This window comes from Homo sapiens, chromosome 10, assembly GCF_000001405.40.
Source record: "Homo sapiens chromosome 10, GRCh38.p14 Primary Assembly".
Taxonomy (NCBI): domain Eukaryota; kingdom Metazoa; phylum Chordata; class Mammalia; order Primates; family Hominidae; genus Homo; species Homo sapiens.
Genome location: NC_000010.11, coordinates 36745344 through 36817432, shown reverse-complemented (window position 1 = coordinate 36817432; position 72089 = coordinate 36745344). Strand labels below are relative to the sequence as shown.

At 39.3% G+C, this 72089-nt stretch overlaps 3 annotated features.

Annotated features, from left to right (window-relative positions):
* Positions 25811-26310: an enhancer, noted in NCBI's record as "H3K4me1 hESC enhancer chr10:37080051-37080550 (GRCh37/hg19 assembly coordinates)". NCBI's record gives its function as "activates a minimal SCP1, AML or CMV promoter by ChIP-STARR-seq in primed H9 embryonic stem cells {active_cell/tissue: H9 hESC(primed)}" and the evidence as "EXISTENCE:reporter gene assay evidence [ECO:0000049][PMID:30033119]".
* Positions 26311-26812: an enhancer, noted in NCBI's record as "H3K4me1 hESC enhancer chr10:37079549-37080050 (GRCh37/hg19 assembly coordinates)". NCBI's record gives its function as "activates a minimal SCP1, AML or CMV promoter by ChIP-STARR-seq in primed H9 embryonic stem cells {active_cell/tissue: H9 hESC(primed)}" and the evidence as "EXISTENCE:reporter gene assay evidence [ECO:0000049][PMID:30033119]".
* Positions 49137-51616: an enhancer, noted in NCBI's record as "VISTA enhancer hs1334". NCBI's record gives its function as "enhancer in: forebrain[5/5]" and the evidence as "EXISTENCE:transgenic organism evidence [ECO:0001131][PMID:17130149]".

Genomic DNA, 72089 nt, shown 5'->3' with positions numbered 1-72089 from the left:
TTCATTTTTAATGGGAAGTAATAAATGTGACCTATAGATATTTCAGTTTTTTAAAAATAAGTCGCCCTCCTCTCCAGGGCGATTTCTGGTGGGTTTGAGGAAAATGAGTGGGTGTGGGGTTATCTTGGCCCAAAGTCCAGTTTGGCTTTGCCGCTGGTTCACTGTGTGACTCCGTTAAGAAACAAGCTCTGAAAAATTTGGTTTTCTCCAATAAAGTATGTGAAATTACCCAGCACGTAGTAGCCTTCAAGATTTTTGTATTTCCTCTTTTGTGATACTTAGCTGGGCAATAAATATTGGACAGCATCTCCAGGGAATAATCTGAATCAGGGAGGGAGGACCGGCACTGCCCAGGAGGAGAGAGAATGAAGTTTCTTGCTGTCTCTTAAGTGATGTATGAGTGGATGGACAGATTGTCCTCAGCTTTAAGGGCAATTCAGGATGATTTGACTTAAAATCGAGGCTCTGTGGAATGAGAAAAATGCGTTCTGCAGGGCCTGCCCATTGCGTGTGCTGGGAGGCTCTGCTACATCAAATAGCAGAGTCGCATTCTCCACAGGGGCCCCAAACCTCGGTGTGAGCCAGGGCTGCTTCACACATGTCCTCTATCTAAGGTGCGTCTTAGTAGGTGTTATTTATTTAAGGACTGTTGTGCTTTCCATGGCTGATTTGCTGGTAAATGACAGGTGTGAGTATAGAGAACATGTCTTGCCTCCACCCACTGCACCCACCATCCTGTGCATCATGGGAAGTTCTCTCCATGATCAGCAGCCATGTGTAGAAAGGACAGTCTCTAGAGTCAGAATCCTGGGACCATCCCTGAATTTGCAACTTACTAGCTTTCTTGCCACATTTTTTAGTTTTTTCAAGCCGTAATTTCCTTAAAATGGGGAATATTATCAATCCCTATTCCACAGGAAATTTGGAGCACATGAGTTCATTCAAGTAAAGTATACCATTAGCAGGCCATAACGCAGGCAAGAAGGAAATACAATAATTTGCTTGTGTGTGTGTGGTGGGGTGTCACATATTCATAAAATTCAACCCTACCCCCATTCCAAGAGTTTAGTGTGACATCAGTGTCTAGGTCATATAACTATGGCCATCTTTCTGCCATACCTGATCTAAGTCCTGTAACGATTAACACAGCAGAGCTATATTCGCATAAGGAACTTTATAGTCTCTGTGTATATGCTGAGCAGAGCTAATTTCATTTCACACATCATTTGCAACTTGTTATGGAGCTCCTTCAATACTAATACCCAAACATGTTGGACAAAGAAAAGAAGACAGACACTTTTGTTTGGTTGCTTGTTTTCTACTGATTTCTTATTACTATATTTTCAACTTCTTAGCGATATTGGCCCCATATTAAAGGTCTATGTCACACACCCTGTTGTGAATAAAAAAGTTATTTTACAGTAGCCCTTGAAATGATAAACTTCTATTTGCATTGAAAGTAATGGTATTGCCCTTTCCATATAAAATTGTACTCATAGATCATTTTAAAGTAACACATTTTTTCGTAAAGAGATGAAATTGGAAAATAAAGTGGTAATAGTGTGTTTAATTTATAAGTAAACCCTAGGAACACAATTTATTTTGTTTTGTTATCACAAACAGTAAAAATTTATCTGGTTTTGAACAGATTCCAATTATTAACAAATCCTATTTGTATCCTATTTATTTGTCACATATGTGAAAGTACTCCTTTTCTTCATGCTAGAGACCTAAATTGTGATGATCAAATTGAACAGTATAAACAAGCAATTAGATGATTAATTTGCTACAACCTATTCCGAAATATGAGTCATATTTTATCCACTTATATATATTCAACGCCAAGGTTATCAGTAAAATATAGGCAGAAATTCTGCAAAATGATAAATAAGACATACACCTGTGTAATCCCAAGTCTGTTTTTTTCTTCTTGTTTTCTCACATCATTCAAGTCACCAAAATTTTATTGCTTATTACATGACAAGAAATATAATGTTAGACATAAAATGAATAAAGGAAATTATCCTTAAGAAATTTACAATGTGGAGAGAAAGATGCAGTAATATAACACTATAATGCAATCCAATCCAATGAATACCATATAATGCAATGAATTCTATGAAAGATTTGTTAACAAAATGCTTGGGAAAACAGAGGAGGCGTACTGACTTCTGATCCTGGCTTCTGGAGATGACCAGAAAAGGCTAGAGAGGAGGAAGCATATTTACTGACCTTGAGGAACAAGGAGGATACATTATGTGGGAAACAGGTGGCCTGGGCGCAGTGACTCACACCTGTAATCTCAGCACTTTGGGAGGCCAAGGCAGGAGGATTGCTTGCACCCAGGACTTTGAGGCTACAGTGAGTTATGATCACATCACTGAACTCCAGCCTGGCCAGTAGAGCAAGACTCCACCACTTAAAAAAAAAAAAAGTTGGGCATTCCACATAGACAACATGCAAAGGCAAAGGCAGAACTGAGTTTTGGGAGATAAAGAGGATTTGGAAGGAGCATAAAATATGACAAAAATTAGTGAGATAAGAATTTAGAATAAGAATTGGAGCCACCTTGTCAGAAATTCAGATATTATCATGGAGGCTTTAGGGAGCCATTGCATAAATTTAAACAGGGCTGTGGTGATAATTTTTTTCTAAAAAAAGCAATGCAACAAGATTGAGAGCACTTAGGAGGAAGAATTCGGAAATGGCAGAATAACCGTAAAGGTGGAAAATATTTACTTTTGACTAAATTGCTAAATTGAACCATGTTAAATAGAGAATTCATGAGTGTGTGTTTTTTATATTTTTTATTTTTATTTATTTGTTTATTTTTGAGACGGAGTCTCGCTCTGTCGTCCAGGCTGGAGTGCAGTGGCGTGATCTTGGCTCACTACAAGCTCCACCTCCCGGATTCACGCCATTCTCCTGCCTCAGCCTCCAGAATAGCTGGGACTACAGGTGCCCGCCACCACGCCCAGCTAATTTTGTGTATTTTTTAGTAGAGACGGGGTTTCACCGTGTTGGCCAGGATGGTCTGGATTTCCTGACCTCGTGATCCGCCCATCTCAGCCTCACAAAGTGCTGGGATTACAGGCGTGAGCCACCACGCCCAGGTGAGTGTGTGTGTTTTTTAATAAAGCCTAAGCTTCTTGAATTATTATTCACTTTAGTTAGAATCACTGAAGATCTATGCATACAATTAATACATAAAAACAAAACAGATATGTTGAAAGTTAAGAGTATTGAACAAGTAGATTAGCCTATTCTTCTAGTGTCTTGTAGACTTCTCAGGATGATCAAGAAGTCTACTATGTCACTGTCAGTGCACAATATATAATATACCAATGATTCTTGAATCCATGTAGATTTCAAGAAAAAAATATATAGTCTTAATTCATTTACAATTAACTCATAAACTCTGGTCTTGTAAGAAGTAACTAATATTTAATATTCAGGATAGTTTTTTATATAGTCTTAATTCATTTACAATTAACTCATAAATTCTGGTCTTGTAAGAAGTAACTAATATTCAGGATAGTTTCTGAACATTAATTCAGGAAATAGCCTTTTTTTTTTTTTTTTTGAGGTGGAGTCTCACTCTGTCACCCAGGCTGGAGTGCAGTGGCACCATCTCGACTCACTGCAACCTCTGTCTCCTGGGTTCAAGCAATTCTCCTGCCTCAGCCTCCTGAGTAGCTGGGACTACAGGTGCATGCCACCATGTCGGCCTAATTTTTTTTTTTTTTTTTTTTTTGGCAGAGACGGGGTTTCACCATGTTGGCCAGGATGGTCTGGATCTCCTGACCTTGTGATCCACCCGCCTCGGCCTCCCAAAGTGCTGGGATTACAGGCGTGAGCCCCTGCGCCTGGCCAGGAAATATCCTTTATTATTTTTTTATAGTTAGATTTTAATATAAAGCAAATGTTTCAAAGAGCAAAAGAGGCATATGTTGCTGCGGAAAGATTTGAACTTAATTCAGATCCTTAAATCCATTGTCATCAAACTTGGCAATAAGTGTCTTTGAATCCTTCCTCGTAGGATCTAGAAAAGGTGCTTAAGAGTACATTAAAGGCTGGGCACAGTGGCTCACGCCTGTAATCCTAGCACTTTGAGAGGCTGAGGCAGGCGGATCACGAGGTCAGGAGATTGAGACCATCCTAGCTAACATGGTGAAACCCCGTCTCTACCAAAAAAATACAAAAAATTAGCCAGGCGTGGTGGCAGGCGCCTGTAGTCCCAGCTACTGGGGAGGCTGAGGCAGGAGAATGGCGTGAACCCTGGAGGCGGAGCTTTCAGTGAGCCGAGATCGCGACACTGCACTCTAGCCTGGGCGACAGAGCGAGACTCTGTCTCAAAAAAAAAAAAAAAAAATCGAGACCATCCTGGCCAACATGGTGAAACCCCATCTCTACTAAAAATACAAAAATTAGCTGGGCGTGGTGCCCGCCTATAGTCCCAGCTACTCGCCAGGCTGAGGCAGGAGAATTGCTTGAACCCAGGAGGCGGAGGTTCTAATAAGCTGAGATTGTGCCACTACACTCCAGCCTAGCAACAGAGTGAGACTCCGTCTAAACACACACACACACACACACACACACACACACACACACACACTAAATACACTAAAATACACTAAATGGAGAAATTGTTTGGAATAGGTTATTCTTTCTTTAATGTGGTGAGATCATAATGTCTAGAATACCATGTGCTTCCAATGTTCAAATTATGTTGCCCAAGTTATGTTGCATTGAAAATTATTAACAAGTGAAGTTTAATGCAACGTTTTGTTTGTTTGTTTTTTGAGACGAAGTCTCTCTCTGTCATCCAGACTGGAGTGCAGTGGCGAGATCTCGGCTCACTGCAACCTCCGCCTCCCAGGTTCAAGTGTTTCTCTTGCCTCAGCCTCCCGAGGAGCTGGGATTACAGGCACCCGCCATCATGTCCGGCTAATTTTTGTATTTTTAGGAGAGATGGGGTTTCACCATATTGGTCAGGCTGGTCTCGACACCCTGACCTCAAGTGATCTGCCCACCTCGGCCTCCCAGAGTGCCGAGATTACAGGCATGAGCCACCGGTGACACCAGGCCAATCCAATGGTTTTGACAGAAAGAAAAAGAATAAAAAGGTGCTGCTGCAGGGTAGAGGTAAAATGGAAATAATAAAATATTTTAATGAACAAAAGCTCTTACAGAAGACACAGATTTCATTGTATTTAGAAAGTAAAAAAAAAAATTGAGAATTTGGAATAAAAGTTATAAAGTCATATGAGCAAGTACTTTGTGCATGCATGAGATTTTCCACCTATTTAACAAATCTATCTGACTTTTGAAATAAGCATGAGTTTTAAATTTCAAGTGTAGCTGAAACAAAACACACAAATGATTTTGAAGCTGTTTTAATCCAAAGAAAGTTAACTGATTTTTAAACCACTCGTTATTTGTGTTGTCCATTAAACTGTTCTGTTAAATGTATCGATTTTCTAACACCAGTGTGTTCATATAGTTATTTACTCATCTGTGTACTCAAAAGCTGTGTATGAAGCATTTATTAGGTGCCAGGCATTGTGCAACTTACCAGATACAATGGCAGCAGGGAAGGCAAACTCTAATCTTTCCTTCATGGATTTCAGTCAACTAAGAGAGGGAACCTGGCAATGAAAATAAAGAAAACAGCCTGGATGAGCACGTTATGACACCAATATTTACAGAATGGAGCGAAGTTGGATATGATTAAGTTATAGCTTGCGGAGGAGACTGGTAGGACATGAAACCAAAAAGCTAGAGTAATTCATATATATTAAATGAGTGGTTCTTATGTCCTGGGCACTGTGCTGAGATTATAGTGTATACCAATTAGGTTATATTATTGATCCTTGAGAGAACTAAAGGTAACTTGAGTGGTGGATAATGGTGTGGAAAACAGAAGAGAAAGCAAACGATTTTGATCATGGTCTAGATTAAGAAATAATTTTTACATTTCAACCCAGTGCAAACTTTGTATGGGCACACAACACACACACACACATTTATAATGAAAATAAATATTTCATGACTCAAAATATACCATGTGTAATACACTTTTATCTCTTTCAGTTTCACTTTTATTAAATTTATTTTATTTTATTTTATTTTATTTTTGAGAAGAAGTCTGGCTCTGTCTCCCAGGCTGGAGCACAGTGGCTTGATCTCGGCTCACTGCAAGCTCCAGCCCCCAGGTTCACACCATTCTCCTGCCTCAGCCTCCCGAGTAGCTGGGACTGCAGGCGCGCACCACCATGCCCGGCTAATTTTTTTTTATTTTTAGTAGAGTCGTGGTTTCACTACGTTGGCCAGGCTTGTCTCAAATTCCTGACCTCCAGTGATCCACCCACCTGGGCCTCCCAAAGTGCTGGGATTACAGGCGTGAGCCACCGCCCCCGGCCCCTTTTTGTTCTCTCTGTTTGATCCTGCTCCTCTCATGGGAAAATCTCAGCAGCAGCAAGCACCCTTCTCCAACTCTCACTGACTGTGTGCTGCTGAGGCGCTACTGTCAGCTTCTGTTCTTGGTGGCCTGGCATGACTTAGGATAACGTGGAAAACTTCAATAGCTTCTGTGGAAAACCTAAGATCTCCCCAACTGGCTCCTTTAAGACCTTTCCCTCCCAACCCCTCTGCTTCTTTCCCCTCTCACTGCCTTGATCTTCCCTCCGAGCTCGGGGGCATCCTTTCACGTGTGCCCCTTCAAGCCCCTGCCTCTTCTCCCTTGTGCTGATTCCTGCCAGACAGTTTTCTTCTTACTCCAGCTCCTCACACCCCGCAGTCACTGGAACTTTAATTTCCCTGGCCTATCGGGGCTCTCAAGGGACTCAGGAACCCCACCCCCCTCCCAAAAAAAAACTACCTGAGGCTTCAATGGAAGAAGGCTGATTTGAAACAAACTGGATATTTTATCCCCTCAGATGAGCTCTGGAGACATTCCGACAGCTTCTTGATGTCCCCTCAGTCTCTTGTCTCCGTAAGATTACATATCAGGACAAAAGAAAATCTTCAAAGTCTCCTTCAAATATGTTGGTAAAATGCACTAACCTTACATTCAGTAGGCAACCTTAACTACGCTATAATTTTTTAAGTGAAAACCATAAAATCTTTATTTGCATCTGTCTTCCTGTTCAAGAATACACATATATACACAAAATACACATATATAAATGTATAATAATAATTCCCTGTGATACAGTACTTCCCATATGTTATCATATGTTATATGATAATGGCTGGATAGAATTACCAAATCAATTTATAGTAATAAAATTACTTTTTAAAGTTTTCTGTCCTAATTGGCCTAGAAAGAAATAAGCACACGCATAAATTAAATCTTCCTAAATTTCCACTCAGCTGTCTTTCACATTCACGTGGGTTGGATAAATCTTTGATAAAATGCCTGCCTGAGAAAACTCAGGGCTGCAAAAATAATTCATTGTTTGTTCTAGCCAACACTTGAAGATAGAGCCCCTGTCTTCCAGTCTCTGTGGGAGGGTAGGAGCCCTAGTTAACTTTAATAAGTGCTAGTTAGGCAAGATGGGTTTAACATGAACTCCACCTTCCTGCTTTTAGTCACTTTTCACTTCCCAGATTCCACTGAGCCTGGAATTCTCCCTTCCTTCATTCTCCCTTTAAAACACCCACTCACCTCTGTACAAATTGTAGTTGGGGTCAGTTCATGCTGGACTCTTCAAAATAGTATATTACTGCCCTTACCATTCTAACTAGCGTTCAGCTTTATCTTTCACAATCCTATCCTATTTAAGTGATATTAAAACTTATTAATGTCTTGGGACTTGCTGATTATAAAGCCATGGATAATTAATTAAGCACAATTTTAAAATTCCTGATTTACTGGGGAAGGAAGTAGGAAATAATGAGGAAGTGTTTCAAGATTGACTGTGAAACATTTTGCTTCTTCAAATGCAAATGTAACATTTATTGGGCAGACCAGGTTTTTGGGAGAAGTTTATGAGTTTGATTGTATGCAAGTTGAGTTTGAGGTTCTTTTTAGATATTCAAGGATATGTGTCGAGGGGACAGTTGGATTCATAGGGCTCAGTGCTGGGTGCAATGGCCTAATGTGTAGATAGTAATTTATAAGTCATCCGGGTAAACCTGGTCACTGCATTGTACATGTGGACACAATCACCTAGGAAGAGACTAGAGAATACCACGGGGAGAAGGCTTAGCACTAAGCTCCTGAAAAGCTCTTGACAGTTAAAGGTTGTTTGGAACTGGATCAACCTTCAGGAGTCATAGAAAAAACATTCAAAGGGGGTAGGAGAAAAATCAGACTAAGCTGAGTCAATAAAGTCAGCAGCAGAAGAAAGTGCTCTAGGAAGGAAAACTGTTCATTCTATTAAATGACAAGGAGGTCACTGGTGACACTGGGGGTAGGGTGATGAAGGTGAAAGCCTCATTGGAAAAGGGCAATGAGGCAGGAGGCTGTTAGGAATACATTGTCCAGGGCCTTACTTGTTTCACTAGGAAAACTGGAATTGGTCCCATCAGCATTGGGAGCTAACAAATTTCCACCTACTGGCATGATATAATTGTTTTTGTAATACAGAAACTTAACTTGGCAGCAGTGTGTGAGGTAGATGGGCTGTGCAGAACATGTCTGGCAGTAGGAATGCAATTTAGAAGTCTGTGGCCATAATCCAGGTAATAGAGGGCCATCACTGAATACCATTTAAGCAAGATATATAAAGGAAACTGACCCAGCCTCTTCCTCTCATGCTTCCACCCCCACATGTACATTAAATCATCATCTTTCTTCATTTCCACTTTATATAAGTTACCACATTAAAAAAAAATCCCTATAGAGGAGAAGGTTCATTCCACCCTCAACAGCTTCTAAAATAAAATATAATGTTCCCAGGAAAATAACTGTGGAAAGAAGTCTAGCCATTTTAAAAAGAACTACTAGGAAATAAAAATATTCAACTTTTCAAAACTCGAGGCAGGAAAACAACTGACAGGTTCACAATCTACTCAGTATTGAAGTTCATTTCCTATTACTAAGACATTTACTGAAGAAACACAATTATGATGCATTTTAATATATTCTAAAATTAATTTTATCATGCAATTAATTAGGATAATAAAATGTTTTCTTTTAATTGATATAGGAAGAAAATGAGAACCTTTAGGATGGATGCTTCAAGTATTACTCATTTTTTAAAAAAGTGGAGCAACAGAAACCATAGACTAGATAAAATCATGCTTTCCTGTTGGATGAACGTGTTAAAACTTTGAAATGATTAACCGTAATAAGTAATAAAAATATCCACTCCAGTATATGTTTTCTGTTTTTTTTTAGCTTTCCTCTAGACAATTTTCTATAACAGGAGGATGTGTCAAAAACACTTCTGAAAATTGACAGTGCTTTAGAATTAATGAACAACATTCCAGAAATATAAATTTGACCAAAGGGCATAAAAATAAAACTTTCAAGACAAGCCTAAATGATCTACAATGTTGTTAAAACAAAAGCAGATAATAAATATATACATTATCAATTAAAATATGCAGGTTATTATAAATTTAATAGTTTTACCTTTTAATATAAATACATGATGCCAGCCCCTGTCAACAAGGTAATTAATTTTATGCCAGTAGCAGAAATGGACTTTTGCTGACACTAATTAAAAAGGTAGAGGGAAAAAATAAACATTATCATATTACTCAAGAGACAAAGATGGCTTAAGAGTAAGTGGAGGTGTGATGGGAAATGAATAGACTTTATGTGTTTTTTATGCTTAATAAGATCTTAGGCCATAACACTGAAATGAATTTTGATTTAAAAAAAATCTACTGCTTCCCTTGGGAGTCATTAAAAATGAAATAAATCCATCATACGAAAGTAGATGCTGGCATATTTGGATGGTTCCTTCAGCTGATTGACAGCTGTGAAATAGGCAAGAGCAAAAAATAATAAGTACTAGAACAAATTTTCATGTGTTAATATGGTTAAATGTTCTATTTTATATTTTTGTTTGTTTGAATGTTCTATACATGCATGATGTTAAGAAGAGTAGAAGATGGGGAATAAGGCCTATAAATCTGGACATGTTGAAATTAAAATTGTAATCATATCTATAAACACCGCTGCTCTGCTTATGTTTATTTTATTTTTTTATTTTTATTTTTATTATTTTTGTGTGTGTCACGGAGTTTCAGTCTCGTTGCCCAGGCTGGAGTGCAATGGTGCGATCTCGGCTCACTGCAATCTCCGCCTCCTGGGTTCAAGTGATTCTCCTGCCTCAGCCTCCCGAGTAGCTGGGATTACAGGCATGTGCCACCATGCCCAGCTAATTTTTTGTATTTTTAGTAGAGACAGAGTTTCTCCATGTTGGTCAGGCTGGTCTCAAACTCCTGTCCTCAGGTGATCCGCCCGCCTCGGCCTCCCAAAGTGCTGGGATTACAGGCGAGAGCCACCGCGCCCGGCATGTTTATTTGTTTTTTAAAAAAGAGTTCGGCCAGGCACGGTGGCTCATGGCTATAATCCCAGCACTTTGGGAGGCCGAGGCAGATGGATCCCTGAGGTCAGGAGTTCGAGACCAGCCTGACCAACAAGGTGAAACCCTGTCTATACTAAACATACAAAAATTAGCCAGGCATGGTGGCAGGTGCCTGTAGTCCCAGCTACTCAGGAGGCTGCAACAGGAAAATTGCTTGAACCCGGGAGGTGGAGGTTGCAGTGAGCCGAGATCACGCCACTGCACTACAGCCTGGGCGACTGAGTGAGTCTCCATCTCAAGAATAAATAAATAAATAAAATAAAAAAGAGTTCATACCATGCAGTATAAAAATGAAGTAGGGGCCAAACGCGGTGGCTCATACTTGTAATCCCAGCACTTTGGAGGCTGCACTTTGGAGGCTGAGGCGGGCAGATCACCTGATATCAGGAGTTCAAGACCAGCCTGGCCAACATGGTGAAACCCTGTCTCTACTAAAAATACAAAAAATTAGCTGAGCACGGTGGCAGGTGCCTGTAATCCCAGCTACTCAGGAGGCTGAGGCAGGAGAATCACTTGAACCTCGGAGGCAGAGATTGCAGTGAGCCGAGATAGAGCCATTGCACTCCAGCCTGGGCAACAAGAGTGAAACTCCGTCTCAAAAAAAAAAAAAGAAAAGAAAAGGAAAGGAAAGAAAAGAAATAGTGCAAAATGGCTGAGGAAAGCAACAATTTATTCCACCCCCCTCAATATAGAATGAGTTCTTGGGGCCAATTACTTTTAAATATTTCTGTAATTGGTAATTTGTGATTACCTTCCAAGTACAAAAATATGACTACTTATTGATGGTGGTCATATATTCCTCTTCTAATAGAAAATAATTTTTGTTTACTTAAACCCCTGGATTCCTTCTTCTTATACTCATGCATTTCGATTGTTATTTTAATTGATTTTAGTTCCTTTAATAGATATCTTTGTAACTATCGATTGTACATTTAAAGTTAATTCATCTGCTGGGCACGGTGGCTCATGGCTATTATCCCAGCACTTTGGGAGGCTGAGGCAGGCAGATCACTTGAGCTCGAGAGTTTGAGACCAGCCTGAGAAACATGAGGAAACCCCATCTTTACTAAAAATTCAAAACTTAGCCCCACGTTATGGTGGGCACCTCTAGTCCCAGCTGCTCATGAGGCTGAGGCATGAGAATTGCTCGAGCCAGGGAAGCGGAGGTTGCAGTGAGCTGAGATCCTGCCACTGCACTCCAGCCTTAGTAATAAAGCCAGAGCTTGTCTCAAAATAATAATAATAATAATTATTATTATAATTAAAGTTAATTCATCCATATTCTACAGTGTCTTTTGCCTTGCTGTTTCTTAGGGTGAGAACATTAACTTTCTGAGTATAACCTGCGCACTTCTATTTTAAAAATTTAAACTTCTAATTTAAACTCCTATTTAAAAACTTCTGTCACATTCTATTTCTGTTCTATAACTAAAATTAAGTACTTCATCCTTGAGCTTTAAATTTGACAGCTGATAAACAGTGTTCACGTAATTGTGTGCAGGTGGATATTGTTCACCAAGGAGTAAAGCAGTTTACTCTTGTTATCTTTTCTTCTCTTCATTTCCACTGATATTATTCCATCTTTCACACACAAAAACTGGTATTTTTAATTTCAAAGAAAATTACATTTCCCATTCTTTCTTGCCTACTAATTGCTTATGATAAGCCACATTCTACTTTGTTTTATAATTAAATCACATCTTACTTCAGCATGTTTTTGTTTTTCCTGGAATTTGGGATTGCTATTTTTCTAATTGAGATATAAAATCAATACCATATTTATTTCTAAAATCTTCTAAGTTCTTACAAAATGTAACCTTTCTTTGTACTATTATCCTCTACTCTTATGTTGAAAACCTTCTTCTTGGAAGCAATTGGCTTTGAGCTCAAATTTGGAAAGATTAAGATGTAGGCCTCCTGCATAGCTTTTTTTTTTTTTTAATGAGACTTTTGGGCAGTTCTAGAATTTCTTGTATCCAACATCTCTTCCTTTCTTGGTTTTCACCCTTGTTTTGCTGGAGTACAACTTAAAACCTTTCTCATACAGTATGCTTGCTTGGAAGATAAAATTTATGAATCTTTAATCTGAAATGACTTTATGTGTACTAATCCATAACACTTTCAGTTTCTAAAATATATCCCTTGGTCCTTTAAAAATTTATATCCCCATCTTCTAGGATGCATCGTTGTTGTGAAAAAAATTAGATGCAAGACTGATTCTTGTTTCTTTATAGGAAAATTTTTGTCTTGTTTTTTTTATATGAAACTTTTTAGAATCATGTTTTGATATATTTATTGCATTAATAACTGACAGTATTTTTCTATGTGTGGGAGTTTCCCCAAATTCTTACTACTTGGCAATTAGGGGGGTCTTTTTAAATACGGTAGCATATGTCTTCTCTCAATTTTGGAAAAATTGATTTCATTATTTATTTGATAATTTCTTCTTCAATTTTTGTTCCTTTTCTTGAGAATTAGCTATTCAGATATTGCATTTCCTTTATTCACACATTATGTCTTTTAACTCAAGTTCTTGAAGATGTTCTTAATCTTTTCTCAGTGTCTTTTTTTTGTAATTTAATCAATCGTATTTTAAAAACTTCCTAAGACTCTAAGATCCTTTTTTTAATTATAGATTTCTTTTGGTCAGTTCTTATTGCTGATTTTTCTTTGCACTTTCTAACTTTTCTAACACTTATTGAAACTTTCTGATACTAAGTAGGGGTGCAGTTTTATTGAGTTTTTTAAAGTCCTTTCATTTTTGTGAATATTTGGTTTTTGGGGGGCCAATTTTACCTGGATTTTTATCTTTCATGTGGAGGCTTTCTTCAAATATCTAGTGTCTTTAATTGTTCCTTTTCTATTTCATATGGAGAGATTCAAATGACTGATGAAGGGCTTAGAGGCAGGCAAGAGATGTCGAGTGAGCCTGGAGTTGGGCATGGTCCTAGAGGCTTATATGTAACAAACCTGCACGTTGTGCACATGTACCCTAAAACTTAAAGTATAATAATAATAAAATTAAAAAAAATTCCACAAGCATTAGTGCTTTGCTCTAGGATGACACTATCCATCTTATCTCCCCTAGTTTTCCCAAAATAGTTAGAAGTTTTTATAGAGAAAGACTCTCCAAGGTATTACCTGGTCTGCACAGGAGTTGGGATGAGAGATGAGGTGATCTGTGATTCCCTGATTCACTTTCTATATTAAGGGAACTAAATCTGCCCGCCTTGGCCTTCCAGAGTGCTGGGATTACAGACATGAGCCACCGCGCCCAGCCTGATGCTGCCTTTTCCATCTCCATCATTTTATCCACTTTCCACCTTCTCCACAGATCTCTTCTTTCGTGGGTTTTATCGTTGTTCTTGTTATGCGTGTATAACTTTTAATTCACTGACTGTCACTTTAATAGGCTCTCAAAAGAGTTGAGAAAAAGGAATGTGCTGATTCAAACATCTTGAGCCAGAACACTTCAACTCTATAGCTACTTGGGGCATTTTGTTTAAACAACTTTTAATCTCATAATGTCTTTCTATTTCTCGTGGTCCTCATATCTTAATTTCATCTGAGAGCATAAATTCAATCTGCTCTTATTAGACTCTATTCACTCAACCATTTCTTACTTGGCTAGTTAGCCTGCTTCAAGTTTAGCTTTTATTTGCAGAAATTTGGAGGAGAGAAAGGCATTCCAAACCCAGTGACGCTAGAATAGGTAAGATTCTTAGTTAATTCCTATGAACATAATCTAGTTCCGCAGGCCTGGAGGGAAGTCATTCCTCAGCTGCGGGGCCCACTACAGCTCCTAAGCCAAGCAAGATCCAGGAGTATTGGGTTTCCAGACAGCAGCAGCTATGCCCAGAGCGGATGGTCTGGAATTGAAATGTAATTGCTCATGGCTGCATGGTTGACGGTGGAAGAGACGCTATCTGTGGTGTTTCCACTGTGTCCACACAAGCCTACCCCAGCGGCTGTCAGCCCTGGAGGACATAGCCCCCTTTTAGACTGGCCCTCATCCAATTGTAATCATCCACACCAGAAGGAGAGGAGGAAGGCTTGGTGGAAAGAGGTAATCAGATTGGCTTTCTCTGCCTGGCTGCTTCTTAAAGTAACATATGTTCAGCACATTTACTAAAGCAGTAAATAAGTAAGCAAGTGCACAGAGGACTTTGCCTCCACCCCTCCCTCCCAGCCCCTTTCTCGTGAAGGGAGAGTTGCATGCACAGAAGTGTGTGGCTGGACAGAGGCCCAGAAATCTGGAAAGTGTATTCTGTGGGATCCCCGCAGAGGAGCGCTTGGCTGCCGGCAGCTCTGGCGCTGGCTTTCCACATGCCATCAATCTGGGGTCTGGCACTCACTGCCCCCCTCTTCACCTCGCCTCATGCAGCGAGCAGAGGCAGTGCAACTATGTTTCTCACGTTGCAGCAGCCAGGCCATTTGAGGAAGGGGGAAAAGGGGTAGAGGAAGGATGGTGGGGGCAGGGAAAAATAACAACCTTCCCATCAAACTTACAACTCCATTTTACTGTCAGATTTCTCATCACCAGCTTTAACAGGAACCTTTGGATGGAAACCCTGGGAGGGAGAAATCAGAGCTGACCCAAGTAGAATTAAGTGAAACTTCTGCCATCTCACGAAGGAGGGTGGGTTTGGAAAACAGTGACTGAGAGTCCTTTGCAAGTGAGAACAGGAGCTAAGTCTCCCACTAAACCCCTGTGGGCTTGATTTACACCCTTCATCCAGAACAGGAAACTGAGGCATACAGAGGTCAATTCAGCCATGCTCACACTATCAGGCCTGGTGAAATATATGTCAGATATCCCGCAGTTAGAATAAAATGTATGTGTTTTCTTAGCCTTCTGAAGCCAGCTCGACATTCTCCAAAAAAGCAGTAGGGAGAATGGTATTTCTGTAAGAGACAGAACTTTCTCAGACTTTGTGTTGTCTATGATCTGAAAAGTTCTTACGTCTGGTTTTTCCAGAATAGTACTCTTAGCCCTGAGTCTTTTTGACCACTCCATCAACAGTGACAGGAAAAATGCCAGGCTGTGACTCAGAGGTCGTGGGGATGGCAAAACCTTCACTCTCTCTAGCTTCAACTTTGACCTCAGCCACAGGACTTATATTTTACTGTAATAAGAAGGGACTCCAATGTGCTTGATCAATTTTTCTACATCTGGTTTAAGGTCTGAGACAAGAATAATATTTGATTAGTGAGTAGAATTTTTTGTCTACCATAATACATGAGTGAAAATTAGCATAAGAAAAATTTGTAATAAATGCCAGATCTTTTAATAATGAAGTATAAACATTTCTACATTTTTAAATTTTCTTTATCCAAATTGGAGGGTTGTATAGAGAGGATAAAATACTTTTAATGATTGTAAGAAATACACAGAAACACAGATTTATCATTTAAAAAATACTGTCTCATGTCAATGGATACCGTAATATATTTTGTTTGTTTGTTTTTCTAAAACTCTATAGAGTTTGAGGTTTCTGCGCACAGCCTGAGTGTTTATTCCCTCCTCAAAACACTCATGACACCCACTCAGGTATTCTTACTCTTCTATGAATCCAAACGCCACCTTCCACCCTGGAGACTCTCACTTTATATTGATAAGACTTGGGTAAAATTTCACTTTTAGCAGAAAACAGCTTTATTCAGCCCATGGTTATTTAACATCTCATGAGATTAAGAGAATTGCAATACCTGGCTTAAACATATAAATGCTCGACTCCCTGAGTTCACAGTGTCTTTGGTCTCCAAGAATATTACAGAAGGTTTATTATACTTTCAAGCTTGGCAATGCTTTATGCACAGGAGCTTTCAAACTGGCAGTGGATCTGGAGCAAATGAAATGGTAAGAATAACACATAGCAGGCAACGGTTCACTTGTTTTGAGGCTTCATTTATTCCAAAGAAAAGAGCAATGTTATTGTAAAAGTTTAGCAGTATTTGTGTTAGAGCAATTGTAAAAAATATATCTTTCACATATGCATAAAATGAGGATGAAAATGAGTTTAACTCTTAAAGGGAAAAAAAAGTCATTTAACCAGTAAGTTTGTTGTACTTCTTTAATAAAGATATTTTAACGCGACCATTTTATAGTTTCTTTACCCTGAATAATCATAGTCTAAATGTTTAACCTTAATCAGCTAAAGACAGTAATACAGGCCGGGTGCGGTGGCTCCCTCCAATAATCCTAGCACTTTGGGAGGCTGAGGCGAGAGGATCACGAGGTCAGGAGTTCAAGACCAGCATGGCCAATATGGTGAAACCCCATCTCTACTAAAAATACAAAAAATTAGCTGGGCGTGGTGGCGGGCACCTGTAGTCCCAGCTACTCAGGAGACTGAGGCAGGAGAATGGCGTGAACCCAGGAGGTGGAGCCTGCAGTGAGCAGAGATCACGCCACTGCACTCCAGCCTGGGCAACAGAGCAAGACTGTCTCAAACAAACAAACAAAACAAAACCAAAAAAACCTGCCCAAACTTAACCTTTTGAGTTGATAAAGTTGATGTGGTTGTCTTAAGAGAAGCAGTTGAATCACAAAATGGTGTGGGTTTTTTTTGGAATTTCTACCTCAAATAAATTCCGTTTCAGAGGACAGGAAAAAAGAAAAAATATTTGTGTTTAAGAAGTTTAGTGCAAGTGTTTAGATTGATTTAAGGTGGTTTAGTGGTTAAAGCTTTTCATTGATCCCTAAATGAAGCAACTTGATCTTTAGAATGCATCATACAATTAATTGCTTTTTATTATTCGTTTAAATCATTTATTTGAGGCAATTGCATTTTCCAAGCACAAGTTTGTTCTTTGGCTAATTGCTGAATTTAGCACAGAAAAGATGAATGACATCACCCAGCCTGCCTGATATGCAGGTGTTAGCATTCGTCAATAGAAATACCTGCTTTGATTTGGCATAATAGGTTCTTTTATTTGGAGGATCTAGCAAAGAAAGTTGGAACTCTTTCCTCAGTTGCATTCAATATCCTTTTTATTAAAGCAAAATTTCAATTTTTGAGCACTTAAGCTTGACATTGAATGTTTACAGAGTGGTTATTCTAGGTGACATGGAGAAGAGGTCTTGGAATATACTGCAAGACTTTAAATTAGTTTTATTGGTTTATGTGGAAGCCTGTGAAATAAAGAATTTCAGTGGTGATATTTGTACTTAATACAATGATATCTGTACTTAATATTTGTACCAAATTTGTGTATTGAAAGTTTGAAAATAAGGACAGAAGAGATTCCTGTGAGATAAGTGTTGCTATTGCCTTGCAATATTATCCAAATTCTCCATTTGGCCAGAAAATCAGTCTTAGAGTTGTATGTATACTCACAGAAGGTTGGGCTGTCATATGGAGATATTTAGCTCTTAAAAAAAAATTTTTTTTTGAGATGGTGTCTTGCTCTGTTGCCTAGGCTGGAGTGTAGTGGTGTGATCTCGGCTCACCACAACCTCCGCCTCCCCAGCTCAAGCAATCCTCCTGCCTCAGCCTCCTGAGTAGCTGGGACTGCAGGCACAAGCCACCACGCCCAGCTAATTTTTGTATTTTTAGTAGAGACGCAGTTTCACTACGTTGGCCAGGCTAGTCTTGAACTCCTGACGTCATGATCTGCCTGCCTCAGCCTCCCAAAGTGCTAGGATTATAGGCGTGAGCCACCACACCTGGCCTAAAAATTTTTTAATAAGTCAAAGCAAGAAGAAAACTTCGTATCAACTCTAAGGGAACAAAGTTTTTATCAAGCTTCGTTCATAAGCCTTCCATGAATAGATCCAGTGGTCCTCAAGTGGTTAGACCTAGGGCTTTTCAAACTCCCCTGAGAAGATGTGACTCACCATTTTAGACTTAGGGTAGCCTCAACTTCCATATAGTTCAACTTTTGAAATTTGAAATCAGAAATAAATATGTATGTTTCACTCATTCAGTCTCTCCCTCATTCATTCATTTATTCATTCATTCACTCTATTGTCTCTTTGACTCATAGTTATTGAATATGCAAATATTGTGTCAGATACTCTGACAGGCACTGGAGACATACATGTGAATATCATGACATCTTTCTTCAAGGATATTCTAGTGAAAGGAACAAGAAAACAAATAAAAAACTATAGAGGGATAAATGAAATGGAGAATACATTTTAACTCTCCTGTTTTATATGATCGAGGAGGTCTGTTCTGACAGTGGCAACATTTGATGTGATTTTTGAAGAATTTGCAGAAATTGTTTAGGCTTTCACGGCTAGAAGGGCCTTTTGAGCAGAGGGAGGAAGTATTTAGTGTTGATTAATTTGCAAGATGATATATTCGAAAAAATACAAACAGTTTGATTTGCATTCAGTGCACAATTGTTGAGTCTGAATATGACTCTGAAGATGTGTCTGGAAAGGTAAAAATAAGCCAAAGGAAGTCCATATACATCAAAATATAGGTTAATATTATGTCCTCCCTCTTGAGGAAGAGAGTGAGTTATAAAATCTTTTAAGTTAGGGAGGGAGCACAGGAGGTTTTTAGGTGGATAAACTATCTTTATGGTACCTTATTTTTGAATACATGTCATTATGCATTTGTCAAAATGCACTGACACTGATAATAAACCTTAATGAATGCAAATTTTGAGAATTATTTAGCAGCTCATGAAGAAAGTTAGAATGTAACAAAACAATCTAACTGTATTAAAAACCTGTGAAGCAACCTCACCAACAACAGTGGGGAAAAGTTGCTCACTAAAGTAATTTAAGAAATGAGTGAGGTTTGTAAAACTCAAGGGAAAAGGAACAGTAGGTAACACTGTATTCTAGTTGATAAAGGTGTTTCTTACAGGAGTACAGGCTAACAATTCTGATACTGCTATGCATGTACACTAGAATCAAACAATTAAATCATTGATTGGATGATGACTGAAGCCAGGTTTTTCACTGTTGGAGTAAGAGACTACAGAAACATAAGAGGAGAAGGCTAGAATGATCCATATGTAATAGATCAGAATTGGAAATATCAGCATGAAATCATGTTTAGCTTAATACAGATGTAGAGTATAAAATATATATGTAATTACGTACATACAAATGACTTTGTATTCACATATGTAGTTATTTTCTTTGTCAGCTGAGAAGGGCTAGAAGCAACAACATCCAGGTAGAAATGAGTATGCCTAGTACCCAGATCTTGGTTGCTAACACAGTTCTCCAATAAAATGATTCAGTGATCTTTGGATAAATGGCTGCAATGAACAGAATGTTTGTTTACCCCCAAAATTGATATGTTGAAGGCTAATCTCCAATGTCATGGCATTAGAAGGTGGAATCTTTGGGAGGTAACCATGTCATGAAGGTGGAGAACTCATTTATAAGATCAGTGCTCGTATAAGAAGAGATGTGAGAGGGCTTTCTCTCTCTCTGTTTCCCACCATGTGGTAATACAAACCTCACCATACACCAGATCTGCTGGCACCTTGATTTTGGACTTCCCAGCCTCCAAAATTGTGAGAAATGAATATTTGTTTAGGCCACCTAGTCGATGACATAATTGTTATAGAAGCCCCAACTGACTGAAACAATGGCTGATTCTAGGACTGGTACAGAAAATAGACAAGGTGAGCCTGGAGCATGTAGTAGTGCCAGAAAGTGAAGAAAGCTGGCAAATCAAATTAAAAAAAAAAACCTGCAATAATGAACATATGACAAAGGCACACTGGAGCCAACTGAAAGTGTTTCTAATGACCAAAACTGAAACAACAGTTTTTCACATGTAAAGTGTATGGAAGATCTTATAGTAAGCAACTTAAAAAGCTGTGAACTGTCACCAAATTTGTCATCAATGGCTCACATCCCAACAAATGCACAGAAATCTATTCACCTAGAAGTTATCGTGCCTCATTCCATCCAAGTAAAGGACTGCCCTCATTACACCCTTTACAAAACAGATGCTACTCTTCATTACAATTCAATAAAGCACATTTAGCTTTAAAACAAAAAATAAAAATAAAAACAGGTTCATTTATTTCTTTTGATCTTTCATTATAACTTTCACATACTTAATATTTGAAAAAATGAGATTAATTTTCTTTGAGATTTCTTTCAGATATGTTTGTAGAAAATTCAAATGAATGTTATTTGACAAAGTTCATTCAAATTCAGTATTAAATATTACATTCCATAAGGCATATAGTTCTTTAAAAAATATATACAGATAACATGTCAGACAGATGTCACTGATATCATGTATCGAAAACAGAAACTATTGTGATGACCTCCTCCCTTACCTTTTCCAGATGCTGAACTTGATGGAAGCATGTGTCTTTATCCCAGCATATATGAAGTCCTTCTATGTGCTATTTTAAAAGAAGACTAGGGCTGGGCACGGTGGCTGACACCTATAATCCCAGCACTTTGGGAGGCTGAGGTGGGCGGATCCTTTGAGGTCTGGAGTTCGAGAGCAAACTGACCAACATGGTGAAACCCCATCTCTACTAAAAATACAAAAAAAATTAGCTGGGCGTAGTGGTTCACACCTGTAATCCCAGCTACTCAGAAGGCTGAGGCAGAAGAATTGCTTGAACCCGGGAGGCGGAGGTTGCAGTGAGCCCAGATCGCACCACTGCACTCCAGCCTAGGCAACAGAGCGAGACTCCGTCTCAAAAATAAATAAATAAATAATAAATAATAAATAAAAGAAGACTATATATCTTGTATGTATGCAGAAAGTACTCTCAATCAAATATCAAGGGAGAATTTTGTACATTTGTAATCTTTTTCAATAGTTTTTCTCTCACAGGATTTTCAGAACATAAAAAAATTACTAAAACTTAAAGCTTAGAAACAAAAATGAAAACAAGCAAACAGAAAACCCACAAAGACAAAGACAAGACCAGGACCTGCACGCTAAACACTAAAGGTATTCTTAGGAAATTTAGGTGGATTCATAAACACGAATCTGAGTCATAAATTTTTTATCAATTAACCTTTCTTAATTCAGATTTCAATGTTTACTAAGATTTTAAAGCACTCAATAATCTTCTGATAAATTTCAGGTGGATTTTAAATTAAAAATCTGTTTTAAACTGAAAAGCTTTATCACTATTTTTGATTAGGGAGTTGGTAGATAGGAGGAAAAAGCCAAACACAGCTAATTTTCTTATTTAGAAGGTATTAAGAGGTAGTGAGAAATTTCACATGCATATACAACAAATTTAGTCAGATATGAGAGATCATGTCAGTATATTAGGAAAATACACCCACCTTCTATGGATCTAACTAGTATTTTTACTATGTTTCCTTTTCAACTAGATTTTCTTATGCCTTCTGCTGTATTTAGCAGAGATTTTATGTTTAGCCTTAGATGTGACTCAAGTATCAAAACAAATGCTATAAAATGGTAATAGTATATTTTGTATGTTTTATTTTTCACAGTTCTTCTACATATTCATTAGAAGATAAATTCTTTATATATTCTTTTTGAGATAAAAAAGTACATGAGTTGACACACTTGGTCTAATTATTAGGGAATCCTCAAACATGGTCATACCAGTTGGCATAAAAATCTAGTAGAAGACAGGAGATGCAGGAAAGGGTGAACTTAGAAAGAGTGAACTGATCAAATAGAGCAATGTATAGATGGAAACATAGGATTTCCACTGAGAGATGACCCTTGTCGCCCACTGGATTATCTTAGACCAACGAATCATAGATTACCTCATGAGAATGATGTCATTTCTTAAGGAAAATTAATCAATTTCAGTGAAGAAAGTATGGCTTAGAGAATTTGTCCCACTGAGCCTCATAAGTTTCATTCTTCATTTATCATTTTTCAGCATTCTTAGAGGATATTTAAATAACAGGTAGTGACATTCTCTTCACTGTGTGGTGTTTCGTGAATTAGGGCTTTACTGTGGCTCATTAGGCCTGTTATGATAATGGAATCCTCTCTTTATCTCATGTCCTGTATCTTCACACTACTGTCATTTGTGTTCTTCTCCTTCTTGCTGCAGAAACTGTGCCAACTCTTATAGCCTAGCCCTATGGCCACTTTTCAGCCCATCCCAATGAGATGTCATTATAGCACCCAGCACTTTTGGCTACCCTCTGAGTTTGGATTCTGAAATTAGGGTAGGCATCCCTAAAGTCCTCATTCAACCACATACTAACAACAGCCCTTGTGACTTGAAAACCCTTGAAAAAATGACTTAAGCTGCATAAGCCTCAGTTCTGTTGTCTGTAAAATGGATGGAATAATAATAATAGTGCCTGCCTCATGAGATTGTTTCAATATTAAACAAAATGATGCCTATATACTTCCTATCAGGCAGATAGTAACTGCTTAATCAGTTCAGTCATCATCAATGTTATACATACTTAACAGCACTCTTTAAGGTCCTTCTCCTTGCTTCCTCTTCACCTCTCTCTGCTCCATTAGTGGCTCGTGTTTATTCCCAGGTTTCACTTTTCACCATTCTGCAAATTCTTACCAGAAACCCTGCAAATTCCACCTGCTTGCTGATTACTTCCAAGTGTGTATCTCAACCCAGGTATGAAGAGACTTGTTTATTCAATTTGCACAACATGTTTATTGCTTCTTCAAATATAGAAGTTATATTTTCTTTCTTTTTGTATTTCCATGCAAAGCACTTCATGCAGGACTGGCTACTCAGAAGTGTTAACTAAATATCTATTGAGTGAGAAGGACCATCAAACTCATTGCTTTTCTATTTTCTCTCTAGCTTTTGTCTTTACTTGGGCTTATTGTTCTGGGTAAAATCTTAGGGAAGAAAACCTATTTCTGGATTAATATTTTGTTTCCTACCCAATTTAGAACTGGTAGAAGATCCTTAATAAATATCTGTTGCCAAAGAGAAAAGCACTTTTTTATCAAAAAATAAGTATTTAATAGGAAGTTGTGAAAAGAAGTGATATCCCTGGTGGCTGAGAGATGGTGGATCCCTGTACCCACCCTCTAGAAAGTACCCTTTAGATAGCAAGCTCTTAAGAGTACCAACATGTGCATCTGGTCATGCCTCAGATGTTCTTGTAAGGCTTGTGACCCCTGGGGAGGTTAGATAAGCATCTTTATGAGAGGCAGAATATGCTATAGGAATTGTTTCAAGACCTTGCCACATGTGAAGTTGCACCATGCAAGGGTGTAACATTGTTCATCATGGTGGTTTCACTTCAAATGGCATTGGTCTTGCCATGCAACAGGCTGCTTTTCTACTCTCACCCCTTGAAACTGGGCCACACAATCTCACACACGCATCTCTTCTATGATAGTCCCTGGGTCTAGAGGGAGGGTGCTTGATACTGGATAGCTTCAGCAGCAGTGCACTGGCAAAGGAGAACAGATCTGGTCCCAGCGGGATTCTAAATGAGGGAGATTCACAGGCTTGGTTGAATCATCTCTAGTCTTCTGAATACCATGATTTTGATTTTATCAGAAGATGTAAAACATTGAGAGGTACACAACGTTAATAACTTGAATAGTAGAGGCCGGGCGCAGTGGCTCACGCCTGTAATCCCAGCACTTTGGGAGGCCAAGGCAGGCAGATCACCTGAGGTTGGGAGTTTGAGACCAGCTTGACTAACATGGAGAAACCCCATCTCTACTAAAAATATAAAATTAGCCAGGCATGGTGGCACATGCCTATAATCCCAGGGAGACTGAGGCAGGAGAATTGCTTAAACCTGGGAGGCGGAGGTTGCGGTGAGCCGAGATCACACCATTGCATTCCAGCCTGGGCGACAAGAGTGAAACTCTGACTCAAAAGAAAACAAAAAAAAAAAAATTGAATAGTGCACAAGGATTACAGAATGAAAAAAAAAAGACTTATTCCATTAGAGAACATCATGAAGATTAAAACCCCTTTTTTTCATTGGAGACTTTTTTGTTGCCAAGAAGTAACTCAGGATTCAGTTCAAATTGTAGGAAAAGTATAAAACCTCAAAAACAATGGTCTGGACTAGAACCTGGTAACAGGTGTGCTACAGTTGTCTTCTCAACAATTTTTTTCTCTCTCCCAGCCCCCTTTTCTACAAAAGAAAATTCAGAGTAAGACCAATTTATTTGCGAAATAAGCTTTAGTCTTATTATACTTGGCCTGATTATTTGCATAAAGTGCAGCAAGAATAGTGATTGGCAATATAGGCTCCTTTCAAATTACCTTTGCTGGAACTTTGATAAAGAAGTTCAGATTAGACCTTTAAAAACTTCTAGGCCAAGAAGCTCAGCCAAAGACCTGCCATCAGATTGTGCCTGCAATGTCTGTACAAATTGGGTGAATTTACTCTAGATCTCAAAATATCTTCTTCTTTTTCCTTTTTTTTTTTTTTTTTTGAGACAGACTCTTACTCTGTCACTGAGGCTAGAGTGCAGTGACACCATGTTGGCTCACTGCAACCTCCATCTCCTGGGTTCAAGCAATTTTCCAGCCTCAGCCTGAGTAGCTGGGATTACAGGCGCCCACCACCATGCCCAGCTAATTTTTACATTTTTGGTAGAGATGGGGTTTCACCATTTTGACCAGGTTGGTCTCGAACTCCTGGCCTCAGATGATCCACCCGCCTCGGCCTCCCAAAGTGCTGGGATTACAGGCATGAGCCACTGCGCCTGGCCAATCCCCAAATATCTTAACGTTCCTGGGCATGCCAGAAAGTGACATCCTTTACTTACCACAAGGACAGGAAGTTTGTAAGGGAATCATATAGACAAGGTACGAGGCTAGTCTTTCCAAGGCGCTTTAAATTAAAATATATATATATTAAAATATATATATGATGGGTACATAATAGTTGTATATATTTACGGGGTACATGCGATGTTTTGATACAGGCATATAATATGTAACGCAGTAATCAGGGTAATTGGAATATCCATTCCTTTATGCATTTATCATTTCTTTGTGTTAGGAACATTCCAATCTATTCTTTTCATTGTTTTAAAATATGCAATGGGCCGGGTGTAGTTGCTCACGCCTGTAATCTCAGCACTTTGGGAGACCGAGGCAGGTGGATCACTTGACATAAGGAGTTTGAGACCAGCCTGGCCAACATAGTGAAACTCTGTCTCTACTAAAAATACAAAAATTAGCCGGGTGTGGTTGTGCACACCTGTGGTCCCAGCTACTCAGGAGGCTGAGGCAGGGGAATCGGTTGAACCCAGGAGGCGGAGGCTGCAGTGAGATCGTGCCACTGCACTCCAGCCTGAGCGACAGAGCAAGACTCCATCTCAAAATAAATGAATAAATAAGTTAATTAATTACATAAAATATACAATGAATTGTTAACTGTAGTCACCCTATTGTGCTACTTAATACTCGATCTAATTGATTCTATGTAACTGTATTTTTGAACCCAATAACCGTTTTCACTTTGTCCCCTCCTCTCTGCTACCCTTCCCAGTCTCTGAAAACCATTATTCTACTCTTCATGTGTTCACTTTTTTCCTTTTAGCTCCCACATTTGAGTGAGACTATATGGTATTAAAAACAAAAGCATTTTAATCTGGAAGTTTTTTTTTTTTTTTTGAGACAAAGTCTTGCTCTTGTTGCCCAGGCTGGAGTGCAATGGCGAGATCTCGTCTCACTGCAACCTCCGCCTCTTGGGTTCAAGCGATTCTCTTGCCTCAGCCTCCCGAGTAGCTGGGACTACAGGCGCCTGCCACCATGCTCGGCTAATTTTTATATTTTTTTTAGTAGAGGCGGGGTTTCACGATGTTGGCCAGGCTGGTCTCAAACTCCTGACCTCAGGCCATCCGCCCGCCTGGGCCTCCCAAGGTGCTGGGATTACAGGTGTGAGCCACTGCGCTCGGCCTTTTTGTTTTTGTTTTTGTTTTTCTGAGACGGAGTTTTGCTCTTGTTACCTAGGCTGGAGTGCAATGGTGCCATCTCGGCTCACCACAACCTCCACTTCCCAGGTTCAAGCAATTCTCCTGGCTCAGCCTTCCCGAGTAGCTGGGATTACAGGCATGCGCCACCACGCCAGGCTAATTTTGTATTTTTAGTAGAGACAGGGTTTCTCAACGTTGATCAGGCTGGTCTCGAACTCCCGACCTCAGGTGATTCGCCTGCCTTGGCCTGCCAAAGTGCTGGGATTACAGGCGTGAGCCACTGCACCCAGCCTAATCTGGAAGTTTATCCAGAGCTTCTGAGATGTATACTGAGATGGAACATAAAAGGTTAATGTTCAGAAATATAAACTGTCAATAAATATGAGAAAAGGAGCAAAAACCACAAAATGATTGAATTTGAGACGAGCCAAATTAAACTGAAAGTTAGACTTCCTTGAAATAGTAGTGTTAGTGTCAATGGGAAAAATAGCAAAATATGCAAATTTAAAAAATAGAAAAGAACAAAAAGAAATGAATCAGAAGAAATAACTTCCTTACATTCTCCACCTGAATCCACAAATAATTAATATTACAATCTTTCCCCTTCATTTTGAAATGTTCATACAGAAATATAGTAAGATTGCAAACAAAGGTGTTGACATTTCGAATCCTTGGCTAGGAAGTTCATACATCCATGGAGAATCTCACAAAACTGAAGCAGAATAATACCTCCTACATAAACATTTACATTCTCATTTATTTCTGAATTCCTAATTAAACATTTTTGGACTCGTAGAAGATCATCATCTCACTGCACATGTGTGCAGGTGTTCCTGTTATATTGCTCAAGGGACATTGTGTCCTGACATCCCCTGGCATTACAGTCTCAGGCAAAGAAATGAATGTTGTGACTTCTTGCCAAAAGGCTTAAAAATAAACTGAAAATGACGACTTGGTCTTGGGTTTTAGGTCTTGGTGCCAAGTTTCAGCACCAAAACCAATTTTGTAGCCAATTTCTAAACCTCTAAAAATTAGGGTCGATGGAAGGGCAAGAAACTAAAATGTGAATTCAGTTTTAATCCTCCCTGCGAAAGCTACTCATGTAGATTGAAAGTCAAAAGCTCTTATTTGTTTATTACCTTCCTTCAGAAAATATTTTTAAATAATTAGGCCTGCAAAATATAATCTCAGGATACTTAAACAATGTAGCCTGCCTAACCCCATACTCTTTAAATCTTTTAAAATAATTTTAAAAAATAAAGCAGGCTTCTTCAGGGATACGTAGATAAGTAATTTTTCTTTTTCTTTTTCTTTCTTTTTTTTTTTTTTTTTTTGAGACGAAGTCTCGCTCTGTTGCCTCCGCCTCCCAGGGCAAGTAATTCTCCTGCCTCAGCCTCCCAAGTAGCTAGGACCACAGGCACATGCCACCACACCCAGCTAATTTTTTGTATTTTTTTTTTTTTGAGATGGAGTCTCCCTCAGCCGCCCAGGCTAGAGTGCAGTGGCACAATCCTGACTCACCACAACCACCATCTCCTGGGTTCAAGGAATTCTCCTGTCTCAGCTTCCCAAGTAGCTGCGATTACAGGCACCCGCCATCATGCCCAGCTAATTTTTGTATTTTAGTAGAGACAGGGTTTCACCATGTTGGCCAGGTTGGTCTTGAACTCCTCACCTCAGGTGATCTGCCCACCTCGGCCTCCCAAAGTGCTGGCATTACAGGTGTGAGGCATCACGCCAAGCCTAATTTTTTGTATTTTTAGTAGAGTCAGGGTTTCACCATATTAGCCAGGATGGTCTCGATCGCCTGACCTCGTGATCCACCTGTCTCAGCCTCCCAAAGTGCTGGGATTACAGGCCTGACCCACCGCACCCGGCCCAATTTTTCTTTAATTGTAATTTAAATATTTAAATATGACTGTAAAAAACGTTAAACATAAAAAAAGTAAACAATTTTTCAATGAATTTGCAATATTTACTTCCTAAATTCTACCAATGCCATTGAACTGTACTTGCTTTAGCATCCTTTTCTATCCATCAATTGATCCATCTTCATTTATTCATTTCTGATACAAATAATCTGCAAACAGTAGTACATATTCCCCTAAATATTTAACATATATATCATTAAGAAGTATTCTAGGCCTGGTGCAGTGGCTTATGTAATCCCAGCACTTTCAGGGGGCTGAGGTGGGTGGATCATGAGGTCAAGAGATCAAGACCATCTTGGCCAACATGGTAAAACTCCCCTCTCTACTAAAAATACAAAAATTAGCTGGGAGTGGTGGCGCGCCTGTAGTCCCAGCTACTTGGAAGACTGAGGCAGGAAAATCGCTTGAACCCAGGAGGCAGAGGTTGCAGTGAGCCGAGATCGCGTCTCTGCACTCCAGCCTGGCAACAGTGCTAGACTCTGTCTTAAAAGAAAAAAAAAAGCATTCTATAATTGTTTGCAGTTCATTTTTTAGCTTAAGTTTACATACAATAAAATACATGAATCTCATTTGATGAGTCTGACGTATGCATATGCCTAAACCCAAATCATATCAGGGTATAAGAATATAATATATATAATATTACTCCAGAACGTCCTGTTATAAGTTAACTTTAAATTGATGAGATTTTAAGTAAATGTTTCATATAGAGAGATCAGAATTCCTTCTCTTGCTAACTTACTGACATTGTTAAAATAGCAATTCAAAAATCGTTTTACTGATTCAGCAAATAACACTAGCTGTGCTTAAGGAAGACATTATTGAACAAGAAAGCTCAATTCACTTTCTGTGCTGGGAATAGAGAAAATGTAATTGAACAAAGTAGGGAAAGTATCCTTTTTTCTAAAGAGAAATGCTTGATATCAGATAATCATCAGATAAGGAATTACCTATTATTTTTCCACAGACTTTATCCTGCTTTTAAAAGATGAACAAAATAGGCCGGGTGCGGTGGCTCACGCCTGTAATCCCAGAACTTGGGAAGCCGAGGCGGGCGGATTGTCTGAGCTCAGGAGTTCGTGACTAGCCTGGGCAACACGGTGAAATCCCGTCTCTACTAACATACAAAAAAAATTGGCCGGGAGTGGCCGTATGCACTTGTAGTCCCAGCTACTCGGGAGGCTGAGGCAGGAGAATTGCTTGAACCGGGGAGGCTGGGGTTGCAGTGAGCCGAGATCACGCCACTGCACTCCAGTCTGGGCGACAGAAAAAAAAAAAAAAAAAAGAAAGAAAAATAGGTCAGGTACGGTGGCTTATGTCTCAAATCCTAGCACTTTGGGAGGCCAACGCAGGTGGATCAGCTCAGCCCAGGAGTCTGAGATCCCTGGACATCATGGAGAAACCCCATCTCTACTAAAAATACAAAAATTAGCGAGGAGGTGTGGCGCATGCCTGTAGTCTCAACTACTCGGGAGGCTAAAGCAGGAGGGTGGTTTGAGCTGGGGAGGTGGAGGCTGCAGTGAGCCGAGATCATGCCACTGCACTCCAGCCTGGGTGACAGAGTAAAACCCTGTCTCAAGAAAAAATAAATAAATAAATAAATAAATAAATAAATAAATAAATAGAAGAAAAAAGAAAAAAATTATTGGTTATTCACGAAAAAGTATTTAAAGTATTTTGTATTCGTCATTGTCCATAAATTCAAAATTGAAAGCATTCTTCCCTGACTTGGAAAATTAGACATAGATAATATCTTGCCAACAGCTAGCCAGTGTTTTAAAATGTATCACAATTCATGACATACTACTAATTCATACATGCACTTCAAAATCAAAGGCTCCATTAGATTTAATTCAAATACTAGAAATGCTCTTGCAAAGGGAAAGCCAGGTACTTTTGGCCGGGCATGGTGGCTCACGCCTGTAATCTCAGCACTTTGGGAGGCCGAGGCAGGCGAATCACGAGGTCAGGAGATCGAGACCATCCTGGCTAACACGGTGAAACCCCGTGTCTACTAAAAATACAAAAACAAAATTAGCTGGGCATGGTGGTGGGCGCCAGTAGTCCTAGCTACTCTGGAGGCTGAGGCAGGAGAATGGCATGAACCCAGGAAGTGGAGCTTGCAGTGAGCCGAGATCGCACCACTGCACTCCAGCCTGGGCCACAGAGTGAGACTCTGTCAAAAAAAAAAAAAAAAAGGAAGCTGGGTACTTTTACTAGAACAAGTTTTAAATCTATTGGAGGGTAAAGTGTGATGTTACTGAGTAGGTACCAATTTTACAAGTTTTATGAAATTTATTCAGGCTTAAGAATGGTGAGTAACAACTTTTAGGTTTGGAGATACTTAGCCATTTGGCTCTAACTCCCAGTATCTGTTAAGGAAGACAATGTACCAATACTGTCAAGTTTGTTAGTGGGATACCCTTTAAGAAAAATTGGCTGATTCTTCCTATATCTCAACAATGGTTTGAAGAACAAAGTTTTCACCTTGATGTTCTCTGTATTGTCAGATACCTAGAAATTTTAGTAGATATTAATTGTTCCTGCCAAATTCTGTATCACTTCACTACAGATATTAAATCCCTGCTCTTACAATTATAGTAAATGCATATGCAAATGCTGTAAATCACTGTTCAGTTTTCCTTGAGCTTTGCATTTCCATTCCAAAAACAAAATTAGCTGGGCGTGGTGGCGGGCACCTGTAGTCCCAGCTACTCTGGAGGCTGAGGCGGGAGAATGGCATTGCAGAAAGAGACCATTCAGTTAGAAACACATAAATCTGAGTATTATTTTTTCTGGCAATTGGAGATGGCTTGAAATAAAAGAAAGAAATTTTCCCCTAAAAAACAAGTTCTATAACTCAGACTTTCTTTATTAACTACTATTGAGGATTATATTATTTTTGAAAAAAATCAAAATACTCAAATTTAAGGCAGAAGAATTAATAGACTGACATAATTCAAATGTGCGTTTGTTAACAGAAATTGCAAACATTCATTTAGTTCATCTGTTCCTCTATAGTATATAGAATTTCTTTGGGCTAAGCTTAAATTCAGGATTAACTTTTCTCAGATTTCAGGCTATTTGTATGTCTTCACTGAAATTCCTGGGTCACTAAAGTCAAGAATGGAAAGCTCAGGTGATGTTGAAACAAAACCTTGTCAATACTCCATTTCATACTGGTTTTCAGAATTGTGAATTTGTTTTATATATATAAATTTTATATACGTAAAATTATATATATATTTTTTAGATGGAGTTTTGCTCTGTCATCCAGGCTGGAGTGCAGTGCCATGATCTCCACTCACTGCAGACTCTGCCTCCCGGGTTCAAGTGATTCTTATGCCTTAGCCTCCCAAGTAGCTGGAATTACAAGCGTGTGCCACACCAACCGGGGCTAATTTTTGTATTTTTAGTAGAGATGGGGTTTCACCATGTTGGCCCGGCTGGTCTCAAACTCTTGACCTCAAGTGATCTGCCCACCTCAGCCTCCCAAAATGCTGGGATTACAGGTGTGAGACACCATGCCCAACATAGAGAACCTACTTTTTATGAATAAATTCCATGACTTAAGTGGCAAAAACAAAAGGTTCCATATACCCACTTATATAAAAGTTAAATTTACCAAACTTTTCTTCATAATTTTTTCCACATTTGGTTCCCCACACCTTGTCCTCAGACTATCCCCCAACCAAGGACAAAATAAGAAAGAGGACAGGCTGGAAGTATCAGAAGTGAATTATAGTATTTAATAACCATTCATTAACTTTGAGTGTTTAAAATACATGCTTTCATGATTTTTGATCTGTAGAGATAAATTATTATTATATTTATTTATTTTTTTTTTTGAGACAGAGTCTCGCACTGTCACCCAGGCTGGAGTGCAGTGGCGCGATCTCGGCTCACTGCAAGCTCTGCCTCCCGGGTTCACGCCATTCTCCTGCCTCAGCCTCTGGAGTAGCTGGGACTACAGGCACCCACCATCATGCCTGGCTCATTTTTTTGTATTTTTTTTAGTAGAGACAGGGTTTCACCGTGTTAGCCAGGATGGTCTCGATCTCTTGACCATCTCGTGATCCGCTTGCCTCGGCCTCCCAAAGTGCTAGGATTACAGGCGTGAACCACCGCGCCCGGCTAGAGATAAATTATTTTAAGATTACCCTCTTGAATGTAAAGTTTATACAGATCTGGTATGTAGACTTCATCTACCTCTTGAAGTAACAACTTAGCAACTTTAACAAATCTTGGTTCCACAACTATGACCTGTAAATAAATGCAAGCTCCTATTTTGAGCACTGTGCCTAGGTAGTTTCAAATTTATGGACTCCTAAGCTATATAGTCTAATTTTACAACTACTTAAAGGCAACTCATTTCAAACGATTTCCGTCCACTTTCATTTACATCTACTAATTTGTCTACAAAAGTCTCTAAAACACACAGAGGCAGAAATTAATCGCTACAGTCAGGCTCAAGTTACATGCCGGCCAAATAGGTGTTTCATTATATTTGTGTAGGAATATGAAACCCAAGACATGTCCAGATTAATGCTGCAATTGTTATTTCCTATCTCTGAGACTAAGGAAGAACAGAGAGTCTCCCTTCATAGCAACTCAAACTTTCGAAGGATCCATTCACTTTCTGCAGCTGATTGACTCCCTGTAGACGTAATACCATTCTAAGCAAAAAAAATAGGTAACTTCACAGGTTATCCATAGGACATTCTATGTATAGTGCACTTGAATACTTCTTCGATCACGGCCCTTTTAATTACTGCATTACATAAAGGGAACACCTGGGAAAGGGCTTTAGTATCTGTCAAGATCCATTAAAGAAAATTGAAACCGGCCGGGCGCAGTGGCTCACGCCTGTAATCCCAGCACTTTGGGCGGCCGAGGCGGGTGGATCACGAGGTCAAGAAATCGAGACCATCCTGGCTAATACGGTGAAACCCCGTCTGTACTAAAAATACAAAAAATGAGCCGGGCGTGGTGGCGGGCGAAGTTGAGGCAGAAGAATCCCTTGAACCCGGGAGGCGGAGGTTGCAGTGAGCCGAGATCAGGCCACTGCACTCCAGCCTCAGCGACAGAGCAAGACTCCATCTCAAAATAAATACATAAATAAATAAATAAAATGAAAATTGAAACCACACTAGGTATTTCATTCAACAGAAGTAATTTAATTCAGGGAGCTGCTTCCATAGGTGGTAGAAAAGCGGGGAGTCAATCTTTCAGTTGTGAAGCAGTCCAGAGATGAGAGCTGCAAGGACTCAGACAGGAAACAGCATGACGAGAGCCAGAAGCCGCTGCTATCTACCCAAAGGGAAATCTACCATAGGTGCTGCCTGGTGGGAGCAAAGCTCGGACCACAATGTGAGAAGATGTTTCAGAGACCCCAGGCAGAAGAGAAGTGATAAACATTATTAGAAAATGCCCCCTGGTGCAGAGAGAAAGAGTGAGCAATACCCACGATCCTGCTCTCCTGCAGCTTCCAGGAGCTTCCCAAGTCTCTCCTGTCTCCTGTGACTGCACACCTGGAGCCCTGGCACCCTACGCTTAGCCTGGCTCCAATTTCCCGATATGTCGAGCACACTAACTTAGAGATCAAATTTGCTTTCTTTATCTGCTAAAAGACTGTATGGTTAAATTTAAATTCTTCAAATGTATTGGCTTAAATAATTATATTCATTACATATTAATGACAGTCTCAGTAAACTAACTTTCTAGCAGGAGATTCCAGGAACTCACTGACATAGAGGTGTGATGAAGGAACTAGACTACATAATGAAAAATCCCAATTTTAGGATTTAATTCGAAAGGTAAAAAACGGCTGGGCACGGTGGCTCACGGCTGTAATCTCAGCACTTTAGGAGTCTGAGGCAGGCAGATCACGAGATGCTCAAGAGATCGAGACCATCCTGGCTAACATGGTGAAACCCTCTCTCTACTAAAAATACAAAAATTGGCTGGACATGGTGGCGCACGCCTGTAGTCCCAGCTACTCAGGAGGCTGAGGTAGGAGAATCGCTTGAACCCGGGAAGCAGAGGTTGCAGTGAGCCAAGATCACACCACTGCACTACAGCCTGGCAACAGAGCAAGTTTCCGTCTCAAAAAAAAAAAAAAGAAAGAAAGAAAAGAAAGTAAAAAAAATCCTGTTTCTACTGAAATCTATTTGTTCATGATTAATAACATGTCCAGAACACAGTGTATTACAGTGCCCAGTAGTTGTGTTTCAGAATCAAACAGAAGTGGGTTTGAATCTCAGCACTACCACTTAAAAACCATCTGAACATGGGGAAGTTTCTCTACCATGCTGAGCTTCAATTTCCTTACTTGTTATCTGTCTCGGAATAATTTTATAAGGATTAAATAAATAATTCATTCTCTAAGTACAATGTTTGTATGATGCTGAGTAGACCTGGTGCAAGACATTCAGTAAATTAAACAATTACTATCATGAATATTTTAGTGATAGCAACAGTAAGTTACTTATCAACCATTCTAATATTTTTCTCACTGTGTCTTTGTTTTATAAGTATGTCCCCACTATGTAAAGGGTACTAAAATGATATCAACAATTATCTAAAATTTCTTGCAAAGATGAAAGCAAATCTCTTAGATATTAAAGAATTTACAATTTTTTTTTTTTTTTTTGAGATGGAGTTTTGCTCGTCACCCAGGCTGGAGTGCAATGCATGATCTTGGCTCACTGCAACCTCCTTCTCCCAGGTTCATCCGATTCTCCTGCCTCAGCCTCCCAACTAGCTGGGATTACAGGCATGTGCCACCACGCTCGGCTAATTTTTTTTTTTTTTTTTTGTATTTTTAATAGAGACAGGGTTTCACCATGTTGGTCAGGCTGGTCTCGAACTCGTGACCTCAGGTGATCTGCCCGCCTCACCCTCCCAAAGTGGTGGGATTACAGGCGTGAGCCACCATACACGGTCTCGCTTTGAAACTATTTTCTATCTCTCTTTCCACCATGATAAACTAAAAACTTGAATAAAAGCTTAAAAATAAAATTGGAAAATAAATAAAATGGACGTGGGAGGCTGAGGCATGAGAATCACTTGAACCTGGGAGGTGGAGTCTGCAGTGAGCCGAGATTGTGTCACTGCTCTCAAGCCTGAGCAACAGAGCGAGACTCTGTCTCAAAAAGGAGAAAAAGGAAAAGAGAAAGGATGACATGTATCAGTGCACTTGTAATGTCTTTTCCCCTCCATACCAACCCTGTGCTACCTAGCTTCAACAATATAGTATGCACATACGATAAGTACTCTGCCCTTAACTTTCTTCTGTTTTTCTCTCCCCACCTCTATATTGCTGGTGCCTGACAGCAGGTCCCCAAACACATTGTTCCAGCATTACACAACTGTAGGAAGGCTGATAAGGTCTCAAAATAGTCTCTCCTGAGTTCCTCTCATATAAAAGGTGCCAGTTGCAATTACGGGAGAACTGATAGAAATATCTGCACCTCTACAGTTGTTCTTTTAAAAAAATGTTTTTGGCCGGGCGCAGTGGCTCACTCCTGTAATCCCAGCACCTTGGGAGGCCAAGGCGGGCAGATCTTGAGGTCAGGAGATCGCAACCATCCTGGCTAACACGGTGAAACCCTGTCTCTACTAAAAAATACAAAAAATATTAGCCAGGCATGGTGGCGGGTGCCTGTAGTCCCAGCTACTCGGGAGGCTGAGGTAGGAGAATGGCATGAACCCGGGAGGCGGAGCTTGCAGTGAGCTGAGATCGCGCCACTGCACTCCAGCCTGGGTGACAGAGTGAGACTCCATCTCAAAAAAAAAAACAAATTTCTTAATAAAAACATGTTTTCCAATTTCAGATCAGAAAAGACATATAGATATAGATCGTTTTGCATTCATCAAAAAATTAGGGGAATTGATCTGAGCTTTGTGTGGTAACTGAAATAATTAATTTAATCATATATTTTATTTTATATTTTCTTCTCCAAATATCTTCTTCATGCCAGTGCAACAGAAAAGCTTCTGATAGAAAACCTAGGAAAAAGTCTTTTAATATTTTATCATATCATGTTCTCCTTACTCATTATGTCCTCGGTGAATCACATTCTACCTCCCATATATTTCACAATAGCAATTTCATTCTCTGGGATTATCAGTTATTTCCAATTATCAAGTCCCCATCATTTTAGTCTTTTTCCTTCATGGTCCTCTGCAGCATTTTATAATATTGACCATTCTCTTGAAACTTTCTTCTGATGGCTTCTCTAATACTATAATGTTGTGGTTCCATTTTTCCTTCTTAGATCTCTTCATCTTTATTTATTACAAAATTTTTACCTATGCCTAATAACCATAAGCATACAAGAAAATCACTGTAATTCAAAGAGAAAGTAGAATTTACTTTTAGAAAATGTATGTTAAAGGTATGATCCCAATTAACAAAAAAAAAAGAACAAGGGAGTAATGATAGTTATCACTTATTAGTACATATCACAAGATCGTTTATAAGCATTTCTGCATTAGTTGCTTTAGACACGTTATTTTACATCTTAAATGTCCATAACAACCATATAAAGATTATTGCGCTATGCTTAGAGATGAAGAAAATAGGCTTGGAAAATTTACACAATGTACGTGGCCAAGCTAAAACTGAAGCTATTCTGTCCCTTAGTTTTTCCACTGAAGCCCATTTCTATCAAGTATTCTCTCGGCCAGAAAGGGTAACACCCGATATATACGCCCCAATTCCTTCACCTTTGTGCACAAGCCAGCCTTACTATTCAAATATAGAACTACCCACTGAGCCAGAACATGACCTCAGATCCTTAGAGGCATAGTACTCAAGGCAGCTATTAGCAATTAATTAGAGTTGGCATTGGATGGAGCAGACCACTTAAATTTCACACAGGTCTTCTTCGTGTGTAAAATTTACTTCTTGTAACTTGCTAAAATGTTTCACCCCCATAAGTACTATCTGTTAATCACAGAATAAATCGACCCTCTTTTTTATTAAAGGCCTGAAAACGTTAATAAAAACATAACATAACTAAAATGTATTGACACTTTTCTGTGTCAAACATCTCTTGTTCCTCCAACGACTCATACTATGACAAAATATATTAAATAATTGTGCAAACCTTATTGGTATGCATCTGTTAGCTTTGCTGTTTATGGCAGTGGCTCATCATGTTATCTAGTTCCAGGCACTCTTCTTTAAAGAATCGAGTTAAAGACATTTGAATTGCCATTGAGTTGTAAGTTTTTTTTTAGAGCCTCATAAGGTAAAGAAAGAAGGAAGGAAGGAAGGAAAGAAGGGAGGGAGGGAGGAAGGAAGGGAGGGAGGGAAACCTCTTCTTTGGAAATGGTTTATATAATGAATAAACAAATAACAAACCATTTTTTATTCGATTAATATTTGGTAAGCCCATTTAAATGAACAAGCATCTTTCTAAAAGATAAGATATACAGCAAATAAATAAGCTTATTTTTAATGTAGAATATAAAATACTTCTTATAAAATGTTATGAATTCCACTCTAATTGCATGTGCCATCTTGGTGAGCTTTTTCTCTTTGCTGCTGGTTCACATTTTCAATAAGTAATTTAAGGCAAATTTAGGAAAAAAATAGGTGAGTTACTTGAAAAGCTGGTTTGTTTCCAGTTGTGCTCTTCTGGGGAGAGCATGTGTTGCCTCATGGGGTAGCTCTGTTCTGTTTTATTCCACACGGTGTCACTCTGTCCCTACCAAGGACACAATTATCTCCCAGTTTCTGAACTTCCACTGGATCTTAGGAAGAGAAGCATTTCTGAAGCACAGTAATAGGAAAAAAAGAGCCAATTTTCACAGTAAGTTTGTTGAGTAATTGTTCCCAATTGCCTCTTTTTTCAAACTTTAAATCAAATAGCACATTGTAACATAAACAGGATTGCATTACGTTGTCATCAAATTAATAGAGTAAAAATGTAATATTTCCAAAATGCTTTTACCACAAACTCACTACAAATATTCATACATTCATGTGTGCGCGTGCACACACACACACACACAATTACATATGATCATTAGAAACCAATAAAATATTTTTGTGAGTGAGAACAGACAAAAATCCCAGAAGAAAAAAATTATTGTGGAGATAAATACACTTGTATATGATTCCAAAAAGCCAACCCTATAAATGGACTAATCCCTGTCTACATCAGGGATTTTTAAATAGCAGTAAAAAGCAAAGATTCAGAGGTAACAAAATAGCAAGCTTCAGACAGTCACTGGTCAATAAGGGAAGAAGAATTGCACTTATTCTTGACAATGTGATTGGAAAACACAGGAGAGGCACAAAGTGGGAAACTCTTGAGAAGCACTGACTTCCTGTAACTGAAAGAGTTCAAGTCTGGAAAATGTAGCCACTTAGTGATAATGTTGAAGGAGACCTTCAGGCAAACAATGGTTTATTACCTCCCTAAAGTCCTTTCAGGCTCTTTTTAAGTGTGGGATTATATGCCCCAAAATATCTACATTACATCAGAAGAAACTGCTGCAGGGTCAGAAGCAGAATGGGAGAGGCATTAAAAATATATGAAGTCCAACTTCTTAATATTTTACATAAAACTGCATGCAGCTCCTGGTAGAAAAATTCTAAATTTTATCTATCTATTAATATTATTTCTCTCCGAAAGTTTGCAAGCAATTCAAAAACAGTTGTAAAATCATCTCTTTTTACTGCAGCACCTAGTCAAGTGCTAAGAACATGATAGTAACCTAACATGTAATTGTAGAATGTAAATTATGAAATCAAATTAAGGCTCAAATCCCAGTAGTACAATGCCACTTCAGAAAGTGATATGCAAAAGCATGTGAAACTCCAGGTAATGTAAAATTAGAATATGGTATAGATACCAATGTGATTGTGAGCAGGATTAATCTACTTCATTTGATTGATTGATTGAATGGTACAGTTGACTTATATTTTTAGTATAACTATAATAACTAGTGTGCTATATAGTCTTCCAATTCTCTTGTATTTATGTATGTGTTCATGTATGTGCTTGTTGCAGATTTTTTGCATATAATTAGGTCACACTATGAGTATTTTGCTGCACATTTATTTTCATACCACTCATTTAATAGTCATTTACCAAATAAACAATCAATGAAGGTCCTCTACATGTCATGCTAATTGTGAGGTATAATGGTGAATGAGATACGAGTGAAGTAAATGGGAAAGAAGACAACACCCAATGAGCTGGGTGATATGGACTGCACAGAGATCTAGGGCAGCCTGTAGAAAGGTTACCCAATCTTGCCTTTGGTTATTAGGAAAACCTTCTTGGAAGAGGTCATGCCTAAGTTGGTATTAAAAATAGAAGACATTACCCAAGATAGAACAGGAAAAGGTAAATACCTTCCAGTTCTAGAGAGAGAACAGTATGTAAAAATACAAAATACAATTAGGAAGATGACAGGGCACTATTGAAAATGTGCAGAAAGCGTAACAGGAGAGATGGGGTAGGCCGTGATGTGCCTTCAGGGCCCTGGTAAGTGTTACCATGAGGGATACGTAAAACCACTGAATTGGCACACAGGTGACATCACGCAAGTTTTGCCTTTTAGAAAGATTAATTTGACTGCAGTTGGGAGAATGGATTGGGGTTGGGCAAAACTGCAGATGGGGACACATTTAGAAGGCTGATGTAGTTCCAAACAAACGATAATGGCAGTTAAACTAAAGTAGGCGAAGAGAGGATGGCAAAAAGTGGACAAATACATGGTAAATTGGGAAAGTAGGATATGAGAGAGAGAGGGACATGTGAAACGGCTCTTACTGGAGAAGGGTTGATGGTGGGCCAGACATTGAACTGTGTAGCACATCTGGCCTCCCTTTTCCTGATTCATCAGACTGCCCGAGGATCATCACAGGGCCACCCCATGCGCTATTCTGGCTAGTCAGAGTCTAGGCTGAAAATGTCTTCAGACCACACCTTTTCCTTAACTGTTATAAAGAAACGGGAAAAAAAAAAAGGAAGGGAAAGGGAAGGAGGGACTGAAACACTGAGAGAAGAGACAAAGTGAAAAAGAAAAAAGACTAGAGAGAATTAATATAAAAAAGAAAATAAAATAATCACGTTCTGGTTTTTAATCTCAGGTATCCTATTTGAACACAAGCAAATTTCGATGAGTTGCTTGTAGTCTCCATGTTTATTTTCCTCGTTTGTAATTTTAATTTCAGAGGGGTTTTACTAAATAATATGATAATAAATGTAAGGTACCAGCACAGAGTAGACAACGAATACATTGTGAAAGAAAGAGGAAAGAGGCTGGGCTTGGTGGCTCATGCCTGTAATCCCAGCACTTTGGGAGGCCAAGGCGGGCGGATCACAAGGTCAGGAGATCAAGACCATCCTGGCTAACACGGTGAAACCCCGTCTCTACTAAAAATACAAAAAATTAGCCAAGCGTGGTGGTGGGCGTCTGTAGTCGCAGCTCCGGCGGAGGCAGGAGAATGGTGTGAACCCAGAAGGCGGAGCTTGCAGTGAGCCGAGATCGCGCCACTGCACTCCAGCCTGGGCAACAGAGCGAGACTGTCTCAAAAAAAAAAAAAAAAAAAAAAAAATTCCAACGCCCTGCTATGGATCAGCCCTGATTAGCATTGAGGCTACCTGCCCCTACTCTAACTGCTCGCCAGAAGTAACAGTAAATTCTCTTTGGAAGAAGACAACGTTACTGAGATCTGCATATTATGGTTTCTTATATGCAATGTCCAGGATTTAATCAATGTCCAGGATTTAATCATGTCCAAATTTTAATCATATCAGGACATGACTTCACACAACTGAAAACCAAGAAAAAAAATATATAATAGAAACAAACCTAAAACAGACCCACAGGAAATTCATGTGTTAGAATGTATTGCAGAGACTTGAAAATAACTATGCCTAATATGTTGAAGGAATTATTTGCCAAGGTAAAGAGATGTAGAAAACTACAGTGTTAAAAAGAATCAAATGGACATTTTGGATTTTGAACATGCAGTAACTGAACTTAATAACTCAGTAGGCAAATTTAATAGGAAATTGTATACAGTTAAAGAATAAGATTAGTCAAGTTGAAGATAGCTTAGAAAAAAAAATCTAAACTGAGATACAGAAAGCCTAAAAGATCAAAACATTTAGAAAACACCTAAGAGATACATGAGACATGGGGAAAAGTTTTAGCACATGTTTTCATGGAGCTAAAGAAAAAAGGAATGAGAAAAAAGAATGAGTCAGAAAAAATATCTGAAAAAATAGTGGCCAAGTAATTTGCAATATAAATTAAAGCAAGAATCCACAAGTTCAAGGAGAACTTCACAACTGAACTGGAATAAATACAAAGAAAACCATACCTAGACACATCATACTGATGTTACATTAATTAACTTGAGTTCCTCTTGTATAAAATAACCGAATAATCTGGTGAACTAATTTAGAAAGTGCATGATGCTGTATCATTCTTCTAAAATATTAATTTTAAATAATAGCCTCTTACACTTACATATTGTTACATGTTGTTCAGATTTTCATTCAGGTCATGTATATCTTTTTGAAGTTCTTTAAAACAAACAACTTAATTAGATTCTTCCTTTCTTTTTTTTTTTTTTTTTTTGAGACGGAGTCGTCTCGCTCTGCAGCCCAGGCAGGAGTGCAGTGGCACGATCTCGGCTCACTGCAAGCTCCGCCCCCTGGGTTCCTGCCATTCTCCTGCCTCAGCCTCCCGAGTAGCTGGGACTACAGGCATCCGCCACCCCATCCGGCTATTTTGTTTTTGTATTGCTAGTAGAGACAGGGTTTCAGCGTGTTAGCCAGGATGGTCTTGATCTCCTGACCTCGTGATCCACCCGCCTCGGCCGCCCAGAGTGCTGGGATTACAGGCGTGAGCCACCACATCTGGCCAATTAGATTCTTTTAAGTGGAAAAAAAATGTCATTATTCTCCTTACATAGATTAGGCAATAGAGCTCAAAGCATGCAAATGCTGTCTGTTGGAAAGCATTTCCAAATGTGTCACCTCTCAACTCCATGGATTAGGATTAACTAAATATGAGCCACCCACCGATCCCCAACACAAGGAAAAGTACCACTGTGTGTGAAAGAAGGCAGAAGCAACAAACAGCAGATTTAGAACTCTAAATACTCCATATATTGGAAATATTAGGTAGAGAATATAAATAACCATGTAGTAAATGTTTTTTTGAAAACTATAATTTTCAAGAGTGAGAAACCATCAACAACAAGAACTATTCAGTCAGATAAGGTTTATTTCTAGAAACACAATTTCTAGAAATAAAAAATAAAAGTTGAAATGGATAACTTGGTGGTTGGATAAATAGCAGATTAGATTCTACTTGATAGAGAATTAGTGAACCGATTTTATATCTAAAGACAGTATCCAGAATACAGCACAAATGGTCAAAGAGATGGTAGAGAGATGAAAGACAGATTAAGGGCTATGAAGGAGAGAATGAGAAGGGCTAGTATGTCTCCCAGAATGAGAAGGCAAATAGAATGGAAGTCAGACAATGTGAAAAAGAAAATGCCTGAGAATTTTCTGAACTAAAAAAAAGTCACAGGTAGGCTGGGCGCAGTGGCTCACGCCTGTAATCCCAGCAGTTTGGGAGGCCGAGGCTGGCTGATCACTTGAGGTCAGGAGTTCTTGACCAGCTTGGCCAACATGGTGAAACCCTGTCTCTACAAAAATACAAAAATTAGCCAGGCGTGATGGCGGGTGCCTATAATCCCAATTACTCGGGAGGCTGAGGCAGGAGAATCACTTCAACCAGGAGGTGGAGGTTGCAGTGAGCCGAGATCACGCCACTGCACTCCAGTCTGGGCAACTGAGTAAGACTCCAGTTCCCCGCCAAAAAAAGTCACAGGTAAAGAAAATTCAACCTATATTAAGTAGCATAAATTTAAAAATATATACACCTGAACACATTTTAATGAAAGTGCCGAATCCAAAATAAGAAAATATATTATAAAAATACAAAAGAAAAAGATAAATTGCTTACAGAGGAACAATTGGACTGAAAGCATGCTTCTCTATAAGAGCAATACAAATGAGAACATGGTGGAATAGTAAAACTGAGTGTGTTTATCATCCACACACAAACACTACCAGAAATACTGAATGAGGTATTTCAGAAAGAAAGAAACTTGGAAGGAAGGTCTGAGATGTAAGGCGGAATAGAGAGCAAAGCAAATGGTAAACATATATAAATCCAAATAAATATTATTCACATAAAATTAAAAAACGCAATGCCTACATAGCTGATGATGCAATCTTATCTGGAAAAACCTAGAAACTCCCATCAAAAAAGCTTAGATTTTACAAATGAATTCAGTCAAGTTTCAGGATACAAAATCTACCTACAAATTCAGTAGCATTTCTATAACCCAATAATAATCTGAGAAAGAAATCAAGAAGGTAATCCTGCTTACAATAGCTACAAAAGACAAATTAAAAAGCCCAAAGTAATCTTATTTAAACAAACAAACAAACAAAACCTACGAATAAATTTAAACAAAGAGGTGAAAAGCCTCTACAAGGAAAACCACAAAACACTGAAGAAAGAAATTGAAGATGACACACATAAATCGTTAGGTTTTTAAAGACAATGAAATACAAAAACAAGCAAAACAGAGTTCAAGAAATAACAAAGCAAGAATAAAACAAGAAATAACAAGCTAAGAAAAGTAAGACATATGTTAAGCTTAAAGTAAGATGGTAAAAAAATCATAATATATCAGTAATCAGTAATCACCAAAACTGTTAATGACTGAATTTGCCAGCTCAAATACAAACACTATCAGATTTGTTTTTAAAGATCATGTAATTACTATTTATAAAAGATATATATAAAACAAGAACAAAGAAATGTTGAATATTAAAGGATGAAAAAGACAGAGCAATTACAAATAAAATAAAACTCACGGAAGGCAGAGGCAGGTGGATCACGAGGTCAGGAGATCAAGACCATCATGGCCAACATGGTGAAACCCCGTCTCTACTAAAAATACAAAAATTAGGCCAGGTGCAGTGGCTTAAGCCTGTAATCCCAGCACTTTGGGAGGCTGAGGCAGGTGGATCACGAGGTGAGGCGGTTGAGACCAGCCTGGCCAACATAGTGAAACCCCATCTGTACTAAAAATACAAAAAATTAGCCAGGCGTGGTGGCTGGTGCCTGTAATCCCAGCTACTTGGGAAGCTGAGGGAGGAGAAACGCTTGAACCTGGAAGGTGGAGGTTGCAGTGAGCCGAGATCGTGCCATTGTATTCCAGCCTGGTGACAGAGTGAGACTCTGTCTCAAAAAAAAAAAAAAAAAAAAAAAAAAAAAAAATCTGGGTTAAAACCTCCAAATATTTTTTTTTTAAGAGACAAGCTCTTGCTCTGTCACGAAGGCTAGAATGCAAGTATGATCATCATAGCTCACTATAGCCTCAAACTCCTAAACTCAAGTGATCCCCCTGCCTCGGCCTCCTGAGTAGTTGAGAATATAGGAGTGTACCACCATGCCTGACTAATTTTTAATATTTGTTTTTGTAGAAATGGGGTCTCACTATGTTGCCCAGGCTGGTCTCACATTCCTGGAAAGTTCAGAACTTTTGAGCTCTAGTACCTGATTTCAAATTCTGGCTCTATGATGTATGAGCTTTGTATGTTGAATAAGTTACTTACATTTTTTTAACCCATTTTTTAAATTTATCTGAAAAATGTTCATAATCACAGCCTCTAACGGAAGCATGTTTATTAGGATTAATTAACATACAAAGCCCTTAGAACCATGCTTAGGGAAGGCAAACCCACACATATTTTTTAAAAGAAATAAGATTATTAGTAAAGTGAACCGATTGATGTAAAATTCTCATTTTAGAGTACTTTTCAAATTAGTTAATCATCACTAATTACAGCAATACAGAAAATCCAACAATTTTTTTTCTATTCCATTTTATCTTCTAAAAATGGCATAATGAATAGCTGAAAAGAACACATTGTATACAAAATAAGAACCTAAATAACCAAGAGTTGAATCGTAGGATATTGTCATATAAGAAAAAGGTTTATGGAGATTAAGTTGAAGCTGCCATTTTAGAGGTTGTTTATTTTGTATAGAAATATTTAAAACTATATTGCCAGCAAGAGCTCAAATTTAGAGTTTTTCATTCTTCATCTCTCTGTCTTTGTTGATGACATCATTAGATTAATTGAATGCCCAGATAAGAGAAAAGCATTAATGGTTCTTGCTATCCTAATTGTTTTCACATAGACACATGGCTACCATGACCAACATTGATTGATATCTTCTGCTAAAACAAAATAAGAATAACAACATTTTTTGGTAGAAAGAATGTGAGTAACATTGCCCTTCCTTCCTAAAAGAGCTATTTGTTGCCTGAATGAAGGGAAACAATTAAATACTGTCTTTAAAGATGACAAGTTAAATTCACAGCTAAACATCTGCTGTTAAGTCACAGTTTGCTAAAGCTTTTGAGGTAGTTTAAGGGACCCATATTTCCCTGTCATAGGGAGTTAATATGCCCATAATGACGATGCTATGTGATTCATTCCTGTTTTTTTTCTCCATCTTTTCTAAAGAGGAAGATTTTCAGCTGCTCTTTGTTAGTCTCCGAATAAAGTTTAAATAGGCCAGAAGATCCGTTTCTGAGAAAAGTTAAATCAGACTCGTATCTGTGCCCCACAGTAAGAAAAGTCATCGAGTCTTCATTCTTGGTGTCATTTCTGTGCCATCTCAATAGTGTAAATGCAAATACTTCAAATCACTTGTGAATTATCATCAACTTACAGAAGGCTCCTGAGTTTAGTAACTTTTCTCTTTATTTGGACCAAGTGTGAGAAAGAGGTCAGGGACGCTCCATTCTTACCAATGCACATAGACAAACCCCACATGTTTTTGTTTTAAATGAACTAACCGAATTTGAGTGCAAATTTGTTAGTTTTCATGGTGATGGTATTTTCAGTTCCTCTGGGAAATAGAAGCTGAGGAAGTCACATGCTGCACACAGCAATTTAGCGCCAATGTTCTTAATACTCGGCAAACACTGATGTTCAAACTCTTGGGTAATGTCATCTTTTGAGACTTGAATAAAATCGTGACCCTCTCCTCAGAAAAATGCACTTAGACAGGTACATACCAACTATGGCATGCTGTTTCAAGAGTTTCCTGAGTCTCCCATATATACTTGCGAATCTCTAGGAGTCTTGGATACTAAAATCTTCTGCAGAAAAATTTGATTACTTGTTTATATGGGAGGAAATAAACTACTGTGTACCGTAATAGAGTGTATAGTCAATTTGTCATGGGGTTTGATTCTTGGTGCTTCCTTTTTAATTCTCTATTTATCAAAATAATGTCCTTTTTTTTTTTTTTAAGACAGGGTCTTGCTCTGTAACCCAGTCTGAAGTCCAACGGTGCAATCACAGGTCACTGCAGCCTTGAACTCCTGGGCTCAAGTGATCCTCCCACCTCAGCCTTTCAAAGTTCTGGGATTAGAAGCATGAGCCATCACACCTGGACAACGTCATTATTATTATTATTTTCAGAGACAAGATCATACTCTGTCACCCAGGCTGTAGTGCAGTGGTGTGATCATGCCTCACTGTAGCCTCAACCTCCATCCTCCCACCTCAGCCTCCTTAGTAGCTGGGACTACGGGCATGCGCCACCACAGTTGGCTAATTTTTGTATTCGTTGTAGAGATAGGGTTTCCTCATGTTGTCCAGGCTGGTCTTGAACTCCTGGATTCAAGTGATGCAGCCGCCTGGCCCTCCTGAAGTGCTGGGATTACAGATGTGTGCCACTGCTCTTGGCCCCATGAAATTTTTTTTTTTTAAATTTGCAATCTAGTCCAAGAGACTTTCTTTTCCTAAAGAGAAAGGGCCTTACTAAGGCCTATGGATAGACACAGCTTAGCTTTGTTTTTCTTTTTGTTGAGACAGAGTCTTGCTCTGTTGCCCAGGATGGAGTGCAGTGGCATGATCTCACCTCCCAAGTTCAAGCGATTCTCCTGCCTCAGGCTCCTAAGTAGCTGGGATTACAGGCGTGTGCCACCACACCTGGCTAATTTTTTTGTATTTTTAGTAGAGACGGGTTTCACCATGTTGGTCAGGCTGCTCAAACTCGTGACCTCGTGATCCACCTGCCTTGGCCTCCCAAAGTGCTGGGATTACAGGTATGAGCCACGGTGCCCAGCCCGACACAACTTAGCTTTTTAAGCACCATTATACAGCCACAAGTGCACCTTCTCAAACTAACCATTGAAGTGAGCTTTCTTTGGGCATTGTAACACTTTCTTTCTAATAATTTTACCTGTGCTTCTTCCTCTATAGGCTACTTCTAAACATTTAACATAAACTTTTTTTTCTATTTAGAAACATTACAAAAAAAAGAATTGTTTGCAATTCATGGATTTTACAAATATTATTAATAGTACAATTACTTTTCCTCTCCCTCTCCCCCAAGAGATACAATTACACACAGAAGTGAGCTTGGCACTGATTGAACACAGGTTTTTTCAAGTTATCTCAGAAGCAGAGATCTCCATGGTAGGTTTTAGTTCCATGGAAGTGGAGGCTTGAAAACAAGTAAACAAAGTTGAAGTCTTGGTGGGAGCCTTGAATGGAGGCTACGTTGTTGCCAGCCCTCTGACAGTGGGGCACCCTGTGCCTGTGCCTAGTGCTAAATGATTTTTGGGTCCTTGACTTGAAATGATAATGTCAGGCTCTATGGAAGTCACTAAAAGTATCAATTTCTACCCCTCTTCACAAGAAAGCCATCAACAGTTCATCTAGCAGGTCAAAACATTCAGAAGTAATAGTGGCAGCTCCCCACCTAAATCTCTGCATCAAATAATGCTTTTTCACAAGGAAACACTGGACACCAGCTCCGATACATGAAAAAAATGACCTTTTGTCCTGTGCATTTCAGCAACTGTAGGTTGTCAACACTAAGGATCCTAAACATTAGAGAAAAGTAGAATAAATGAATAAAAAAGAATTTTAAGACCATTGTCAAGCATCTGAAATACTATCATCCTAGTGTTATTTAAATTTCTGAAAAGATGTGGGGCAATTCATTCAGAATCCAAATCTATTAAAAGTCTCATTTCTTTATAGATTATTTGATAGCTTACCAATCAGAGCTGAGGAAAAGTCTATCCTTCTGAAACTACTATAGAGTCAAAAATCAGAAACTTTCTGTAGACCAATGAGGTATCTCTCAAATAAGTCACTTGGATATTATGTAATCATCATTGTGGAATTCACTGATGCACATAGATTTCTAGGCATGCTTATATTTCAAACACAACTAAGTTGTAATGGAGAACCATGATTGTTAGCAAATTTATTTGGATTATTTTTTCTCTATCAGATCAGTAGACATAAATAAGCATGTTCTTTTTTATTTTATTTTATTTATTTATTTATTTTTTGATACAGGATTTTTGCTCAGTTGCTCGGGCTGGAATGCATTGGCAAGATCTCAGCTCACTGCAGCCTCAACTTCCCAGGGTGAAGCGATCCTCCCATCTCAGCCTCCTGAGTAGCTGGGACTACAGGTGTGTGCCACCACACCCTGCTAATTTTGTGGGTTTTTTTGTAGAGATAGGGTTTCACCATGTTGCCCAGGCTGGTCTCGAATTCCTGGGCTCAAGCAATCCACCCCCATCATCCTCCCAAAGTGTTGGGATTACAGGCGTGGGCCACTGTGCCTGGCCAGGATAATCTCTTAAAACTTTAAATGTAACAGAATAATGATACGCTTAGATGTACATTTGTGATACTAAATGTGAAATTTTAAGGGTGCTATCTTATTAACGCATCTCTAAACAAATTGCTCATAATATTGTAACACGTAAAGCCTACCACTGGAATAAAAAACACTACCTTAATTCAAAAAATAGAAATAGAAATGTTGCTTTACATATGCTGTATCCTCAAATGGATTTTCCTGAATTTTCTGAGTCATTTATCTAAAAATTCATAAGAATATGGCAGCTGGTCATCTTGATTCTTCCAACCAAATAACATGAAATAGTTTGCAGGGCCTTATGCCACCTTTTCCTGTTGTGTTTTTGTTTTTCAAGTAACTATGCCCTACTTTACTGACACTTAAACATACAAATCATATTGTAACTTTAGACTGCATAAAGATAATGTCTTGTCCTGTGAATTGTTACAGGGAACTTTACTGCTTTTCTTCACCAAAAGTTGAAGGATGTTAAATAAGAAAAATGTGACCAGGCGCAGTGGCTCACGCCTGTAATCCCAACACTTTGGGAGGCCGAGGCAGGGGGATCATGAGGTCAGGAGTTCAAGACCAGCCTGACCAGCATGGTGAAAACCCATCTCTACTAAAAATACAAAATATTAGCTGGGTGTGGTGGCGCACGCCTGTAGTCCCAGGTACTCAGGAGGCTGAGGCAGGAGAACTGCTTGAACCCGACAGGCAGAGGTTGCAGTGAGCTGAGATTGCGCCACTGCACTCCAGCCTGGGCGACAGAGTGAGACTCCATCTCAAAAAGAAAAAAAAAAAAGAATAAGAAAAATGTAACTTTATAGAAAGTGGTAGCTCCGACATGTCAGTAAAAATTCTGATGTTATATTTTATTTCATAGTAAAACGCAGTAATATCACACTGTATCTAATATGTTTCCAAATGCGAAGCCAAAACCTACACGAACTCTGTTTTGCCAAGAAATTTTCTGCCATGGTTCTTACTGTTGACATAGAGTCCAAGCAAAGGCTTCAGATGAGGAGGGAAGTACATCTTCACATCCAGCCTTCTTGGCAACAGAAGAAAGTGCTATATTGTTCTTCACACAAACCATCCCCATTAGAGCTCAAGATGTTCTTTTCCTTCTAATCCTCATTTGTACCCCTTAGCCATTTGTTTAGAATTAAATTAACTGCAATTTGGAAAATGTGGATGAAAGGTAGTGCATTGAGTAGATATCACATGTTTCCTGAATGGTGCCTGTTCGGCCTCTTTCACGGCCATTCATTGTGCTTGAAAGGGTGTAGTGTGTGAATTGTTGGACTGTCACTCTGCAGAGAAGTCTGGCTGCCAGTATTACCATGGAAACAGCAGGAAAAAGACAATTAACAAAATGGTTCTGATGTTTTTTTCCTATTTCTTTTTCTACTCGTTAGACTTAGGGAGACTATCCCCCACCCCCTTTAAAACACACACTCATACATGCACACATACATGCCTGCACCGATGGGAAAAAAACGATATTTGAACTGCTCACTAAATTGAATTCTTCTATTGACAGCATCCATGAATTAAAACAAAACTCTGCTTCTAATATAAAATATTTCTAAATGGCTCTCTCAACTTATTCCTCCCTCCCCCCCCTTCAGGTTCTGTTCTTTTCAGACATTGAAGGAATTCTTTGGAAATATCTTTAGGTAAACGACTGTTAATGAGCAGAGCCTGTGATTTTAACCCTGGCACATTCACTGGACTTTTAATTAGTCCCTCTTACCATCACTCCTGTGACAGAAACACAATGTGGCCCCAAGAGCTTAAACCAAAAGGGGACTCTTTTTAGATTCTCGGCCTTAGTGTGAGTTAGATCATCAGGAAAAACTAGTTATGCACAGCCACTAGTGCTAGGATTGGTGACTGAAGGGTTAACAGAGCATAATGAGTGCATGTTTGATGTCATCATTAATGCAAAAAATGCATGGAAATCCAAACTTTGTCAGACTTTGATTTCCTTTAAAAAGGCTATTTATAAATAAAGAAAATGATTGTACATTTTGGGCCTAATAATTAAAGTAAAATATGAGTGGGAGCCCTATTGAGCCTCTGTGTCAAATATTCCATTGAAATGAAACATTGTGCTTTGCAGATAAGCACTCTTAAGTGCAAAGAGATACTTGGGAGTGAGCAAATGAAGCCTTCTTTTGCATGTTGTATTTAAACTCTGTTCTCTTTCCCAAGTCTATGGAAAAATTCTATATGAGGCCTAAGCCCAGAAGTGACCTTGAGCTTGTTCGGACTTTAGTATAGATTTTTAAAAAGTTTTCTGCCAGAATGAAATGTAGTGCTTATTATTTTACAGATTGTTTATTGGCATTCCTGAAATCCTGGGCAAGCATCCAGAAATCACTCTTAAAATTTACCAAACCAAGAAAGGCTGAACCAATGCTGAATTTCGTGTCTTTTACTTTTCTCCAGCATTCTTTGACCCACTCAGAGCATTCTGTTCTCTTCTTCTTTTTGGCAATATTCATTGTAAAAAAAAGTCATTTAGAATAAAATTCCAGGAAAGACATTCAAGAAAGGAAGTAATCTGTTTTTCCAAATTTTAGAATAAGTGTGAATTAAAAGAACCTTTAAATATCTGCTAAAACATTTAGTTTATAATTTAATTATGCTGGACCAATAACTGTCTTTATGAAGTACTTTAAAACAGTTCCTTAGAAAATGAGAAGGTGTCCTTGACTTAGGCATTCCCATACTTTTGAAGAATATTAGACATTCATACTATGAAATAACTAAAAAACGCATTGGCATATTAGGTAGGCAGTATTTGTGAGAAATAAGTCATGTGAAATTCTTTTAAAAAGGGTATAGTTTTGAATCAAAGTCAAACAAAACTTGACATTTTTAACAAGTGAAAATCACAAACCTAGTAAAGATTTTCAAATTCTCTAATCCTCTGCAGCTCTCCATAGCTAACTTACTGTGAACTGTGTCTTTGAGATGGGCAGAAATCACTACAAAACCATCCACATGGCATGTGAGATCATTGTTTTTTATTCACAGTGCAGGATTCTGGAGTAAAAAAGTTTAAACTTGATATTCTAAAATAAAAAATTGAAATAACTTCCCTAGCTATATTTATGACATATATTTTATTAACAAATCCAGTTTTTTGTGCCAGATAGTTCTAGGATGGCAAATCTTCGTAATGGCTAACAAACGGTTGAGATTCATGAGACTCACTGTGTTATCAGCTACCTCAGTATGCTCAAAATCATCCCAAAGAATGTGCACTTAATGAGGACAGGGGCTTAGCTCTGCTCATTGCACTACTCTCAGTGCCTATAAACACAGAGTATGCATCTCAAGACATGTTTGCTTAGTGAATGTGTCCCCGTTTGTCATTATGACGAAGCAAGGAGTTCTGAGCCATTCATCTGTCCACACATCCTTTCTTCTGCACAAAAATGTTCTAGATTTCTCTTCACTAAGGTTCATACAAGGTTGTTTAGATTATGGATTTACACATCTCTACAACTGACCTAACAGATATTTTTAATTTTTGCTTATTTCCTTATGTTTTCTGTTTTTTAACATTATTTATAACCAGTATGATATAATGGCAAGTTATAACTAGTATAATTACTTATGTACAGAAAATATAACTAAAATTAAATATGTTAATCTCATTTCCTCTTGAACTTCACTTATTTTCAATTTTAAAGGAATTCTTATATTCTCACAATATTTTCACTAAATAAATAGGAAAAGATATCTATGGTTAATGACTACCATATTGAACAGTGCAGATAATAGAACTTTTCCATCACCACGGAAAGTTCCTTAGGCAGTTGCTGTTCTAGGTCCTGTTCACGCCAATAATGTCATATTATACATATTTGCTTTGTTACCAAAGTTTTCTACTTAAAAGTATATTTGGCCGGGTGCAGTGGCTCACGCCTGCAATCCCAGCACTTTGGGAGGCCGAGGTAGGTGGATCACCTGAGGTCAGGAATTTGAGAACAGCCTGGCAAACACTGTAAAACCCCATCTCTACTAAACGTAGAAAAAAATTAGCCCTGCGTGGTGGCAGGCGCCTGTAATCCCAGCTACTCGGGAGGCTGAGGCAGGAGAATCTCTTGAACCTGGGAGGCGGAGGTTGCAGCGAGCCGAGATTGCGCCATTGCACTCTAGCCTGGGCAGCAAGAGCGAGACTTCATCTCAAAAAAAAAACCAAACGAACAAAAGTATATTGAATGACCTATGACATCTAATAATATATTATTAATAATGGAGTTACCTTAATTGTTTCAATAAACAGAAGTTGCCAGACGTTGTAGTCACTTTCATTTTTTGTTTTTAAAAATATAATTTATCATAAATATATTCTTGAAATATTCCTGCATACAAGACTTTAATTCTGGGTTTTAGGAAAAACAATAGACAGCCATGCAAGTAATGAGCAGTTCCTTAATACCACACATTCAGTGGTAAAGCTTTTCTTTCCTTTTTTTTTTTTTTTTTTCAGACGGAGTCTTGCTCTGTCGCCAGGCTGGAGTGCAGTGGCGTGATCTCGGCTCATTGCAAGCTGCGCCTCCCGGGTTCACGCCATTCTTCTGCCTCAGCCTCCAGAGTAGCTGGGACTACAGGCGCCCGCTACCACGCCCGGCTACTTTTTTGTATTTTATAGTAGAGACGGGGTTTCACTGTGTTAGCCAGATGGTCTCGATCTGCTGACCTTGTGATCCGCCCCGCTCGGCCTCCCAAAGTGTTGGGATTACAGGCGTGAGCCACTGCGCCATGCCATTTTTTGTATTTTAATGGAGACGGGGTTTCACCATGTTGGCCAGGATGGTCTCGATTTCCTGACCTCGTGATCTGTCTGCCTCAGCCTCCCAAAGTGCTGGGATTACAGGCGTGAGCCACCGCAGCCGGCCAAACTTTTCTGGTGTTTTGTTTTGTTGTTGTTGTTTTTGAGACGGAGTCTCGCTCTGTCGCCCAGGCTGGAGTGCAGTGGCACGATCTGGGCTCACTGCAAGCTCCGCCTCCCGGGTTCATGCCATTCTCCTGCCTCAGCCTCCCGAGTAGCTGGGACTACAGGCGCCCGCCACTAGGCCCGGCTAATTTTTTGTATTTTTAGTAGAGACGGGGTTTCACCGTGTTAGCCAGGAAGGTCTCGATCTCCTGATCTTGTGATCTGCCCGCCTCGGCCTCCCAAAGTGCTGGATTACACGAGTGAGCCACCACGCCTGGCCGCTTTTCTGTTGTACGTTGCATTTTAAGCGTAGGCAGCTGGTGAAATAATATTTTTATATTATAATTTTTTTTTCTTTTTTGAGACGGAGTTGTGCTCTTGTTGCCCAGGCTGTAGTGCAGTGGCGCCATCTCAGCTCACGGCAACCTCTGCCTCCTGGGTTCAAGTGATTCTCCTGCCTCAGCCTCCCGAGTAGCTGGGAATACAGGCATGCGCCACCATGCCGGGCTAATTTTGTATTTTTAGTAGAGATGGGGTTTCTCTATGTTGGTCAGGCTGGTCTCAAACTCCCGACCTCAGGTGATTCACCCGTCTCAGCCTCCCAAAGTGCTGACATTACAGGCGTGAGCCACCGTACCCGGCCTAATATATAATATTTTTATATAAAATCAATATTTTATTTTTGCTAAAAATCCATAGAATTACATACTTCAAGTTTCTGAAATGACATCTATTTACCCCACCATTATCCAGTTCTTATTTCTCCTGAATATAGTGCATTATTTCTTATTTGGATGCTTTTAGTGAAAATAGAATTATCATTAAATACTACCCAGTCTAGGCCGGGCATGGTGGCTCACGCTTGTAATCCCAGCACTTTGGGAGGCCGAGGCAGGCGAATCATGAGGTCAGGAGTAGGGGACCAGCCCGGCCAACATAGTGAAACCCTATCTGTACTAAAAATACAAAAAATCAGTTGGGCATGGTGGTACATGCGTGTAATCCCAGCTACTCGGGAGGCTGAGGCAGGAGAATCACTTGAACCCAGGAGGCAGAGGTTACAGTGAGCCAAGATTGCGCCACTGCACTCCAGCCCGGACAACAGTGCAAGATTACGTCTCAAAAAATAAATACTATCCAGTCTAGCATTATATTTTACTTAGAGCTTAGCTGTTTAAGCTCTAAGTCATTTCCCTTAATTTTATTAGCATTTTAAACTATCTCAGCTGCATTCACTCTTTTGAACTATTTGACTCCCATTATTGATTAATTACAATTTTCACCAAACAATTTCACCAAAACAATTTCATTTTTCTTAGGTTGTATTCTTAGTCCAAATAATTTTGTATTCAAACATTCTTGTTTCCTATCTTAACATCTAAGTGTCTAGTTTCATTAAGAATTTAGAGTAGTTATGTATACAACTTTGTCAGTAAGGTTTATAATTTAAAATGTTAATCTCTAAGTTCTGAGGAATAAATATTAATAAAATCAATATATTTTAACACTGGAATAACAATATATATTCCAGAACCTTGGAAAATTAAATTTTTTTTGTCCTAGTAGAAACGATATCCTAAGATAGTAAACAGCATTCTCAAGAAAGTCATAGGATTACACAAATGGTTACAAGGACAGAAATTACTCCTTTAAAATTGAGTCCCAGAATTTAAAATTCCCAATTGTTACAAGTGTTTCTTAAGTACAAGAAGTGCAGTCCACTTCCTCCCAAACAATACAGATTTCAATGGGTATAGCTTGTTTTCTATGTTTAAATATTAGCGACAAATCCATATATTAACATGGTGTTATGTATATAAGCACTAAGCACATCAACAATAACGAAGTTTTGAATTTTCATGCATCCTGGCGCATGCTGGAGTACATCTAGTGTTCTTTTCAGATGTCAGGAATTCAAATTGAATCAGTACTTTTTAAATGGCTTTTTTTTTTTTTTTTTTTTTGCCCTATGGCTGCATTTGCCAGCTTCACAGTTGAGTCTTCCAGATTCAAAAAATGTGAGTTTGTGTGATTCAGCCTTTTACATTTAGTCCCCAGTCTATCCCTGCACCAAGAAACACTGGGTCTCCATACCTTCATTTTTTGTATTGTTTGTCTCCATTGATCACACTCCATGGTTTTCTGACATTTTCTTGGCTTCCTGGGCAACAATTTTCTTTTCTCATCTCAGGATAGTGGGAAGGCCTTGCTGATTCAAAGTCATTCCAGTAGGTTAGGGTGGAACCTATCCTCAGCCATTTCTACTCTTTTTTTTTTTTTTTTTTTTTGAGACCGAGTTTTTTGCTCTCGTTGGCCAGGCTGGAGTGCAGTGGTGTGATCTCGGCTCATGGCAACCTCCGCCACCCAGGTTCAAGCAATTCTCCTGCCTCAGCCTCTCGAGTAGCTGGGATTACAGGTGCCCGCCACCACGCTCCACTAATTTTTGTATTTTTAGTACAGACGGGATTTCACCATGTTGGCCAGGCTGATCTCGAGCTCCTGACCTCAGTCTATCTGCCCGCCTCTGCCTCCCAAAGTGTTGGGGATTACAGGTGTGAGCCATCATGCCTGGCCCCACTTCTACTCTTAATTACATACAATCTTAAGGTTCTAAAGAATGTCTTGATTCAAGTATGAGGAAATTCCTAATTAAGCCATTGTTTTGTGGCTGATGTATAATACATGCCCTAGGCTCTCCCTCTCCTGAGAACAATTTTATTTCAAAACTTAACTGTCTTTCTCTGACACTGTAACATTAATTTTACTTTGGGCTACCCTACAAGCTTGAATTTTAGGAGGTTGGAATTGGAGATTTAGCCTTTTACACAGAAAATTGTCCTAGTCTAAGTTGGGGGAGTAGGTGGCATGCATAATCCATCTCTTGTGGTTTCATTAAGGCTACCGCCCCTGGAAGCTACTGGAATGCAGAAATAGATGCAGGCTGAGGGAGGAGTTATATCAATTATAGAAGATTTATTCTATCTGCCTGATCATTGGAGTGCTTTTTTAAAATAAATAAATTAATTAAAAGCTCCTAATATCAATCCTCTATTGAAAGCTAACAGTGGTTTTCTAAGGCCAGTAAGATCAAATTTAAAGTTCTTTACATGTATATAAGACCAAACATAATTTAGCTCCTAACTACTTCTGCTGCTATATGTTGATTTAGTAAGAAAATTTTTGTAAAAAGAGAATAGGAAATTTGAAATAATACATCATTTAGTTTCATGTAATTAAGCCAATGATTTTTTTTTCCCCTCAGAAATATCTTATCTGTTGACTGAGAACCATCTTAATGTCTTGGAGGGTTTGCACTATGTTTATCATATTTCTATGGTGGATCCAAGATAAGAGCAGCATAGGGAAATGAAAAGGACCAGAGGGTTAGACATCCAAGAAATCTGAGATTTTCCCCCCACTTCAACTTTCAAGTAAAATTAGTGTTTGAAAAAGAAATAAATAGTGCTAGAACACTTTACAACTCAAACAACTACCGAAGTACTTTTTCTCTACACAACTACTTTAATTGGGTATCCAGCAATGCTTTATGCATACATCTTCCAAAGGGGTCTCTTTTGGTTCAGATATCACCGAATTCCACTGCACGATGGTGCTTTGGATGGTACATCATGAACAATCACAGGCGGGCCCTCTTGCAATATCTTCAAAGGGCTTGGAATTCTCCCTCCTTCAGTATCTTCAAGATTAAGACGTTGTCTCTTCAATAAATGAAGTACACAGAATGCCCTTGCTTGAAATCCCACACAAACTTTCCTCTGGTTGGGATCCACATGCTCTGCAGCTGCCCAAGGTCAAGGTCACCCTGAAAGAAAAGAGCCAGCTGCCACTCCCTGCCTATAGCCACCTCACTCAGGGTCACTCTTGTATCTAAACAACATTAGATACAAATTAAGGAAGTTATATGCTGAGCCTGCACAAACAACCTCACAATCTCTAACTGGTAATTTTCCCTGATCTTTAGCATAGCTAGCCAGCTTAGCATCTCATAAAGAGATGCTTAGAGAAAGGGAGCAACAGAAAACATAAAATATTTGGTTATCTTTTATAAGACAGTGCAATGCCACGGATAGTGCAATAGCTTTGGAATCAGACACATGTGCATTCCAAAGCTGTGAATATTGGCTATGTGATTTTGGACAGATTCCCTTTTTCTTATTCAGGACTTTGGTTACTCATGTAAAGTAACCAAAGTACTTTACTCATGTAAAGTAACCCTACTGAAGTAGGATTAATTTGGAAGGTTGTTGTAAAATAGGCAACATGAATAGTGCTGTACGTGGCTCATAAATAATCCCACATAAATTGAGTTGGTCATTGGTCATTTTTATTATAAATTAAGTATCTTAAATTTAATTTCTTTATCATCATTGTCAAGAATTCAGTGGCATGATTCTATTAAAGATCTAGACATTCTTTGCACTATTTGTGTGAGACTATAGACATTTCCTATTCTATGTTTCACTGGAGAAAGTAATAATCACTGATGTCATTATTCTAAGAAAGCTGCTGGATAAAGTGTCATTTTAATAGTTGCTTCAATAAAAGAAGAAACAGTGCATAATGAAATTGTTAGATGTATGATTTATCAGAGACTTACTGAAATTTGAGAGAAATGCAAAGCTAGAATTTGTAAGATTATATGTACATTTAAGACATTTTAAATACAAACAGTTATGCTTTGTATTTATATGTTTATACAGAGAAAAATAATTGTTAATATAAGCAAATTGATATTTTAAACTTAGGCATTACAAATGCCGACATGTTGATGGAATATTGGATTTGGGCATGTAAATGCAATATATATAAAATTTTACCGGCCAGGCACGGTGGCTCATGCCTGTAATCCCGGCACTTTGGGAGGCCGAGGCAGGCGGATCACCTGAGGTCAGGAGTTCGAGATCAGCCTGGCCAATGTGGTGAAACCTTGTCTCTACTAAAAATACAAAAATTAGCCAGGCGTGGTGGCAGGCGCCTGTAATCCCAGCTACTCAAGAGGCTGAGGCAGGAGAATCCCTTGAACCCAGGAGGCGGAGGTTGCAGTGAGCCGAGATCACACCATTGCACTACAGCCTGGGCAACAAGAGCGAGACGTCGTCTCACGAAAAAAGAAAAAAATTACTAATTATGTTTAATAGAGCCTGGAAGGAGAGAGAGGGGGGAAGATAGGCAGAGCTGGGTTAAGGGACACAAAATTATATCCAGATTGGAGGAATAAGTTCTAGTGTTCTACAGTCCTACAGGCTGAATACAGTTCACAATACTTTATTGTATTAATATATTTCCAGAAAGGTAGAAGAAAGGATTTTAAATGTTCTTAACACAAAAAAATGATGAATGAATGAGGCAATAAATATGCTAATTACCCTGATTTGATGATTTCACATTGTATCCATGTATCAAAATATCACTCTTCTACCCCATGAATATAAGCCATTATTTGGTGTCAACTAAAAATAAAATGAAAAATGTTAAAATAAAAAAATTCTACTGACCTGATCTGTTTAGCAGAATGATGAACCAGTCTATCACCAATACTCCAACTCCATTTCCTCGCCCTTCCTGATATATTTATGTTTATCTTATTAGCTAATAATCCTTTCTGTTCATCTGGAATTTATTTGCTCTTATTTCCATTTTTCTCACTGCCCACCAACGAACTTTTAAATTAAATAAAATACAGAAGTAGAATTGAAAGAGCATGAGAATGAAAGCTAAGAGTTTGCAGGTTCAACATCAGAGACTTGTCAATTTAAGTGTATGTCTTAGGCAAGTTACGTGATTAAATTTCTGTTTACTTATCTGCAAATAGCTGAAAACATCAGCATTTCCTAAAATGTTTTTCAAGGAGCACTAATTCTTGAAATTGTTTCAGGATTTGATATCTTAAATACTTTTAGAAGCACTATATCCTATAAATCCACTTAGAAATTTATAATTTCCCTTATCCATATTAAAGTTTCCTAGAAGACAGTTCAGTGGCTCACATGCATTCTTTTTTTTTTTTTTTGAGATGGAGTCTCACTGTCGCTTGGGCTAGAGTGCAATGGTGCGATCTCGGCTCACTGCAACCTCCCCTTTCCCGGTTCTAGTGATTCTTCCACCTCAGCCTCCCAAGTAGCTGGGATTACAGGTGTCTGCCACTATGCCCAGCTAATTTTTTGTATTTTTAGTAGTGACGGGGTTTCACCATGTTGGCCAGGCTGGTCTCGAACTTGTGAACTCGTGATTTGCCCGCCTTGGCCTTCCAAAGTTCTGGGATTACAGGCATGAGCCACCGCACCTGGCCTCACATGCATTCTTAATAATATCCTCAGGAACAACTAACCCATGATATTCTGAAAATAAATGAAATTTAAAAGCTGTTGGAACCCCTAATAACACATTAAGAGAGAAATGGCTGTGATCGGAGTCACATGCGGTTACTAAATGACATCAGGGACAAAAACCTCCTGCCTTCTTAATTAATGATCTTTGTTAGTGATTAACTTCCCCTCTGTTGTTTTGCTTAGACTAGAAGACAGAAAACCCACGACTACTACACTTTCTGTTAAAAAAAAATGTAAATATATCCTTCCTCAAGAGAAACACTGCATATAACCAATCATCGTTACCGTACAAAAGTGGTAACTATGTGCCACCCTTGTGTGAATGATGTGGTCCTGCTAAAAACTCCTGTCTGTTGGCCGGGCGCGGTGGCTCACGCCTGTAATCCTAGCACTTTGGGAGGCCGAGGCGGGCGGATCACGAGGTCAGGAGATCGAGACCATCCTGGCTAACACAGCGAAACCCCGTCTCTACTAAAAATACAAAAAATTAGCCAGGCGTGGTGGCCGGGCGCCTGTAGTCCCAGCTACTCAGGAGGCTGAGGCAGGACAATGGCGAGAACCCGGGAGGCGAAGCTTGCAGTGAGCTGAGATCTAGCCACTCACTGCACTCCAGCCTGGGCAACAGAGGGAGACTCCGTTTCAGAAAAAAAAAAAACAACAAACGAAAAACAAAAAAAAACCCCTCCTGTTTCTGTCTATATAAATGTACTCTTAACTTCCCTGCTTCAAAACACTGACTCCTTTCAAGCTGGAGTTTCCCAATGGTTCAAGTCACACTTGAATAAACTCTCTTTAAATTAGATTCTGACCCTTTTGATTATATTAGGTCAACAATGTATTTGGAGAAACAGTAGAACAAATTATCCCTAAATGCATTTTTTATCAAACTTTTTAAGAACAGTTTTCAATTTACATGAATATTATGAATATAATAACCCTTCCCCCTTACCCTGTTTCCTTTATTTTTAGTGTTGCTACATTTGTTACATTATCAATTTTTATACATTATTAACTAAAGCCCCTGCTTTAGTCAGACTTCCTTATCTTGTATCTAATCTTCTTCTGTTCCAGGGTTCCACCTAGGACACCACCACACTGCATTTAGTCAGTATCTTCTTAGGCTCCTCTTGATGACGAGAATTTCTCAGACTCCTTGTTTTTGATGACCTTGAGAATTTTGAGGAGTACTGGTCAGGAATTTTGTAAACTGACTTTTTTTTTTTTTTAATATGTTGGATTTTTTCCCCTTCATGTTTAAACTGGAGTTTGGGGTTTGAGGGAGAAAGACTGCAGAGATGAAGTGCCATTTTCACCATCTCACATCAAGGCTCAGACTCATCAACATGACTTACACCTGTTGATGTTGACCTTGATCACTTGTCTAAGGTAGTGCTCATCAGGTTTTTCTCCTGTAAAGCTACTGTTTTTGCCCCTTATTCATACTGTATTGTTTTTGGAAAGAACACTTAAGGAGGAAGAAATTATGTTCTACTTCCTTGAAAGCTAAGTGTCTACATAAATTATTTGGAATTCTTCTGCATGGGATATTTGTCCCGTCTCTCAATTATTTGTTTATTCAAAAATGTACTTATATGACTATTTGCTCACAGATATTTATTTTATATTTTGGATTATAATCCAATACTTCTTTATTTATTTTGTTGCTCAAATGTTCTAGCCTTGGCCACTGGGAGTGTTTACATTATGGGTTTTGGTGGTGGTGGTGTTTTTATACTTCCTTACTTTCTGGCCTAACTAGATGTTCCAGGCAGATCATGTATTATTTCCTGTTCTATTTCCATTTCTAGAATCAGTCATTTCTCCAAGGAGTCTGGTTTGCTTGATTGGAGTCATTAAAAACCAAGACTTAGGCTGGGCACAGTGGCTCATGCCTGTAATCCCAGCACTTTGGAAGGCCAAAGCGGGTGGATCACCTGAGGTCAGGAGTTTGAGACCAGCCTGGCCAACATAGTGAAACCCTGTCTCTACTGAAAATACAAAAATTAGCTTTGTGTGGTGGGGGGCGCCTGTAATCCCAGCTACTTGGGAGGCTGAGGCAGGAGAATTGCTTGAACTCGGGAGGCAGGGGTTGCAGTGAGCTAAGATCGTGCCATTGCACTCTAGCCAGGGCAACAAGAGCGAAACTGTTTCAAAACAAACAAAAACTCAAGAATTGAAGACTTAAGTGTTAGATATGCTCATTTCTGCTGGCATATCATTGGTTCTAGACCGTCTTAGCTTATAGAGCAAGGAAATAAATGTGTGTATACGAAGCTGTGTATATACACGTAACTCTAAATATTTTTACGTGTAATATGTGTAAGTGTTAGTAAGTTCATACTGATGTCTACGACTCAATTCCTTTATCACATGATCATTCTGGCCTCCTCCCCTTGCTTATATGTAATCTCCCACTTTATCAGTGAGAAACCTGGCTCCTATCTCTTATTTGCCATCCATTTGCTTAACTGTCTAGTTCCAATATACATTTATTCTCTATCAATATCAGAATCACTATCCCATTTCCTGTAGGAACCAACTATACCAACCAGAGCACGTGGGTTGTTTGCAGTTTCTCTTGCTTTCAGTCTTCATGCATTTTCTTTCTTTCTTTCTTTCCTTCTTTCCTTCCTTCCTTCTCCCTCCCTCCTTCCTTCCCCCTCCCTCCTTCCTTCCTTCTTTCCCTCCCTCCCCCTCCCTCTCCCCTCCCCTCCCCTTCCCGGCCCTTCCCTTCCCTTTCCTTCCCTTCCTTTCTCTAGATGGAGTTTTGCTCTTGTCGCCCATGCTGGAGTGCAGTGGCACGATCTTGCCTCACTGCAACCTCTGCCTCCCAGGTTTAAATAATTCTCCTGCATCAGCCTCCTGAGTAGCTGGGATTACAGGCACTAATTTTTGTACTTTTAGTAGAGACAGGATTTCACCATATTGGCCAGGCTGGTCTCCAGTTCCTAACCTCAGGTGATCCACCCATCTTGGCCTCCCAAAGTTCTGGGATTACAGGTGTGAGCCACCACAGAAGGCCCATGCATCTCCTCTCCTCTCCTCTCCTCCCCTCCCCTCCCCTCCCCTCCCCTCCCCTCCTCTCCCCTCCTCTCCCCTCTCCTCTCCTCTCCTCTCCTCTCCTTTCTTTTCTTTTTGACAGAATCTTGCTCTGTTGCCCAGGCTGGAGTGCAGTGGCACGATCTAGGCTCGCTGCAAGCTCTGCCTCCCAGGTTCACGCCATTCTCCTGCCTGAACCTTCCTAGTAGCTGGGACTACAGGCACCCGCCACCACATCCGGCTATTTTTTTTGTATTTTTAGTAAAGACGGGGTTTCACCGTGTTAGCCAGGATGGTCTTGAGCTCCTGACCTCGTGATCCGCCTGCCTCAGCCTCCCAAAGTGCTGAGATTACAGGCGTGAGCAACCACGCCCAGCCAGCTCATGCATTTTCTAAGATGCTTATGTCAGCGCGTTTTCTAAGATGCTTATTTCAGCACGTTTCCCCCTCCCTAGACTGAGGTGGCTTTATACATTTGTAGTAGTTTAAATTTTTTATCACATTCTGCATTCCATTCCAGGATCCCCAGAACACCTACATTTTTTGTTGTTGTTTTAAAATTTGCATATATTAAGTGACATTCTTTGTGCTGTGAGATTCTTTGTTTTTTAACAAATACATAGTATCATGTTTCCACAGTATGGTATCCTACAGACTAGTCTGACTGGTCCAAATAATGCCTATGTGCTTCACCTATTAAACCTCCTCACTTAATCTTTAGGCAGATCACTTACTTTTTTAGTTGAAATAATATTCCCTTACATGTCGTACCACTGTGGGGTGTGTGTGTGTGTGTGTGTGTGTGTGTGTGTGAATCCATTTATCAATCATAAGACTTCTAGGTTTCTTCCAGTTTGGGGAATTATGAGCAAAGCTGCTATATACACTCATGTGCCAGTTTGGGTGTGGACATAGTTTTCAAATAAGGTAGATAACCACCTAAAAACACAGTTGAGGCCGGGCGCAGTGGCTGAAACCTGTAATCCTAGCACTTTGGGAAGCCAAGGCGGGTGGATTGCCTGAGTTCAGGATTTCGAGACCAGTCTGGGCAACATGGTGAAACCCCATCTCTACTAAAATACAAAAAACAAAAACAAAAACAAAAAACATTAGCCTGGCAGGGCGGTGGGCACCTGTAGTCCCAGCTACTTGGGAAGCTGAGGCAGGAGAATTACTTGAACTCAGGAGGCGGAGGTGGCAGTGACCCAAGATCGCGCCACTGCACTCCAGCCTGGGAGACAGAGCGAGACTCCATCTCAACAAAACAAAAAACAAACAAACAAAAACACAATTGGTATACTATATGTAAGACTTTCGTTTTACATATAGTATAGCAACTATGGGCAGTAGGAAACGGCCCATCTGTCTTCCAGTGTGGTGGTTTCATTTTGCAAGTGGTGAAAGAAAAAAAAACTCTTCTTGCTTCTAACCTTTGGGGAAAAGCATTCCATTTCTCATCATTAAGTATGATAGTTTTAGAGGTTTTGTAGATGTTCTTTGTCAAGTTAAGAAAATTCACCTCAATTCCTGGTTTGCTGAGAGTTTCTCAAATTATGGATGCGTGATACATTTTGCCATAAGATCGTGAACCCTGGGGGCGGAGCCTGCTGTAAGCCGAGATCGCGCCACTGCACTCCAGCCTGGGCCACAGAGCAAGACTCCGTCTCAAAAAAAAAAAACAAAAAAAACCCCCAAAAACAGCAAAACAGATTTTGCCATAAGATTTTTCTACATCGGTTGATACAGTCACATTATTTTTCTTCCTTAACCTGTTGATTTGGGAAATTCTGCAGATAATTTTCTAATATTGAACCAGTCTTGCATACTTGCATACCTAGAATACATACATAGTTAGATTCAACTGGCTAGTATTTTGTGAAGAATTATCGAATCTTTGTTCATGAGAGATATTGATATATAGTTTTTTTTGTTTGTTTGTTTTTTTGAGAGGGAGTCTCACCCAGGCTGGAGTGCAGTGGCGTGATCTCGGCTCACTGCAAGCTCCGCCTCCTGGGCTCACACCATTCTCCTGCTTCAGCCTCCCGAGCAGCTGGGACTACAGGCGCCCCCACCACGCTCAGCTAATTTTTTTTTGTGCTTTTAGTAGAGACCGGGTTTCACCGTGTTAGCCAGGATAGTCTCAATCTCCTGACCTGGTGATCCGCCCGCTTTGGCCTCCCAAAGTGCTGGGATTACAGGCATGAGCCACCACACCCAGCCAATATATAGTTTTTAATTCTTGTTATGTCTATTGGATTTGGTCAAAGGGTAATATTTACCTTATAGAATGAATTAGGAAGTGTTCTCTGTACTTCTATTTTCTTGAAAAGTCTGTGGAAAATTGATACAATTTCTTCTTTAAATGCTTGATAAAACTCACCACTAAACCCATTTGGGCCTGGAACCATTGGCCGGGGGGGGGGGTGGTTATTACCTATTTATTCTATTCCTTTTATAGATGTAAGAGTGCTCATGTTATCTTCTTTTTTTTTTTTTTTTGAGACGGAGTCTCCCTCTGTCGCAGAGGCTTGAGTGAAGTTGTGCCATCTCGGCTCACTGCAATCTCCGTCTCCCGGGTTCAAGAGATTCTCCTGCCTCAGCCTCCTGAGTAGCTGAGACTGCAGGCGCTTGCCACCACTCCTGGCTAATTTTTTGTATATTTAGTAGAGACGGGGTTTCACTATGTTGGCCATGATGGTCTCAATCTCCTGACCTCGTGATCCACCCACCTCGGCCTCTCAAAGTGCTGGGATTACAGGCGTGAGCCACCACATCGGCCATCTATTTTTTCTTTTGTGAGTTTTAGTATACTGTGTCTTTCAAGGTATTTGTCCATTTTATATAGGTTATTAAATTTGTGCGTATACAGTTTTAAATATACTATATTTATTATCCATTTAATGTCCACAATTTTTTGTAGTCATAACCCATACACCTCTTTCATTTCCATTTCCAGTATTTGTAAGTTGTGCATTCTCTCTTTTTTTCTTTATTAGTTTGAGTAAATGTTAGTAAGTTTATGGATCTTTTCAAAGAAACAGCTTCCTGTTTCATGATTTTCTCTATTGTTTTACTGTTTTCTATTTTATTAATATCTGCTATACTTTATATATTTTTCCCTTGTTACATACTTTGGATTGTCTTTTTCTAGTTTCTTAAGGCAGAAGCTTAGGTTATTGATTTTACATCTTTTTTCCTAATACATTCATTTAATGCTATAAATTTATCTTTATGTACTGTTTCTACTGTATCTCATATATTTCAATAAGTTGTGATTCCATTTTCATTTAGCTCCAAATATTTTAATTACTCTTTAATCTTCTCTTGGGATGCATTTAGAAGTTTTGTTGAATCTTCAAATATTTGAAAAATTTTCAGCTCTTCCTGTTATTTATTTCTCCTTTAATTTTTATTGTGGTCTGATTTTATACTTTGTATAAACTTTATTCTTTGAAAAATTTTAAGATGTTTATGGCCCATAATGCAGTGTGTCTCATACAAACTAGAGAAGAATGTGTATTCTACTTTTGTTGAAGTATAATATAAATATCAATTATATTAACTTATTTTTATTTTATTTCATTTTGAGATGGAGCCTCACTCTGTCACCCAGGCTGGAGTGCAGTGATGCGAGCTTGGCTCACTGCAACCTCCACCTCCCAGGTTAAAGTGATCTTCCCACCTTAGCCTCCAGAGTAGCTGGGATTACAGTTGTGTGCCACCACACCCAGCTTATTTTTGTATTTTTTGTAGCAAAGGGGTTTCATCATGTTGGTCAGGCTCATCTCGAACTCTTGGTCTCAGGTGGTCCGCCTACCTTGGCATCCCAAAGTGCTGGGATTACTGGCATAAGCCGCCGTGCCTGACCTGCCTCCTATTTTAGTTAAGCGTCTTCTATGATTGCATTTTGTCTCAGCTCTTGGCATATCTCATCACCTCATAAGACATGATCTCATCACTTCTTTTAAAAACTTGTGGGGGTTTTCCTAGAATTGATTATATGCATTTTAGGTCTAATTTAAATAAATTAGAATTGATTATATGTATTTTAGGTCTATCTTCAAATAAAACTGTTACTTCACATGTGGTGTAAAAATACTACCAGATCATACCTCCTGTACCTTAAGACATTGCTATTGTTCATTTCACCTATCCACATTCTATAATTACCCAGTTTTTTTGTTACTAGTTATCTTATAGATCAATAAGAAAAATGTTTTTAACTTTGATTTATTCTTTTTCATTTATTGCTTCTTTACTGTGTATCCGAGTTTCTCACTTGTATCATTTTCTCTCCCCTTGAAGAACTTCCTTTAGTATTTCTTGCAAGACAGGTCAGCTGACAATGTATCACTTAAATTTGGTTTTTCTGAGAAAGTTTTCTATTTGCTTTGTTAAAAGAAATTTCAATATATAGAATGCTTTTATTTCCCTGAAGTCATATTGTGTGCAAAATTGGTGGGTTCTTGCTCTCACTGACTTCAAGAATGAAGCCGTGGACCCTCGCAGTGAGTGTTACAGTTCTTAAAGGTCGTGTGTCCGGAGTTTGTTCCTTCTGATGTTTGGACGTGTTCAGAGTTTCTTCCTTCTGGTGGGTTCGTGGTCTTCCTGGCTTCAGAAGTGAAGCTGCAGACCTGGTGGTGAAAGTTACAGCTCTTAAGGCGGCATGTCTGGAGTTGTTCATTCCCCCCCGGTCGGTTCGTGGTTTTGCTGGCCTCAGGAGTGAAACTGCAGACCTTCACGGTGACTGTAACAGCTCATAAAGGCAGTGCAGACTCAATAAGTGAGCAGCAACAAGATTTATTGCAAAGAGCAAAACAAGGTAGATTCCATAGCATGGAAGGGAACAGGAGCAGGTTGTGCACTGGGCTCTGGCAGCCTGCTTTTATTCCCTTATCTGGCCCCACCCACATCCTGCTGATTGGTCCATTTTAAAGAGCACTGATTGGTCCATTTTACAGAGAGCTGACTGGTCTGTTCTGACAGGGTGCTGATTAGTGTGTTTACAATCCCTGAGCTAGACACCGAGTGCTGATTGGTGCATTTATAATCCTCTAGCTAGACATAACAGTTTTCCAAGTCTCCACTAGGTTAGCTAGACACAGAGCACTGATTGGTGCATTTACAAACTTTTAGTTAGACACAGAGTGCTGATTGGTGTGTCCACAAACCCCGAGCTAGACACAGAGTGCTCATTGGTGCATTTGCAAACCTCCAGCTAGACATAAAAGTTCTCCAAGACCCCACTCCACTCAGGAGCCCAGCTGGCTTCGCCTAGTGGATCCCATGTCGGGGCCATGGGCAGAGCTGCCCGCCAGTCCCACGCAGTGCGCCCACACTCCTCAGCCCTTGGGCAGTCAATGGGACTGGGCGCCGCAGAGCAGCAGGTGGAACCTGTCAGGGAGGCTTGGGCTGCATGGGAGCCCATGGGGGGTGGGGTGGGTGGCTTGGGCATGGCAGGCTGCAGGTCCCAAGCCCTGCCCCATGGGGAGGTGGCTGAGGCTTGGTGAGAACTCGAGCGTGGTGTGGGAGGGCCAGCAGTGCTGGGGGACCTGGCGCACCCACTGCAGCTGCTGGCCCAAGTGCTAAGCCCCTCACTGCTCAGGGCCAGTGGCGCCAGTCGGCTGCTCTGAGTGCAGGGCCTGCCGAGCCACACCCACCCAGAACTCACACTGGCCTGCAAGTGCCGTGGGCAGCCCTGGTTCCTGCTGGCACCTCTCCCTCCACACCTCCCTGCAAGCAGAGGGAGCCGGCTCCGGCCTCGGCCAGCCCAGAGAGGGGCTCCCACAGTGCAGCAGCAGACTGAAGGGCTCCTCAAGCATGGCCAGAGTGGGCACCAAGGCTGAGGAGTCACCAGGAGCGAGTGAGGGCTGCCAGCACACTGTCACCTCTCAATATGTTGTTGAATATATTTTCAAATACTTAACTTGCCATTTTTATATTTTCTTCAGTGACTTGTTCATTTATATTTTCTCATTTTTTAATTGAATTATTTGCTTTCTTATGAAATTTGAAGGTTTTCTTGTGTATTTTGAATGATAGCCTTTATTACAGATTAGTGGATAAAGAAAATGTGGCATATACATGCAATGGAATATTATTCAGCCTTAAAAAAGAAGGAACTACTACTATTTGTGACAGTATTGATGGAACAGGAGAACATAATGCTAAGTGAAATAAGCCAGACACAGAAAAACAAATATGCTTCATAATCGAACTTATCTGTGAAATCTAAAAAATTTAAACTCATTAGTTTAAATTTATGCTTATGCTTTTATCTTATGCTTTTAGTTAAAAGATTAATACATTCCGGGGACCTAATATATAGCATAGTGTCTACAGCTGATAAGAATGTATTGTATACTTGAACTTTGCTAACAGGGTAGGTCTTACGTATTCCCATACAAACACACACAGACACACACAGAGAAAGTGCAACTTTGTAAGTTGATGAAAATGTTGACAGTGGCTATTACTTCACAATGTATACATACATCACATCATATTATATACCTTAAATATGTGCAATTTTTATTTATCAATCATACTTCAATGAAGCTAGAAAGAAAAATCAGGGAAAAACATTTGTACAGCGTAAGTAATTCATTATGAAAGGGATACATTTTCTAAAAATTATGATATCTTTTTCTATGCTTATTTTAGAATATTGTATTGTCATTGTGATTATTGCCACTATTTTCCTCTCTGCACCTGTATTCCTATCTTAGTCATAGTGACCAAATCTCCTCTGATAACACTTTGTATTTTTGCCCATCTGAAATTATATCTTAAATTCTAAAAAGTAAATATTTTCTGATTTTTAGGGAAAAAGAAGTATTTTTTAGATTTCCTAGGTGATGTCTAGAAAAATCATGACAATTTTTGACTTATAAAATGAGTGATGCTAAAAGAAACTAGGCTCTGGCCAGGCATGATGGCTCATGCCTGTAATCCCAGCACTTTGGGAGGCCTAGGTGGGCAGATCACCTGAGGTCGGGAATTTGAGACCAGCCTTACCAATGTGGAGAAACCCTGTCTGCACTAAAAATACAAAATTAGCTGGTTGTGGTAGCACATGCCTGTATTCCCAGCTACTCGGGAGACTGAGGCAGGAGAATCCCTTGAACCCAGGAGGCGGAGGCTGCAGTGAGCCGAGATGGCACCATTGCACTCTAGCCTGGGCAACAAAAGCAAAACTCTGTTACAACAACAACAACAACAAAAAAAAAGAATTAAGGCTCTTTTGGTGTGCCCCATATTTCTTCATTAGCTCTACACTTTAGTAAGTTTTAAATGTACAGTTCAGAGGGCGTTACATTCACCATATTAGGCAATCTTTACCACTGTCCATTTCCAGAACTCTTTAATCATGCCATACAGAAATTATGTTCAGGCATGGTGGCTCACGCTTGTAATCCCAGCACTTTGAGAGGCTGAGGCGGGTGGATAACCAGGTCAAGAGATCAAGACCATCCTGGCCAACAAGATGAAACCCAGTCTCTACTGAAAATACTAAAACTAGCTGGACATGGTGGCACGCACTTGTAATCCAAGCTACTTGGGAGGCTGAGGCAGGAGAATCTCTTGGGCCCAGGAGACAGAGGTTTCAGTGAGCTAGAATTGTGCCACTGCACTTTAGCCTGGTGACAGAGTGAGACTCTGCCTCAAAAAAAAAAAAAAAAAAAACTCTCTGTACCCATTAAACAATAACTTTTCACCCACACTAGTTCCTGGTAATGATTCTTCTTTCTGTCTCTATGATTTGCTTATTCTAAGTACTTCAGGCAATATTTATGCTTTTGCATCTGGCTTATTTTCACTAAACATAATATTTTCAAGGTTTATGCTATGCATGTTGTAGTGACTGACATTCTGTAGCATGTATCAAAATTTCATTCATTAATAAGGCTGAATAAGGTTTCATTATGTGAATATACTCTATTTCGTTTATACATTCATCTATTGATGAACATTTGAATTGCTTCCTGCTTTTGGCTACTGTAAATAATGCCACTGTGAACATTGGTGGTCAATATCTGTTGGAGTGTCTATTTTCAATTACTTTGGTCATGAACCTAGGCACAGAATTGCTGGATAACATAGTAGTTCTATGTTTAACCTTTGAGGAGCCACCAAACTGTTGTCCACAGCAGCTACACCATTTTACATTCCCACCAGCAATACACAAGGGTTCCCATTTACTCTAAATCCTCACTAACACTTGTTATTTTCTGGGTTTTTTTTTTTTATAGTCATCCTAATGGGTATGAAATGATATCTCATCTTGATTTTGATTTGCATTTTGCTAATGGCTAGTGATATTGAGCCTCTTTTCATGTGCTTGTTGGCCATTCAAATAGCTTTTTTAGATAATTATCTATTCAAGTCCTTTGCCTATTTAACAAATTGAACCCTTTATTATTTGTTGTTGAGTTGTAGGAGGTTTTTTGTTTTTGAGATGGAGTTTCTCTCTTTTTGCCCAGGCAGGGGTGCAATGGCACTATCCCAGTTCACTGCAACCTCCGCCTCCCAGGTTCAAGTGATTCTCCCGCCTCAGCCTCTCAAGTAGCTGGGATTACAGGCACATGCCACCACGCCCAGCTAATTTTGTATTTTTAGTAGAGACAGGGTTTCATCATGTTGGCCAGGCAGGTCTTGAACTCCTGACCTGCAGTAATCTACCCGCCTCA